We start from the raw sequence: 54,450 nt of genomic DNA, 5'->3' as shown, positions 1-54,450 counted from the left end.
CAGGGTTTGCAAATGGGAGCTACTTAGGGTGGCAAAATAGAAGCAAGAAAGGCAGGTCAGGCACGGTGTCTCATGGCTGTAGTCCCAGAATTTTGGGAGGCCCAGGTGGAAAGATTGCTTGAGCCCAGGAGTTCGAGGCTGTAGTGAGCTATGATTGCATCATTGCACTCCAGCACAGGCAACAGAGGAAGACCCTGTTGATAAAATAAAAATGAAATAATAATTTAAAAAAAAGACAGTGGTACTCCTTAGCACTTGCTGAGGGAGCCTCCAGGGCTGTTCAGGTGAAGGAGAATCAGGGTCCAGTCTCTTCATGGAGAGAGTGGGAAAAGGCAGACTCCACAGCAGATCAACGCTGGGGCCGGGCTGGAAATCAATGAAATCTCAGCCTAAGAGGCCTGAAGCCTATGGACCAATGAGACTCAAGGCTCTGCCCCTTCACAGCCAATCAGCTGCGGGTCCGAGGCAGACGCGCGGGAGTGGCGCTGTCCTAGGTGCCTCCCAGGCTGCCCAGCGTGCTCAGCTGGCCTGAGCGGGAAAATGCGGCCCGTGCTGCAGCCAATCAGCGTCCGCCTCAGGAACCGGGGTGACCACGTGCGGGAGCCTTGCGTCCCTGGCCTCGCTCCATTCCCCACTTTTAACGGTCACTCAGCCTTAAGCCGTCCTGAGCGTATGTGAGGCTGAAAGGGAAGGAGGAACAGGGTCTGGGCCGGTGAGCGCCATAGATTTTCTTACTTTACTTTCTTGGGCTTGGGCCCGGCCCAGGCAAATCTGGGGTATGGGGGCTTGACTGGACCTCGTTGATGATTGGGAAGTGCAGGTTGAGGGCTTTCGTCTGCCTTTGAGAGGCTGGAAATGCAGCCTCCTGGCCACCTTTAGGCCTAGGTTTGGCAGAGGCTAAGCCAGCTTGCCCTCTGAGTTGGTCCACGGCCCCCGAGGCCAGCCTGAGTGGGAAGGGTGTTGTGGGGAAGTTGGAGGCCCTTAACTCTGCATGGGGTCATTGGCCATGAGGTATGGCCTCCGGACAATGAGAGGTTATCGGGGGTCTCTGTACTGAGCCTGGATCTGGTGACTGGAAGGAGAGGCCTGTGGATCTCCAAAGGTTATGTAGGGGCTGGGCACGGTGGCTCACGCCTGTAATCCCAGCACTTTGGGAGGCTGAGGCAGGTGGATCATTTGAGGTCAGGAGTTTGAGACCAGCCTGGCCAACATGGAGAAACCCTGTCTCTACGGGGTTTCTAAAAAAAATTACCTGGGCGTGGTGGCACACATCTGTAATCCCAGCTACTCAGAAAGCTGAGGCAGGAGAATCACTTGAACCCGGGAGGTGAAGGTTGCAGTGAGCTGAGATCATGCCATTGCACTCCAGCTTGGGCGACAGAATGAGACCCTGTCTCAAGAAAAAAATGAAAAAAAAAAAAAAGTTATGTAGGAAGTCACTGGCCAAGAGATGAAACTACTGTGCACTTGAAGGTTTTCTAGGGTCTTTGGAGCCAGCCTGGGCTGGGAGTGAATGTTCTGGACTCCAGGTTGAGATGTTCTTGGCAAATTTCCCAGTATGGGGTCCAGGTTGGATGATGTGGCCAAGAGGTTAGGCCAGTAATCCTCTGGAGATTCTAGGGAGAAGGGTTCTGAATCCCAGCCAAGCTGTTTGCGCTGGATGAAGTATTATTGCCGTGTCAGTGGCTCTATACAGAACTGGGATTGGATGGCCGGGCACGGTGGCTCACACCTGTAATCCCAGCACTTTGGGAGGCTGAGGTGGGCGGATCACCAGGTCAGGAGTTTGCGACCAGCCTGACCAACATGGTGAAACCCTGTCTCTACTAAAAATACAAAAAATTAGCTGGGTGTGGTGGCACACATCTGTAATCCCAGCTACTCAGAAAGCTGAGGCAGGAGAATCGCTTGAACCCACAAGGCGGAGGCTGCAGTGAGCGGAGATCACACCATTGCACTCCAGCCTGGGCAACAAAGCAACACTCCATCTCAAAAAAAAAAAATTAATTAATTAAAAAAAAAAAAAAAGCAGGGCCAGGCATGGGGGCTCACATCTATAATCCCAGCACTTTGGGAGGCCGAGGCAGGCGGATTACCTGAGGTCGGGAGTTTGAGACCAGCATGACCAACATGGAGAAACCCCATCTCTACTAAAAATACAAAATTAGCCGGGCGTGGTGGCACATGCCTGTAATCCCAGCTACTGGGAGGCGGAGGTTGCAGTAAGCAGAGATCGTGCCATTGCACTCCAGCCTGGGCAACAAGAGCGAAACTCCGTCTCAATTTAAAAAAAAAAACAAAACTGGGATTGGGTCATGTCTGGAGCTTTTCAGTCTCCCTGTCCCACTCTTTCCCATGCCTGATCATTCCTAGAAGATGAAGATATCAGGCTGTAGGTGCAAGGCAGGTGCATGGGGAGGATGAACGTCGTAGTGGAGCACAGGAAGAGGTGTGTGAGATATTCTCCTCTTTAGGAAATCACCCAGGTTTTGGCAGGGCGTGGTGGCTCATGCCTGTAATCCTAGCACTTTGGGAGGCCGAGGCAGGTGGATCACCTGAGGTCAGGAGTTCAAGACCAGCCTGGCCAACATGGTGAAACCCCATCTCTACTAAAAATGCAAAAAATTAGCCGGGCATGGTGGATGCCTGTAATCCCAGCTACTTAGGAGCCTAAGGCAGGAGAATCACTTGAACTCAGGAGCCAGAGGTTGCAGTGAGCCGAGAGCGTGCCACTGCACTCCAGCCTGGGCAACAAGGGCAAAACTCTGTCTCAAAAATAAATAAGTAAATAACATAAAAGGAAATCACCCAGGTTGTCTTTACTGATGATCTTTTTATACTCATGGAGCAGGGTGTTGATACCTAGTTTCATTCAGCTGTTCAGTGGTATTTATGCTTTCGGAGTGCCTTCAGTACACCCAGAGTTCTTTAACCAGGGGTGAGGGTGCAAGGAGTGGTTTATGAGTGGACTTCAAGGAAGTCTAACCCCAAAACCAGTTAATATTGGGGCAGTTCAATTGGCCATTCCCTCTATGGTGTGGTGGGGGCCCGGGGTGCTGGCACGTGAAGTATGCAGTTAATCCCAGCTCAGCAGACAGCCACCAAGCATTATGGCACATGCCTGTAATCCCAGCTACTCAGGAGGCTGAGATGGGGGGATGACTTGAGCCCAGGATGTTGAGACTGAAGTGAGCCATGATTGTGCCACTGCACTCCAGGCTGGGTAACAGAACAAGACTATCTCTAAAAAAAAAAAAAAAAAAAAAAAAAAAGAACAATTAATGGTATGCATGTATATTACGAGGACGGGAGGGCAAAGAATAAGCAAGAGGATAGTTAACCTGTCCAGCCATGAGGCTCAGAGTAATCTGTCAATCTCTTGTCATGCATTCATATGCCAAGTGGTATAAGTGTCTACCATTTTCTTTTCTTTTTTTTTTTTTTTTTTTGAGATGGAGTTTTGCTCTGTTACCAGGCTGGAGTGCAGTGGTGTAATCTCGGCTCACTGCAACCTCCGCCTCCCGGGTTTAAGCAATTCTCCTGCCTCAGTCTCCCGAGTAGCTGGGATTACAGGCACGTGCCACCACGCCCAGCTAATTTTTGTATTTTTAGTAGAGACGGCGTTTCACCATGTTGGCCAGGATGGTCTCGATCTCTTCACCTTGTGATCCGCCCACCTCGGCCTCCGAAAGTGCTGGGATTACAGGCGTGAGCCACCGCGCCCGGCCTGTGTCTACCATTTTCTAACGTGAACAGTTGGTCTCAGGCTGGGTGGCTCACACTTGTAATCCCTGCACTCTGGGAGGCCAAGGCGGGTGGATCACTTGAGGTCAGAAGTTTGAGACCAGCCTGGCCAACATGGTAAAACCTCATCTCTACTAAAAATACAAAAATTAGCCGGGCATCATGGTGCATGCCTGTAGTCCCAGCTTCTCAGGAGGCTGAGGCAGGAGAATCACTTGAACCTGGGAGGCAGAGGTTGCACTGAGCCAAGATCGTGCCACTGCACTCCAGTCTGGGTGACAGGAGACTCTGTCTCAATAAAGAGAAGAGTTGGTCCCCTGGGGGACATTCTGAACCTGATGGTGACTCCCTAAGAGATTTAGAACCATTGGAATAAAGTGGGTTCCTATATTATTTATGGGGCCTGGGAAAGATGACAGAGACTCCCTCGTTTCTTCCCACGCCTGGTGTTGGCCCATACTTCAAGGTGTCTCACATTCTAGCCTGTACATCCAAGCTCAGTCTACAAATCCCTTACACAAAATCAGGGTCTACCATGTGTGTACATCAGTCAGAGTCCACTCTCATGAATACAGGCCTGGGGTTGAGTCCTGTGTAGGGGGACTCAGAATCATTTGGTCCAGGAAATCCAGGGTGCTGAGTTCTCAGAGCATGGTCCAGAAGTGAGGTGGGAGCTCACAGTTCCAGGTAGGCACTTTCTAGATGCCTTTGACTCAGCCTATGCGAAGGGATACAGCCAGAGGAGGTCCAAGTGAGACCCTTTGCCCAGGTTTAAGTCAACACTAGTGTTCTGTACTGGTCTTGAAACAGCCCCTGTGAGGAAATTGAGGGTCTTGGAAGACTTAGCTCCATATGAGTGCTGAAGAGAAGGGCCATTCACTGTGAATGGATGCAGTGAAACCTGTTTTTCTTTTTTTTTTTTTTTTTTTTTTCTGAGACAGAGTCTCGCTCTGTCGCCCAGGCTGGAGTGCAGTGGCGCAATCTCGGCTCACTGCAAGCTCCGCCTCCCGGGTTCACACCATTCTCCTGCCTCAGCCTCTCCGAGTAGCTGGGACTACAGGCGCCCGCCACCACGCCCGGCTAATTTTTTTGTATTTTTAGTAGAGACGGGGTTTCACCGTGGTCTCGATCTCCTGACATCGTGATCCGCCCGCCTAGGCCTCCCAAAGTGCTGGGATTACAAGCGTGAGCCACCGCGCCCGGCCTCGAAACCTGTTTTTCAACTTCTAGTCTAATTCTTTTTCCAGTTAATCCACAAAGGGTGTGTTATGAAGGGGTCTCCATGACCTAGATTCAGCTCACCTGGGTATGACTATAGCTGGTTCTTGGATCATATAGAGCACAAATTTAAGGGAAAAAGGGAACTAAATCACTCCTTGTGGTGTCTCTTTTCTGGAAGTCTTGGATGTACTTAACCAGAAAGATGGAATATCTTTTCTTCTTTTTTCTTTTTTTTTTTTTGAGACAGAGTTTTGCTCTTGTTGCTCAGGCTAGAGTGCAATGGCGCGGGTTGAAGCGATTCTCCTGCCTCAGCCTCTCGAGTAGCTGGGATTACAGGCATGCGCCGCCACACCCAGCTAATTTTTTTAATTTTTTGTAGAGACAGGGTTTCTCCATGTTGGTCACGCTGGTCTTGAACTCCCGACCTCAGGTGATCCACTTGCCTCCACCTCCCACAGTGCTGGGATTACAGGTGTGAGCCACTGCGCCTGGCGAAAGAGTGAACATACTTAAAGTTCATGTAAGATTTGGATAATCACTCAATCTATATAAAATGCTGTGGGGAATTTAACCACCTTCATTTGTGGAAAGAGATGGGTTCACGGGAAGAGTGGCGAGTTCACAGAATTTTTCTAAATTGAATCTTGTTCAACTTGGCTTGGGAAGAGGGCTTGATATTTAAAATAAGTGAAATAGAGGGAGAACTTTTTCACAAAACAAATGATCATCCCTCTCATTGGTCTATTCTGATGGTTTAATTATAATATTTAAGGAGAATTGGTATTTGTGTTGCTGTGTTGACATTGTTACATCAAGCTGGGTTGAGCCTCAAGAAGTTCATGATACAAGGATTTCTGGGAAGCTCTGACTTTGCAGCCAGGGTGTGCCCCGAGCCCCTTGCACATTTTCCCCTTAGTGTCCCATTGGCCAAGCCTATCAGTAAGAATAAGAACTACCAGATTTCAGGCCAGGCGTGGTGCCTTACGCCTGTATCATAGCATTTTGGGATGCCAAGGCGGGCGGATCATGAGGTCAGGAGTTCGAGACCAGCCTGGCCAACATGGTGAAACACCATCTCTAATAAAAATACAAAAAATTAGTCAGGCATGGTGGCAGTTGCCTGTAATCCCAGCTACTTGGGAGGCTGAGGCAGGAGAATTGCTTGAACTGGGAGGCGGAGGTTGCAGTGAGCCGAGACTGCGCCATTGTACTCCAGCCTGGGCAACAAGAATGAAACTCTGTCTCAAAAAAAAAAAAAAAAAAAAAGAAAGTAATGTAAGTATTAAAAAGAACTGAGAGGCTGATATCAAGCTCTACCCTCTGGCAGGACACAGGCTTGTGTCTGCATAACCTGTTGTTTCCTTGCTCTTTCCAGACAGGCAACTGCAGATGATTCCTACCGAGTCAGCCTAGGAAGAGGAAGGGGGGCAAGGCTTTTGAATCTAGGGAGGGGGAGTACTTTTAAGAACAGCAACAGACCAGGCATGGTGGCTCACGCCTGTAATCCCAGCAGTGGATCACCTGAGGTTAGGAGTTCGAGACCAGCCTGGCCAACATGGTGAAACCCCATCTCTACTAAAAATACAAAAAATTAGCCGGGTGTGATGGTGCATGCCCGTAACCCCAGCTACTTGGGAGGCTGAGACACAAGAGTCGCTTGAACCCAGAGGCAGAGGTTGCAGTGAGCCGAGATGGCACCACTGCACTCCAGCTTGGGTGACAGAACAAGACTCTGTCTCAAAATAAAAACAAAACAGCACCAGCAGTGTCCCTACTCTTCCAAGTCAAAGTGCTGTCTGCTTCTGCCATCTGTGCTCAGTGCAGGATGGCTTGGGTTGCACTGTCAAGAATGCAGGAAGAGGCTAAAGAAGCGCTCAGGGTGTCATCAGCATAAGGGTTACAGTGTAAAGGGCCCTGGAGATAACTCTAGGAGGCGGTCTCTAAGGGGATATCCTTAGGTGGGGTTCCCCATTCTTGGGGGCTTTTGTTCACTGAAAGGGGAGTTCCCTTGCCCCTCCTCCCTTTTAGGTTCCCCGAAAGCCCACCGATGCTCCCTGTCAACTATATTTGGCTTACACAGAATGCTGCCCTTTGAGCAGTCTCCAACTCTCTCGATCATCAATGAGCAAACCAGTGGGGGAGCTGAGTCACAAGCAGATGATGTGGGGCTGGAAAGCGAGGGGGCCACACTCAGATGGGTGACCACGTAATCGTCCAGACCCCTGTACCCTTCCTCATTGCTGGGTCTAGTCCCTCAGGGCTTTCCACACTCCTTCCTTGTCTTGAGGGACTCTGTATTTCTGTGTTGGAGGAAGGGTGTTTCCCTCTGTGTACATACATATCAGAGGGACTGATGCTTTATGTGTCTTTTATATGGGTGTCTAATGCGTCCCTGGGTGTGGTGTGTGTGAGGAATTAGAAAGCTCAGAAATGGAAAATACTTAACGTTCAGAGTAGCAGATGAACACAGCTCTCACATTTGCATTTTCCCTTTCGTTCTGACTCATCTTCCCCTCTCCCCACCCTGTTGCCCCTCCACCAGCCTCACCCATTGACACACCCTGTCTGATCTAGGAAGGGTTAACATGTACCCGTACCCATATGGAGGGAAGGCATGGTGGGCCTGGAAAGAGACAGTGGGAGGCTGGTCTGAACATTTGAGGGTCCTGGAGCCAAAGGGAGAAACAGGAGCTTAGAGACAATATTTGCGTCTAGGAGGGGACCAGGACTCTTAGATCCTTCTCCCTTAAGAGAAGCCTATGGGAGGCCAGGTGCAATCCCAGCACTTTGGGAGGCCGAGGTGGGTGGATCACCTGACATCAGGAATTCGAGACCAGCCTGGCCAACATGGCGAAACCCTGTCACTACTAAAAATACAAAAATTAGCCGGGCATGGTGGTGGGCGCCTGTAATCCCAGCTACTTGGGAGGCTGAGGCAGGAGAATCGCTTGAACCTGGGAGGCAGAGATTGCAGTGAGCTGAGATTGCGCCACTGCACTCCAGTCTGGGAGACAGTGAGACTCCGTCTCAAAAAAAAAAAAAAAAAAAAAAAAAAGAGAAGCCTATGGGGAAGCTGACTGTGCCTTGTCACCAGAGCAGCTTACCAGTACCTGACTTGTTTATCTTCCAATCATTTACTGTGTATCTGATATACACCAGGCACATATCATAAATGCTTTATCAGCTGGGCGCAGTGGCTCACGCCTATAATCCCAGCACTTCAGGAGGCCAAGGCAGGAGGATCATTTGAGCCCAAGAGTTGAACACCAGCCTGGGTAACATAGTGAGACCCCCGTCTCTACCAAAAATTAAAAATTAGCTAGGCATGGTGGCTCGAACCTGTAGTCCCAGCTACTCAAGAGGCTGAGGTGGGAGGATCACATGAGCCCAGGAAGCTAAGGCTGCAGTGAGCTGTGACTGTACCACTGGGCAACAGAGCAAGGCCCCATCTCAAAATAAACATGTCATCAAAATTTGTTGGATAAATGAAAATTTTGCTATAAGGATCAGGGATAAGAGAATAAGAAGAAAGTTGAGCCTCTCAGACCCCATCCTTTCCCCCAGATTAAAGAGTTCTGAAGTGTGAAAAGAGGGGAAACCTCCGGGGACCTTGACCCCTTGGGCAGGAAGTGAAAGAAACCCAAGTCCTGATTTCAGAGAAATGTCATTTGTCATCAGCCCAAGAAAAGGAGATTTTTCTCTTCGAAGACCACCACAGGTCCTTCCTGGGGTTGCCCCTTTCAGAGCTTGATGGGAGGATCTGAGTCACTCATACACCCACCCCCAGGTCATTCCCAGCCAGCAAATGAGGCTTCCCAGTACCAAGTCAGGGAGAGGGAGGAGGCCGGCTTCTGTTTCCTCCACCCTATTCTTGGGATCCAAATGTTTCAGTCCTTTTTACTTCTGCAGCTGTGTGCTCTGCCGTCATCTCTAAGAAACAACCATACCACTGAATGCTACTGTGTACTTACAAACCACACTCATATTCGTCACGTCATTTCATCTTCACCCCCACCTCCAAATGAGGTAAGCAGATATTATCCCTATTTCATGAATGAGGTTACTGAGGCCCAGAGAAGTGACTTGCCCAAGATGACTCAACTAGTAAATGGCAGAGATGAAACTCAAAGGCAGGGCTGATTATTCCAAGGTCCTTGCTGCCACAGATACACTTCTTTGACTCTAGGAGTTCACAAGCAAAGTGAGGAGACAGGAGGCTGGGGCAGAATGTGTGCATTCTGGAGGTAGAGGGGGTGGTCTCTCCTGCAGGCAGAAGGCAGAGGCAGGGTTAGAAAACCACACCCCCTCGGGGGGACTGTGGCAGACTGATACTTGGGACATCCAATGGAGGCCTGTGAGGTCAGGGGCGGGGCTAGCTCCAGGGGGGGCCCCAGGAGCCCCAACAGTAGTTCAGAGCATGCGGTGTCCTGGAAGAAGCTACAAGCGGTGAGTGATGGCCTCTCCCCAGCTGAGGCCTTCTTCCCATCACAACTCTTTCTGTCCCCTCCCTGCCAACCTAGAGCCCTCTCCCTGAGGTGTCCAAGTGTAGCCCTCCCTGCCCCAAGGGCCCTTGCTCACAGGGAAGCTGCACCTAGGACTCTGCCTGCTGGGTGCTAAGACACTGAGGTTCTGGTTCTCTTCATCTCTGGGTTCCCAGCTCTCTTCTTAAAAGCCAATGTGGTGGTTTTGATGTGTGAGAAACTCCTGCCTGGTTGGGTGCTGTCTTTCTATTCTTCACTTTTTGTCTTATGAAAAACAAATTAAACCATCTCCTTACCCGAATCTTGAGAGGAAACAGCTTCCCTGTCTCCAGTCCCCATGTCTTTTCCTCTCATCTCCTCAGGGGTCCATTCTCCAAAACGTCTCTCCATCATTGGGTCAGGAGCCTCGTCTCCTGTGGCTTCTGCACCTGCTCTCCTCGTTCTCTGGATGGGAATGTCTGGTTCCTTCCCTGAGGATGTGTTCTAGAAGCTTCAGCTTCACTGTGATGACTGCCGGATGCCTTAGTGCCTGCGCTTCTGCAGCCAGGATCCCTATCATACTGCCCTCTCTGCCTTTCAGGAGCGATGGGCTTTTGGGGGAGGACCCATTAGCTTTCTAAGCTCTCCCATGAAACTGTGTCGTGCTCCATCCCTTAGTGCCAGGGTTGACTGGGTTTTGCGGTGATCCTCGTCTGGAATGAAGAAAGCCTGGCTTGCGCAGAGGTGTTTCCCTGCAGAGGGGCTTGGAGAAGCAGAAGTGGCAGTATCTGCTATCTTTTACGTCAGAGACTGCTAACTGGAAGACTTCCCGCATGCCTGTCTTGAACCCACTACTAGATATTTCTGTTAACTGACTGGCCCTTGCTCTTTAAGTACTGAATTTGGTCTGATTTCCATTCTCTTGCCACCATGCCTACCTGCTATGATTCTGGATAAGCTCCGATCCTCTCTTGGGTTACTTTATTTGCTCACTCAGGACAGAGGGCTCTGATCTAGGACCAGCAACTCACACCCTCTCCCCTCACATCCACAGGCTTGAAATGAGATGAGATGTTCCTCCCTCCCCTTTCAACCATGGACCTCACACTGTGGACTTTCTCTTAGAGCCTCTGAGATTGGTACTCAAGCAAGGCACAATGTCCCTGCCCCCCATAAGACTGCCCAGCCCCTATGGCTCTGATCGGCTGGTACAGCTAGCAGCCAGGCTCCGGCCAGCACTATGTGATACTCTGATCACTGTAGGGAGCCAGGAGTTCCCCGCCCACAGTCTGGTGCTAGCAGGCGTCAGCCAGCAGCTGGGCCGCAGGGGCCAGTGGGCTCTGGGAGAAGGCATCAGCCCTTCTACCTTTGCCCAGCTCCTGAACTTTGTGTATGGGGAGAGTGTAGAGCTGCAGCTTGGGGAGCTAAGGCCCCTTCAGGAGGCGGCGAGGGCCTTGGGAGTGCAGTCCCTGGAAGAGGCATGCTGGAGGGCTCGAGGGGACAGGGCCAAAAAGCCAGATCCAGGCCTGAAGAAACATCAGGAGGAGCCAGAGAAACCCTCAAGGAATCCTGAGAGAGAACTGGGGGACCCTGGAGAGAAGCAGAAACCAGAGCAGGTTTCTAGAACTGGTGGGAGAGAACAGGAGATGTTGCACAAGCACTCGCCACCAAGAGGCAGCCCCGAGATGGCAGGAGCAACGCAGGAGGCTCAGCAGGAACAGACCAGGTCAAAGGAGAAACGCCTCCAAGCCCCTGTTGGCCAAAAGGGAGCAGATGGGAAGCACGGAGTGCTCATGCGGTTGAGGGAAAATCCAGGGGGCTCTGAAGAAAGTCTGCGCGAGCTCCCTGGCCCCCTTCCCCCAGCAGGCTCCCAGCAAACCAGCGTCACCCCTAGGCCCTCGTGGGCTGAGGCCCCTTGGTTGGTGGGGGGCCAGCCTGCCCTGTGGAGCATCCTGCTGATGCCGCCCAGATATGGCATTCCCTTCTACCATAGCACCCCCACCACTGGAGCCTGGCAAGAGGTCTGGCGGGACCAGAGGTGAGTGGAGGGGTCTAGTGCTCGGCCTCCAGGCTGGGAGGGTGTGGCCCAGGAGGTGCAGCCCTGCTGGGTGGAAGGGCACCGCGTCTCTACTGCACAGTTCCTGAGCTGGGGATGAGACAAGAAGCTGCTGCCACAGGGCATGCCAAAGCCCAGTCCCCGGGGGAGGACTTGGGATACCCCCTCTTCAGGAAGGGGCCAGGCTCCCAGGTTTAGCCAAGGCTGTAACTCTTCCCCATCCCATCCCAGGATCCCACTGTCCCTAAATGCCCCCAAAGGGCTCTGGAGCCAGAACCAGTTGGCCTCCTCCAGCCCCACCCCAGGTAAGCCCCTCACTGTCCTGCATACACCTGTAACACGGTGTCTTCTCTGGGGAGGGGCTCCAGGAGTCCAGCCTGAGCAGGGCCCCTACCTCCCACTGTTCCCTCCAGGTTCCCTCCCCCAGGGCCCCGCACAGCTCAGCCCTGGGGAGATGGAAGAGTCTGATCAGGGGCACACAGGTGAGTCGGGCGGGGGCACTCGTGCCTCAGCCCCACTGTAGCCCTTGATTTCCTGCCTGAATGGTACAGTGAGTTGGCGCTGGGATTCCTAGCCCTGCCCTCCTTTGCCTTCTCTGTCCCCACAGGCGCACTTGCAACCTGTGCGGGTCATGAGGACAAGGCAGGCTGCCCACCTCGCCCGCACCCTTCCCCGGCCCCTCCTGCTCGGTCTCGGCCCTATGTGTGCTCTGTCTGTGGAAAGAGGTTTTCACTCAAGCATCAGATGGAGACGCACTACCGAGTCCACACAGGTATGGGCGCCCTGCCCTGTGTGAACTGTCGGTTTTCTTCCCAACTCCGCTCCTGAGTCTCCACCTGCGTGCCCGGTTCCCGCGCAATACCCTAGCCCCGTGGCCCGATCCACCCCTAACTTGGCCAGCTTTCGCCCCCTTCTTCCTAACTTCACCGGCCTCCCCTTCCGACCGCTCTAGGAGAGAAGCCCTTCTCCTGTAGCCTTTGTCCTCAGCGCTCCCGGGACTTCTCGGCCATGACCAAGCACCTGCGGACACACGGGGCCGCTCCGTACCGCTGCCCCCTGTGCGGGGCCGGCTGTCCCAGCCTGGCCTCCATGCAGGCGCACATGCGCGGTCACTCGCCCAGCCAACTCCCGCCCGGATGGACCATCCGCTCCACCTTCCTCTACTCCTCCTCGAGGCCGTCTCGGCCCTCGACCTCTCCCTGTTGTCCTTCTTCCTCTACCACCTGACGGGGTGTCGGTAGCGTCTTAGCCAAGAGTCCAATTAAGAACGAAAAGCGGGCCGGCTCGGCTTCTGACCTGGTACCGCTGCTACGGCGGCCTAGCAAATTCCGCCCCAGAGGCGCCCCAGGAAGGGCGCCGAGTGCCCTCTCCTGGACGATCGCGGGTCGCAGAAGCACAGGCCCGCGAGCCCTACAGGGTGAGGACACTGAAGTGTGCAGAAGCGAAGGTTAACAGTAGGGGGGATTGTCGATCTCATCACCATAATAAAGAGTTTCCTGTGCCCTCCCTTCAGGACTAGAAAGCCGAGTTTAGTCTGTGCACACCCCCGCCCACGCCCCTTGTCCTGTAGCGGCCCCTGGTGGCCCTGCGTCCGCCGTCCAGCAGGGTGGACACTTCCACCCCCGAGGCGCCCCGTCCTCCCCAGGAGGCAGCCGGCCGCGAGGACTCGGTGTCCGGGCACACCTCGCGGCATGCCCGGACCTGGGCTGGTGGGGGCTGTGCGATCGCAAGTCACTCGCCCCTTCCACTGCAATCCACGGCGCGCGGAGTCTGATCTGGGAACGCACCGCCCAGGCGACAGAGGAACGCGTGCTCCGACCCTGCTTTCGGCCACCCGCCTCCTCTCCGGGAGCACACGGACCCCGAGACCGCGGCTTCTCCGGCGTCTTCCCTCTACACCGTGCCGAGCCGCCGCCAGGTCGTGCCTGGAACCCAGATTAACTATGCTTTCCACCGCTCCTTCTCCAGCCCACGCCTCCTGCAGCCGCGAACTGCATTTCCCAGGGCCTCGGGGGGGTCCCGGGGCCCGAGCCCGCGGCACCCTGGGAGTGGTAGTCCACGCGGGCCGCCGGCCTAGCCAAGAACAATGGGAGGAGCCTGGGGCTAGGACCACACCTCCCGGAGACCCGGCAACCCGCTTTCCGGGTCCTGGCCGGGAACCCCGCAGTCTCGGCCCTCGCGCCCTGGCTGCCGGCGGAAGAAGCCAGGCGTCCGGACTACATTTCCCGGAGGCCCCCGCGGCTCGCCCCTCTGCGGCCGCGACGCGGGGTCTGTGCTCCCCAGGCGCGGTCCGAGGGCGCCGGCCGGCCACGGACTCCCTCTCCCGTGGTGCCCTGCGCGTGGCCGGCCCGGCCCCCGGCCTCCGGCGGCCCCGCGGCGGCGCTGGTTGTTGTCGTGCGCCGCGGCCGCCCCGCCCCGCCCCCGCTCTCTCCCCTCCCCCCCGGCCCTGCGCACGGGCCGCCCCTCCCCCCGCCTCCCCGGCCCCTCTCACGGTGCCAAGATGGCGGCGGCGGCGGGCGGCGGCAGTTGCCCCGGGCCTGGCTCCGCGCGGGGCCGCTTCCCGGGCCGGCCGCGGGGCGCCGGCGGGGGCGGGGGCCGCGGCGGACGGGGCAACGGGGCCGAAAGAGTGCGGGTAGCTCTGCGGCGCGGCGGTGGCGCGACGGGGCCGGGCGGAGCCGAGCCCGGGGAGGACACGGCCCTGCTCCGTTTGCTGGGGCTCCGCCGGGGCCTGCGCCGGCTCCGCCGCCTGTGGGCCGGCCCGCGGGTCCAGCGGGGCCGGGGCCGGGGTCGGGGCCGGGGCTGGGGCCCGAGTCGAGGCTGCGTGCCGGAGGAGGAGAGCAGTGACGGGGAATCCGACGAGGAGGTGAGGCCGTCGGAGGCGTCCTCGGCGCCGGGTGGGGCGGAGGCCGGGGCTTCCAGGGGTCTGGGTTGCCCCGGGGGCGGCGTGGGCAGGCCGGGTCCTTAGGGTTCCTTCGGAGAGACGGGGCACTGAGGGAGAGCGGCTGCATGCAGCTTCCGGGGGAAAGGGCCTCTGGAAGTGGGTAGAGAAGCCCCGGCTGCAGCTGGGCACTCGCGCCCAATGTCGGTCCCGCTGAAGTGTCTTGGGCCGATCCTTTTCGGCAGCTGGCAAAGCTAGGGCGGTGGAGGTTTGGGCAAGGAGGCAGTGGGGACTGCATGCCCAGCCAGTCGTGGTTGACAGCGGCAGCGTGGCCTTGGCAGACAGGTTGGAGCTGTCTGGGCTCTTACCTGTGGGCCGCCCCGCCGGGCCTCGCAACCTCCTGGTTTCTCCAGGGCCCCAGTTCCTCTTGGCATCTCAGGTGGAGTGGTGAAGGGCTTCCTCTTGGGGCTCGGGTTGAACAGAAGTGGGATGAAGGCCGGGACTGGGCACTCTAGCAGGTCAGAGCTCAGCTCAGGATTTCTCCCCCAGCCTTTCAGAACAGGCAGGAAGGTGTGTGGGTTGCGTTACCCTGGACGGTTAATAACAATTTGAGGGCTCGCAGTGGAGCCTGTACGAAAGCCATCTGATGCCCTCCCCGCCCCTCCACTTGCGGTCCCTGTTCCCAACTTAATTCAGAAATAAATTGTGGCCCGAAAGGGTGTCAGTGGAGATTCCACTTTGGTCTGAGTTGGACTCTGAAGGAATCTGAGTATGGAGCCTGCTGCCTTTCCTGAGGAGACACTGTCGTCTTCTCTCCTGGGCCAGTGAACCATGGCTTTGGCTGTGCTGGTGTGGTCCGGCACTGGGGATCGGAGTTCGAAATACCTGGCGCCTCCATCCCTAGGGAGAGACCCTGTCTTCCACTACCCGTGACCTTTGAGTCGTTTTCGTTCTTTTTAAATAGGCAGGGGTATGCTAAGTGGGAACTGGGGATATTCCTCGATACCTCAGGTGGAACGAGGGCTTTGGCACTGACTGCTGTTTCTCCCCTCCACCCCTGGTCCCCTAAATCAGGAGTTTCAGGGTTTTCATTCAGATGAAGATGTGGCCCCCAGTTCCCTGCGCTCTGCGCTGCGATCCCAGCGAGGTGAGTGACGGGGGAACTCCACCTCTGTAGTGTCACAGGAATTAATCCTCGCCCTTCGTGTCAGCTCTTCCCTGTTCAACTAGCCTCTGTCAGTTGCCGAATGTGTTCTGTGTTCAGAGTCCAAGCTAGTCTGGGCAGCGGGGGAAACACACAAGCAAGACTTAGTCTCTGCCCTCCTGGAGCGCCTTCCTCTGTCTGCAGGGCTGGCTTGATCCATCTTCCCACAACTATTCTCCTTTTAGGTCGAGCGCCCCGAGGTCGGGGTCGCAAGCATAAGACGACCCCCCTTCCTCCTCCTCGCCTAGCAGATGTGGCTCCTACCCCCCCAAAGACCCCTGCCCGGAAACGGGGTGAGGAAGGCACAGAACGGATGGTGCAGGCACTGACTGAACTTCTCCGGCGGGCCCAGGCACCCCCAGCACCCCGGAACCGGGCATGTGAGCCCTCAACCCCCCGGCGGTCTCGGGGACGGCCCCCAGGACGGCCAGCAGGCCCCTGCAGGAGGAAGCAGCAAGCAGTAGTGGTGGCAGAAGCAGCTGTGACAATCCCCAAACCTGAGCCCCCACCTCCTGTGGTTCCAGTGAAACACCAGACTGGCAGCTGGAAGTGCAAGGAGGGGCCCGGTCCAGGACCTGGAACCCCCAGGCGTGGAGGACAGTCAAGCCGCGGAGGCCGTGGAGGCAGGGGCCGCGGCCGAGGTGGTGGGCTCCCCTTTGTGATCAAGTTTGTTTCAAGGGCCAAAAAAGTAAAGATGGGACAATTGTCCTTGGGACTCGAATCAGGTCAGGGTCAAGGTCAACATGAGGAAAGTTGGCAGGATGCCCCCCAAAGAAGAGTTGGATCTGGACAGGGAGGGAGCCCTTGCTGGAAAAAGCAGGAACAGAAGCTGGATGACGAGGGAGAAGAGAAGAAAGAAGAAGAAAAAGACGAGGAGGAGGAAGAAGAGAAGGAAGAAAGAGCTGTAGCTGAGGAGATGATGCCAGCCGCAGAAAAGGAAGAGGCAAAGCTGCCACCACCGCCTCTGACTCCTCCAGCCCCTTCACCTCCTCCACCCCTCCCACCCCCTTCGACATCTCCTCCACCCCCACTCTGCCCTCCACCACCACCCCCAGTGTCCCCACCACCTCTACCATCCCCTCCACCACCTCCTGCCCAAGAGGAGCAGGAAGAATCCCCGCCTCCTGTGGTCCCAGCTACGTGCTCCAGGAAGAGGGGTCGGCCTCCCCTGACTCCCAGCCAGCGGGCGGAGCGGGAAGCTGCTCGGGCAGGGCCAGAGGGCACCTCTCCTCCCACTCCAACCCCCAGCACCGCCACGGGAGGCCCTCCGGAAGACAGTCCCACCGTGGCCCCCAAAAGCACCACCTTCCTGAAGAATATCCGGCAGTTTATTATGCCTGTGGTGAGTGCCCGCTCCTCCCGTGTCATCAAGACACCCCGGCGATTTATGGATGAAGACCCCCCAAACCCCCAAAGGTGGAGGTCTCACCTGTCCTGCGACCTCCCATCACCACCTCCCCACCTGTTCCCCAGGAGCCAGCACCAGTCCCCTCTCCACCACGTGCCCCAACTCCTCCATCTACCCCAGTCCCACTCCCTGAGAAGAGACGGTCCATCCTAAGGGAACCCACATTTCGCTGGACCTCACTGACCCGGGAGCTGCCCCCTCCTCCCCCAGCCCCTCCACCTCCCCCGGCCCCTCCCCACCCCCTGCTCCTGCCACCTCCTCCCGGAGGCCCCTACTCCTTCGGGCCCCTCAGTTTACCCCAAGCGAAGCCCACCTGAAGATCTACGAATCGGTGCTTACTCCTCCTCCTCTTGGGGCTCCTGAAGCCCCTGAGCCAGAGCCTCCTCCTGCCGATGACTCTCCAGCTGAGCCTGAGCCTCGGGCAGTGGGCCGCACCAACCACCTCAGCCTGCCTCGATTCGCCCCTGTGGTCGCCACTCCTGTTAAGGCCGAGGTGTCCCCTCACGGGGCTCCAGCTCTGAGCAACGGGCCACAGACACAGGCTCAGCTACTGCAGCCCCTGCAGGCCTTGCAAACCCAGCTCCTGCCCCAGGCGCTACCGCCACCACAGCCACAGCTGCAGCCACCGCCATCACCACGGCAGATGCCTCCCCTGGAAAAAGCCCGGATTCCGGGCCTGGGTTCCTTGCCGCTGTCTGGGGTGGAGGAGAAGATGTTCAGCCTCCTCAAGAGAGCCAAAGTGCAGCTATTCAAGATCGACCAGCAGCAGCAGCAGAAGGTGGCAGCTTCCATGCCGGTGAGTGTGGTCCCTGGGCCCAGCAGCACACCCAGCCATCCAGCCTCCATTCTTTGCAGCCCCCTGACCTCCCGCCTCCCTGGACACTTTCCAGCGTTGCGGGGAACCCTCAGATCTCGCCTTTCGTGATTCCTCACCTTCCTTTGTTCCTCCCCAGCCCTGGCCCTTCTCTGTGCTAGTTTCCTGTCCCTATCTTTCTTTTTTTTTTTTTTGAGACCGAGTCTCACTTTGTCCAGGCTGGAGTGCAGTGGCGTGATCTCGGCTCACTGCAGCCTTCGCCTCCTGGGTTCAAGAGATTCTCCTGCTTCAGTCTCGAGTAGCTGGGACTACAGGTGCCCATCACCACGCCTGGCTAATTTTTGTATTTTTAGTAGAGACAGGGTTTCACCACATTGGCCAGGCTGGTCTTGAACTCCTGACCTCGTGATCTGCCCGTCTCGGCCTCCCAAAGTGCTGGGATTACAGGCATCAGCCACCACACCCAGCTCCCTGTCCCTGTCTTTCTTCACTGTCCAGCCCCTGACCCTGTTTATTCCCTGCCAGCTGAGCCCTGGAGGGCAGATGGAGGAGGTGGCCGGGGCTGTCAAGCAGATCTCCGACAGAGGCCCTGTCCGATCTGAAGATGAGTCGGTGGAAGCTAAGAGAGAGCGGCCCTCAGTATGCATCGGGAGGAGGGCCCTGAAGAAGACTGGTGGGAGGAGCAGGGCTGCGGGAGTGCAAGCTGCCCACACACACTCCTATTTCTCCCCCAGGGTCCCGAGTCCCCTGTGCAAGGTCCCCGCATCAAACATGTGTGCCGTCATGCTGCTGTGGCCCTGGGTCAGGCCCGGGCCATGGTTCCCGAAGATGTCCCTCGCCTCAGTGCCCTCCCTCTCCGGGATCGGCAGGACCTCGCCACAGAGGGTAGGTGGGGAGACTGGACAGCCATGTCAGGTTTGGGGATGACCCCACACTTGGGTGACATGCACCAAGAGCCTAGGAGAGAGGGAGCCAAGTCAGGTGCTCAGGGGTTAGGTGGCAAGTGGGCTGGAGTGCTAGGTCCTAGAGCAACTTCGTTTGGGGGCACCAGGAACCAGGCACTGTGAGAAAGCAAGAGCCAGATCGTGGGAAAGCAGGGAAGTGAGGTAGAAGCCTGGTGGCTTTGTGGCTCCATCCCCTCCTCCCTGCCTGCTGCAATAGATACATCATCGGCGTCCGAGACTGAGAGTGTCCCGTCACGGTCCCGGCGGGGAAAGGTGGAGGCAGCAGGCCCTGGGGGAGAATCAGAGCCCACAGGGTCTGGAGGGACCCTGGCCCACACACCCCGGCGCTCACTGCCCTCCCATCACGGCAAGAAGATGCGGATGGCTCGATGTGGACACTGTCGGGGCTGCTTACGTGTGCAGGACTGTGGGTCATGTGTCAACTGCCTAGACAAGCCCAAGTTTGGGGGCCCCAACACCAAGAAGCAGTGCTGTGTGTGAGTAGCTGGGGCGTGGCCTCGTTCCCATGGTTGTTGGTCCCGTAGGCTTCCTGCCTTGCTCCTCTTCTGCCTGGCCAGAGCAGTGGGGTTGGCATTCTTGTGGAGAGCTTCCTCTCTTCCCCCAGACCACCAGTCCCCTACCCTGGTGACGTGCTGCTCCCCTCCCCAGATACCGGAAGTGTGACAAAATAGAGGCTCGGAAGATGGAACGACTGGCTAAAAAAGGTGACGAGCTTTAAGGAGCATTTCTTCTCAAAACCATGTTAGAGTTTGTGCTGTGGAGGGAGCTGTGTTTCTTTGCTCTCCTCCCTTGCAGCTCGCCCTCTCTGTCTTCTCCATTGTGTGCTTTCATAGCTCCCGCGTTCATTCCCTGCCCCGCTTCTTTCTGGCTTCTCTCCCAGTGTCCAGTGTCCCGTGTCCCTGGCTGAGCTCAAATCCTACTAAGTCCCCTGTTCCCGCAGGCCGGACGATAGTGAAGACGCTGTTGCCCTGGGATTCCGATGAATCTCCTGAGGCCTCCCCTGGTCCTCCAGGCCCACGCCGGGGGGCGGGAGCTGGGGGGCCCCGGGAGGAGGTGGTGGCCCCCCCAGGGCCCGAGGAGCAGGACTCCCTCCTGCAGCGCAAGTCAGCCCGGCGCTGCGTCAAACAGCGACCCTCCTATGATATCTTCGAGGATTCGGATGACTCGGAGCCCGGGGGCCCCCCTGCTCCTCGGCGTCGGACCCCCCGAGAAAATGGTGCGAACTGCTTAATGCTTTCCCTGTTGATCATGTATTTAGTCTTGTGTCTTTTGTGTAGGAGGGACAAGGCACCCAGACCCAGGGCTCTGTCAGTCTGATAGAGAAGGTGGCTGAGGGCAGAGGAGGAGGCAGTTTTTAGGTGGATGTACAGAACTGGCCTATGAGGTTCTCAGTGAGCCTAATGAGTGAGACTTAAGGGTCATCCTAGGCCTGGTGCAGTGGCTCACACTTATAATCCCAGCGCTTTTGGGAGGCCAAGGTGGGAGGATCACTTGAGCCCAGGAGTTCAAGACCAGCCTGGGCAACATAGTGGGACCCCATCCCTATAAAAGCAAAAGTTAGTTGTATGTGGTGGCACACATCTGTGGTCTCAGCTACTCAGGAGGCTGAGGCAGGAGGATCGTCTGAGCCTGGGAGTTCAAGGCTGCGGTGGGCTATGGGTCACGCTACTGCATTCCAGTCTGGGCAACAGAGCGAGACCCTGCCTCAAAAAACAAGAAAAAGAATCGTCTTGGCAGGTCTTGGTTAGTTAAAGAAGGCCCTGGGAATCCAGGTAACATTTGGGGTTGTAGAAGAAGAGGGGCGTGGAAGGGGAGTGACCTCACTGCTCATTGTGTCTTGCCTAGAGCTGCCACTGCCAGAACCTGAGGAGCAGAGCCGGCCCCGCAAACCCACCCTGCAGCCTGTGTTGCAGCTCAAGGCCCGAAGGCGCCTGGACAAGGTCAGCACGGCCCGCTCCGAGAGCCCCTTCCCTCCAGGAGCTACCTGGCAAGTCAGAGTGACAGACACACCGGAGTGTCGTGGTGTGTCCACACGAGAGGACAGGCCCTGAGGGATGAGGCGGGCCTTGCCTGTCTGGAAAGCAAAGGGGTCTGGATCAGGGTCTGGGTCCAGTAGGCTGGGGGAAGGGCGGTGAGGAGAGGAGTCTGCATCGCAGCCAGACTGGCAGCTCTGAACTCCCCCACCTTCCCTCCCCAGGATGCTTTGGCCCCTGGCCCCTTTGCTTCTTTTCCCAATGGCTGGACTGGAAAGCAGAAGTCTCCCGATGGTGTGCACCGCGTCCGTGTGGATTTTAAGGTATGGCATTGAGTGGGGCGAGTCACAGAGCCTCTGGTTGGAAGAACCTCAATGACTGTGTCATCGAGAAGCCAGGTGGGTCTGCCTTGTATGCCTGGTGGCCCTCTGATCCTTCATCCTCTCTTCCCCCAGGAGGATTGTGATTTAGAGAACGTGTGGCTGATGGGGGGCCTGAGCGTGCTCACCTCTGTGCCAGGGGGCCCCCCGATGGTGTGCTTGCTGTGTGCCAGCAAAGGACTCCACGAGGTTAGATCCCCGCCTTTCTTCACAGACCCCCAGATCTCTGTCGGTCCCCATGGCCTGATTCCTTGGGCCCTCTCAGCTGGGTCTCATCCCTTGGCCCTCTGGCCTCATGCTGTGCCCATCATTCACTCCCCTACCCTGTCCCCAGCTGGTGTTCTGCCAAGTCTGCTGTGACCCATTCCACCCATTCTGCCTGGAGGAGGCCGAGCGGCCCCTGCCCCAGCATCACGACACCTGGTGCTGCCGTCGCTGCAAATTCTGCCATGTCTGTGGACGCAAAGGCCGTGGATCCAAGGTTTGGGCCCAAGGGCCGGCCAGGGTGGGTGGAGGCCTGAAGGTGAGGGCCTCCCTGTGCCAGCAGGTTTCGCCATCTCTGTCTCCACATCCAACAGCACCTCCTGGAGTGCGAGCGCTGCCGCCATGCTTACCACCCGGCCTGTCTGGGGCCCAGCTATCCAACGCGGGCCACGCGCAAACGGCGCCACTGGGTGAGAGATGAGGTTCACCCCCTTGCTTTGTCTCTAATGAGTATCACCCCCACCCCCAAACTTGCTCTAGGCTGGGGCTCTCAGGAGGAGCAGGGGTTGGGGCTCCTCTTAAGAATTTGATTAGTAATATTTTTTCTTCAAAAATTTCACATAGGTCAGATTTATATTCAGAATTTGTATGGAGTGGTTTTAGGGGCTTATGAATCTCAGGTTCCATGGGCTCAGAATCCCCTGCTGTAGCCTGATGTCCTCTCCTGCCCACCTCATGTTCGTCCTCCGTGTCTGTCCTGCGTGTTTTCTCCTCTTACCCATCCCTCCTTGCCTGCTTCCTGCATATCCCCAATTCATCCTCACCTGTCTCCCGCTCATGTTGCTCCAGTCCAGTGCCTGGCTTTCCCCTAACATCGCCCTGCTCCCCCAGATCTGTTCAGCCTGTGTGCGCTGTAAGAGCTGTGGGGCAACTCCAGGCAAGAACTGGGACGTCGAGTGGTCTGGAGATTACAGCCTCTGCCCCAGGTGCACCCAGCTATATGAGAAAGGTGGGGACCGGGCAGGGGAACTGGATGCTGGGGGCCACGGGGGAATGGCCAGGCTCTTCTACAGGCTTCAGCACAGACCTTCTTTTCTCATGGCTTTCCACCTTCTAGTTATGGGACTATCTCTTCAACTCAGGGAACTCTTCCACAGGAGTCCATCCAGTATGTAAAACGGACACATAGCCCCTCTGAGGGTGGTGGGAGTGGAAGGCCTGGGACCCCACTATCTTGGTGTCTGAGGTACTTCCTGGAACCTCACGTCTCCGCTGAGCAGTTTGGAAGCCTTATTCAGGCAGCACATTAGCAAGGCCCCGTGTTCTGCAGAGTCTGAAAAGAGGCCTCATCCTAAGGCCAAGCACAGTGGCTCAAGCCTGTAATCCTAACACTTTGGAAGGCCGAGGCAGGTGGATCACCTGAGGTGAGGAGTTCGAGATCAGCCTGGCCAACATGGTGTGAAACTCCATCTGTACTACAAATACAAAAATTAGCCAGGCATGATGGCGGACACCTGTAATCTCAGCTACTCGGGAGGCTGAGGCAGGAGAATCGCTTGAACCCAGGAGGCAGAGGTTGCAGTGAGCGGAGATCTTGCCACTGCACTCCAGCCTGGGTGACAGAGCAAGACTCTGTCTCAAAAAAAAAAAAAAGCCTCATCCTCAGGGAGCTTTTAGAGACTGGTAGGGGCCCAAAACGGGCATAACGGAGGCAGCAAAGATACTGCTAATCCCTGAACAGAGACGCTTAGGGCTGAGTGGGAGCTCCAGCACCTCTGACTCCTTCTCTTCCCTTCCTCTAGGAAACTACTGCCCGATCTGCACACGCTGCTATGAAGACAACGACTATGAGAGCAAGATGATGCAGTGCGCTCAGTGTGATCACTGGGTGCATGCCAAGTGCGAGGGGCTCTCAGGTGAGTCAGTGGAGCACCCGGGCTGCAGCCTCAACCCTGTGGGGACCCCTACCCCCACCACAGGCCCCAAGAGGACTGGTGGGCTAAGGGTCTTTGCTGGCCTAGGGGCTGCTGGGAGCCCTCACATCCTCTGAAACCACTTTTCCCTTTCCCACTTGGCTATCCTAGATGAAGACTATGAGATCCTTTCAGGACTGCCAGACTCGGTGCTGTACACCTGTGGACCATGTGCTGGGGCAGCGCAGCCTCGCTGGCGAGAGGCTCTCAGCGGGGCCCTCCAGGGGGGCCTGCGCCAGGTGCTCCAGGGCCTGCTGAGCTCCAAGGTGGCGGGCCCACTGCTGCTCTGCACCCAGGTCTGGAGGGCCCTGGAGGCAGGACGGGCCGGGGCCAGGCCCACCCCCAGCCCTGCTAACTTCCCCGCTTTGCAGTGTGGGCTGGATGGGAAGCAACTGCACCCAGGACCCTGCAGCCTGCAAGCTGTGAGTCAGCGCTTCGAGGATGGCCACTACAAGTCTGTGGTGAGTGGTACACCAGGAGAAGCAGGTGGGTGGCAGGAGGAGAGGGCTGGGGTTGCACAGAGGGGACTCAGTCTCTGACAAACCCCCTTACAGCACAGCTTCATGGAGGACATGGTGGGCATCCTCATGCGGCACTCGGAGGAGGGAGAGACCCCGGAGCGCCGGGCTGGAGGCCAGATGAAGGGGCTCCTGCTGAAGGTGGGCTCTTCCGGGGACGCTTGTGGGGTGGGGGAGTGGGACCTTCAGACCCTGCCCTTGCCAGCTCTCCTGGGGAAGCCGGCACTTCTCATCCTGTTAACCCACTCCCCAGCTGCTAGAATCTGCGTTCGGCTGGTTCGACGCCCACGACCCCAAGTATTGGCGACGGAGTACCCGGCTGCCAAAGTGAGCAAGGCTGGGTAGCAGGAGGGAAGCCGGGGAGTGAGGGCAAGGCCAGGGCATGCAGGGGCCACGCTGGGCTGAGAAGAGATGAGCAGAGGTAGGGTCTGGAGCAGAGCTGGAGAGGAGGGTGGTAGAACCCGGGTGAGATTCCCTGGTGGTTCTAGACTAGCAAAGCTTTGTTTCTGCTTCGCGCAGAGCAATGCTGGGGACAAAGCAGTGAGCGAGTCAGATTGGGCTCTGCTTAAAGAGCTCATTGTGGAGCCAGGCAGGCACTGAAGACCCAGATGGTCAGGGCAGTGATGGAGAATACCAGGGGGCGGTGGGGGCCCGGAGGGGGTACCTGCTGGAGCCGAGGTGTCAGGGAAGGCTTCCTGAAAGAGATGACATTGGAGCAGAGCTGAGGAGGAAGAGTATTCCAGGCATGAGGAGCAGCATTTCATATGTCCAAGGTGGCACAAGAGGGCCTGGCTTATTTGGTGGACTGAGAGAAATCCCACGTAGAGAGGGAGTAGCGGGTGTCATGGCGAGTTCAGGCTGGTTTGTGGATGGGCCCCCGTTCAGCTGCCCTTGTTGGGCACATCAGCTGCTAACCCTGCCTGTCCACAGCGGAGTCCTTCCCAATGCGGTGTTGCCCCCATCCCTGGATCATGTCTATGCGCAGTGGAGACAGCAGGAACCAGAGACCCCAGAATCAGGGCAGCCTCCAGGGGATCCGTCAGCAGGTACTGGGAAGTGGGGGGCCAGAAGCCAGGGCCCTGTGTTGGTGGCCTGGCTCTGGGTGCTGATTCTTAGACCTCCCTTCACATTTCCTCTCCAGCATTCCAGGGCAAGGATCCGGCTGCCTTCTCACACCTGGAGGACCCCCGTCAGTGTGCACTCTGCCTCAAATACGGGGATGCAGACTCCAAGGTGAGGGCTGCTGTGTGACGTGCCAGGTTGTGGGGCCTGTTCCCTGGCCCCCCACGTCATGCCACTCTTCTCCTGCCCCAGGAGGCAGGGCGGCTCTTGTACATCGGGCAGAACGAGTGGACACATGTCAACTGTGCCATCTGGTCGGCGGAAGTCTTCGAGGAAAACGACGGCTCCCTCAAGAATGTGCATGCTGCTGTGGCCCGAGGGAGGCAGATGGTGAGGGCGTGGGCCCAGAGAGGTGGGCAGCCCTCTGGCTCTCGGGGAGGCCTCCTCCGGTGCAGACAGCTCTTACTTCACATTCCCTACCTGGCATCCTTTCACTGCCAGGCCGAGGTCTCTTGGTTGCCCTGGGACGTTGGTGCTGATGGCAGCTTTTTCCTATGTGGGCCCTCTAGCCGTAATCTGGGCCTGAAGTGTGGGAGTCTAAAAGTGAGAAGAGTGCCCGTTGATTGAACCTGGGCTGCATGCTTTCCATGCTGGGTGGCGTTGAGCTCTCACTACATCCCCATGAGGTTAGAATTCCCCCACTCCTCAGAGTGGTGCCTGGGCCAGGTACAGAGAGACCTCAAGCACTCTCGGGCGTTGGGATGGTAGAGATTTCCACTGCAGGAGTATCTGTGAGAATGAAAATAACACAACCTCTGCCTGAAAACTGTGTGACAAAGACGATCACACTAATGCCATCAGCAAGCATTAGTTGTCATTCTCGCTTCAAAGAACGAGAGAGAGTTTGGTGTGCACCTGGGCCTGGATGCAGCTGGGGAGAGGCTGCACCTGGGCCTGGATGCGGCTGGGGAGAGGCTGTGCCTGGGGAGAGCCTTTGCCGTGCCAGGTGCCAGGCTAGACAAGGACCCATGCAGACTCAGTGACAGTGGTGCCTGGCGCCCAGCCTCAGCCCTGGCTTCTCCCCTGAGCCACCCTCCCCTACGCAGCGCTGCGAGCTCTGCCTGAAGCCTGGCGCCACGGTGGGCTGCTGCCTGTCCTCCTGCCTCAGCAACTTCCACTTCATGTGTGCCCGGGCCAGCTACTGCATCTTCCAGGACGACAAGAAAGTCTTCTGCCAGAAACACACTGATCTCCTGGATGGCAAGGTGGGCCAGAACTGTGGGGCACACAGCTCCTTCCCCACCTCTTCCTGTTCACTTAGGGACCCCCGTGGCCCCCAGGCCTGGCCCTACTGCCTCTCAGTGTCTCCTCATCTGTTTTCCCAGAGGCCTTTAGGCCAAGCCCCTGACTGCTCAGACTTCGCCTATAGAGTTATCTCTGGCATCCACCTTCCCCACCAATGCAGCCACCTCACTTTGCCACCCCCTCTTCCAGGAAATCGTGAACCCCGATGGTTTTGATGTTCTCCGCCGAGTCTATGTGGACTTCGAGGGCATCAACTTCAAGCGGAAGTTCTTGACGGGGCTTGAACCCGATGCCATCAATGTGCTCATTGGTAAGCTGCCTGCTCTCCACCCTGTCCTCCTGCCCTGTCCTGCCTGCCTCTCCTGACCTCCGCTTTGCACCACAGGCTCCATCCGCATTGACTCCCTGGGTACTCTGTCTGATCTCTCGGACTGCGAGGGACGGCTCTTCCCCATTGGCTACCAGTGAGCGGTCGGGGTGATCCGTGGGGCCAGGGGACTCCATAGCTGGATCCCATTTCCCAAGCATCCTAACCGTCTTGTCCCACACGCCAGATGCTCCCGTCTGTACTGGAGCACAGTGGATGCTCGGAGGCGCTGCTGGTATCGGTGCCGAATTCTGGAGTATCGGCCATGGGGGCCGAGGGAAGAGCCAGCTCACCTGGAGGCTGCAGAGGAGAACCAGACCATTGTGCACAGCCCCGCCCCTTCCTCAGGTGTGGCTTTGGCTCTGTCTTCTTCCTGAATACCGCTCTCCCTAAACAAAGCCTACAGATCTCTGTTCCCCGCTCCCTTTTGGAAAGTCCAGGAGGCTTGCTCTTGCTTCAGTTGCTGTAATGGCAGCTCGCTTACTGGCGTGCCTTGTGTGCCAGGGGCTGTGCCCGGCTTTTCATGGGAAGTGAGGTGGGGAGAGCGGCACGCTGCCTACTTGAGGGGGGTACCAGCTTTTGGATGACTGCAGGGAGCAGAGCACTTACAGCTCCCTAACTTGGGGCTCTGTGCTCATGTAGTGTTCTCCAGTGTTGCCATACTACACCTTGAAGGGGACAGTGGCTGAACACAGTAACATGGTAGGGAAGCTGGAATTGGAACTGGATCTGCTCAGCTCCCAAACCAGCCCCCTTACAGCCACGCTGGCGGTGGGATGTGGCTGAGAGCTGGATGGCACAGGGCAAAGAATGGGCTTGGAGATGGGAGAGAGGTTGTTGTGGGCAGAGCAGGAGGCGGAAGAGATTTGGATGGTAGGAAGGGCTTTATTCCAGGTTGGAGCATGACAAGAATTGGACAGAGGAGGAGGGTACACCCATCCCGTCGGAAACCAGGGAGTTTTGGGTGGAGGAGGGAGATCAGTTTGCAGAGGTTGGGTGGAGCCAGATAATGGAGAGCTGCCAGGCCGGGGCAGGCGGGAGCATCTGATGTGGCAGGGATGCACCAGGCAGGTAAGAAGGTGGTAGGATACGCCGTGCTGGAGGGAGGGCATTTCCACATGGCGTGCAAAGCCTGCAGCAGAGGCAAAGAGGAGATGGCAAGGAATGAGTGGGGAGAGGCCCTGAAGGCCCCCTGGCCCAGGTGTGTGCAAGTTTTGCCGACTCCACGGTGGGCTTGGCCTGGGTGGTCACCGGAAACTGGGGCCTGTTGTGACTGGGTCAGGGTCGGGGGCCTGGGAGGCATAGTGGCTCAGGACGAGGGCATGTGGGCAGGCTTTGGCGCAGAGCCCCTACCACCCCAGTGCCGTTTCTCACCTCTTCAGAGCCCCCAGGTGGTGAGGACCCCCCACTGGACACAGATGTTCTTGTCCCTGGAGCTCCTGAGCGCCACTCGCCCATTCAGAACCTGGACCCTCCACTGCGGCCAGATTCAGGCAGCGCCCCTCCAGCCCCCCGTTCTTTCTCGGGGGCTCGAATCAAAGTGCCCAACTACTCGCCATCCCGGAGGCCCTTGGGGGGTGTCTCCTTTGGCCCCCTGCCCTCCCCTGGTGAGCACCGGGCATGTGGGGGTTGGGGGTGGAGCCGGGGAGGTGGGAGCTGCTGGTAACACCGACCCTCCCCCCACAGGAAGTCCATCTTCACTGACCCACCACATCCCCACAGTGGGAGACCCGGACTTCCCAGCTCCCCCGAGACGTTCCCGTCGTCCTAGCCCTTTGGCCCCCAGGCCGCCTGCATCACGGCGGGCCTCCCCTCCTCTAAAAACCTCCCCTCAGCTCAGGGTGCCCCCTCCTACCTCAGTCGTCACAGCCCTCACACCTACCTCAGGGGAGCTGGCTCCCCCTGGCCCGGCCCCATCTCCACCACCCCCTGAAGACCTGGGCCCAGACTTCGAGGACATGGAGGTGGTGTCAGGACTGAGTGCTGCTGACCTGGACTTCGCGGCCAGCCTGCTGGGGACTGAGCCCTTCCAGGAAGAGATTGTAGCCGCTGGGGCCATGGGGAGCAGCCACGGGGGCCCAGGGGACAGCTCCGAGGAGGAGTCCAGCCCCACCTCCCGCTACATCCACTTCCCGGTGACTGTGGTGTCCGCCCCTGGTCTGGCCCCCAGCGCCACCCCTGGAGCCCCCCGCATTGAACAGCTGGACGGCGTGGACGACGGCACTGACAGCGAGGCCGAGGCGGTGCAGCAGCCTCGGGGCCAGGGCACTCCTCCTTCGGGGCCAGGAGTAGTCCGGGCAGGGGTCCTTGGGGCCGCAGGGGACAGGGCCCGGCCTCCTGAGGACCTGCCATCGGAAATTGTGGATTTTGTGTTGAAGAACCTAGGGGGACCTGGGGATGGAGGTGCTGGCCCTAGAGAGGAGTCGCTTCCCCCAGCGCCTCCCCTGGCTAATGGCAGCCAGCCCCCCCAAGGCCTGTCCGTCAGCCCAGCTGACCCCACCCGCACATTTGCCTGGCTCCCAGGGGCCCCGGGGGTCCGGGTGTTAAGCCTTGGCCCTGCCCCTGAGCCCCCCAAACCTGCCACATCTAAAATCATCCTTGTCAACAAGCTGGGGCAAGTATTTGTGAAGATGGCTGGGGAGGGTGAGCCTGTCCCACCCCCAGTGAAGCAGCCACCTTTGCCCCCCACCATTTCCCCCACTGCTCCCACCTCCTGGACTCTGCCCCCAGGCCCCCTCCTCGGCGTGCTGCCTGTGGTCGGGGTGGTCCGCCCTGCCCCACCCCCGCCGCCCCCTCCCCTGACGCTGGTGCTCAGCAGTGGGCCAGCCAGCCCACCCCGCCAGGCCATCCGCGTCAAGAGGGTGTCCACTTTCTCCGGCCGGTCCCCGCCAGCACCTCCCCCATACAAAGCCCCCCGGCTGGATGAAGATGGAGAGGCCTCAGAGGATACCCCCCAGGTTCCGGGGCTTGGCAGTGGCGGGTGAGTGCGGGTGCTGAGGCTGGTAGAGCAGGCAAGGGGGCGGATGGGTGGCAGATGCGGCTCATCCTTCTTGGGCTCGCCCTCCCAGGTTTAGCCGTGTGAGGATGAAAACCCCCACAGTGCGCGGGGTCCTTGACCTGGATCGGCCTGGGGAGCCCGCTGGGGAAGAAAGTCCTGGGTGAGTGGCCAGGCCCCTCTCCCTGGAGGGTCTGGGACCTCTGTCCTTCCCCTTCCTGACAGGTCTCTTCTCGCAGGCCTCTCCAGGAACGGTCCCCTTTGCTGCCACTTCCGGAAGTTGGTCCTCCCCAGGTCCCCGATGGTCCCCCAGATCTGCTGCTTGAGTCCCAGTGGCACCACTATTCAGGTAGGGACCGGCCTTGCCCTCTCCCTCCTTGCCTGTGCTTGGCTCAGCTGGGTGACTCACAGATGCAAAATCAGTCCTCTTTGAAAACCAGTATCTACTCCCGGGGGCCAAGCCTGAGGCTCGGTGCTAGAGTTAGAGATGACCTTGGGGAGCCTCTGGCCTTGTGGGAGAAACAGACATGGAAATGACATTTCGCCTCTTCGTGGGATCCTCTTAAGGGTCTTTGTCCAGCATGCCCAAGAGCCTAGGGGAGGGCCTCAGAGCCTAACCTGCCAGGAGCTAAGAGTTAGCTTCCTAGAGTAGCCAAAGGTGAAGTTCTAGGATCATCCAGAGAGAATGCAGCCCAGCTAGCACCCAGATGAGGGTCAGGGACAGTGGGAAGATCAGAAGAGTGGCGTCCCAGAGGCCCAGGGAAGGGAGTCGTCACATCTCAGCTGCCACAGAGACTGCCAGGCCTGTGGAGTCTAGGGTTGGTGTCCAGTGAGAGCAGGTGGCACAGGGTGGGGTGTTGTGTCAGAGTCCAGAATTGAGACCATGGTTGAGGAAGGCAAAACAGCCCAGGCACTTGGCCAGAGTTCAGCTAAGGATCAGGAGCGGGAGGTGGGCTAGCAGCGTGGAGATGCTTGGTGTGAGGGCCGAGACAGCGGAGCCATGGATGGCGGGGAAGGGCAGGCTGGGATGGAAAAGGCAGTGGGAAGAGGCCTGGTGGCTGGTTTTGAACTGGTGACCTCTGAGGTAAAGGAGAGGAGGGGAAGCAGGTGTTTATGCAGAAACTGTAATACGCGGGGTGGAGGCCCCTGGAGGAGGCTTGGCTGATGGACTCCTTGAAGCTGGCGGTGGAGTGGTGGAGTTTTCTGTTGGTCCCTGAGGGCAGTGGCTGGGGAAGTGGCTGCGGCCAGGTAAGCTGGTGGTTGAGCAGCCTGAGGCTGGGATTTTGTGGTGGCCCAATCCTGTCCAGATGTTTGGATTTTCTCATGACATAGAGCTCAGTTGCTGAGCGGGGAAGCAGAGTGACATGGATTGAGAGTGCTTAACTCAGAGGCTGCTTATGTCTCAGAGATGACATGAGAATATGGCAGTGGCCTTGGGAGGTCCCTGTCCTCAGGGATCAGACCACATTTTGGTGCGGGACACAGACACGTTAGCAAGGGCAGGTTAGAGTGGGCACTGAGAAAGCGAGCAGTGAGAGCACCTGCCAGGGTTCCTGTGGTCAGTCCTGCCGTGTTCGGGAAACAGTGGAGGTGAGGGTTGGGGGACACGGGGAAGAAGTTGTCAGAGGTGGACTCTGGGGCACTGAGGCCTGGAGAGGACAGGAATAACACGGCAGGAGTGTTGCTTTAGAGTCTCCCTTGGGGCAGGGGAGAGGTGGGGCAGGGTGGCCTGGAGAGGTGACATCGGGAGAGTGTGGCCATGTGGGTTTTGCCTCTCGTAAAACCTGTTCCACTCAAGCTTTTGTGCCCCCAACCCCCAATGGTCAGTCCCCAGCCCACACCTGCTTGAGCAGCAGCAGCGTTTGGTGCAGCGGATCCCTCCTGCCGTGAAGCGTTGTCTTCCCGGCTTCCAAGGCTGCTCCTGCTCTCACCTCTGGTCTTGCCTCCTTGCCCACAGCTGTCAGTCTAGATGTGTCCCGGGGCCCTGGCCTTGACTTCTCTGTATGCTCACTCCCAAGGGCTCCCTTCCTGCTTGGTGGCTGTCCTCCCGTCTGTGTTCTGATTGTCTCCACATTGCTCTCTCCAGCCTAGACCCTGTCCCTGAACTGTGGCCTCCTCCATCCCGTCCTGCTGCCTGCCCACCACCTCCACCAGCAGGTTGCAGGGGGAGGTTTCTCAGAGGCCTCTCAAAGTCAGCGTGTCCCAAACTGAGCCCTCCACCCGCACGCCAAACCCATTCTTCTTTTGCCTTCGCTGTCTCAGTCCATGGAAGTTTTATCCTTCCAGGTGTTCAAGCCCAGCATTGTCCCAACCCCCAGCCCCCTTCTTCACATCCACATCTACGTCAGCACGTCTGTCTGCCCCGTTTAATCTGTTAACCCTCGAGAAATCCCCTAAATAGCTCATAACATACAGTGTACTTGGCTCTGTGCATGTGAGCCTATATAATAATATATTTGTAGCTGGGCACAGTGGCTCACGCCTGTAATCCCAGCACTTCGGGAGGCTGAGGCAGGCGGATCACCTGAGGTCAGCCTGGCCATCATGGTGAAACCCCATCTGTACTGAAAATACAAAAATTAGCCAGGCATGGTGGTGGGCGCCTTTAATCTCAGCTACTCGGGAGACTGAGGCAGGAGAATTGCTTGAATCTGAGAGGCAGAGGTTGCAGTGAGCCGAGATCGCGCCATTGCATTCCAGCCTGGGCGACAGAACGAGACTCTGTCTCACAAAATGATAATTTTATATTTGTAACAGTTACAGAAATTTGCTGCACCTAAAAAAAATAGATGTGCAAAATACAATTCTCTGGTATTTTAAATTTTGTGTGAGAAACAGAATAATGACAGGTAGATGGGATGTATGGTATACTGGGTTTGAGTGAGCCATAGGTGTGTCCTGCAGAGCCAAAAGTCCCCAAGCCTCTGTGGAATGCTCTTGTACCCAAGAAGTCCTGCAGAAGAGGAGCCGCAGGCTCCTTAGGGGAAGAAAATGTCCATTCTGCAGGGCTCACTGGGTAACTGGAGCAGAAGGAGGGCCATTAGACCCTAGTATCTGTGTCTGCGCCTAGGGGTGGAGAGAGTGGTGTCTGCTGGGAGCACAGCGGGGCTCAGGGGCTTTTGAGTCTGGGAAGGGTGATCTTCACTCCAACCTGCTTCTTGGGACCAGGTGAGGCTTCGAGCTCTGAGGAAGAGCCTCCATCCCCAGATGATAAAGAGAACCAGGCCCCGAAACGGACTGGCCCACATCTGCGCTTCGAGATCAGCAGTGAGGATGGGTTCAGCGTGGAGGCAGAGAGCTTGGAGGGTGAGTGGGGGTGGTGCAGTGGCAGGAGGGAGAGTGTCCGTAAAACACCATCCTGACTCAGCTCTGGCTCTGCTGTCTCCCCAGGGGCATGGAGAACTCTGATCGAGAAAGTGCAAGAGGCCCGAGGGCATGCCCGACTCAGACATCTCTCCTTTAGTGGTAAGGGGTGGGCCCCACAGGGGGCGGGGACCTGGATGTCTCCCCGAGGGCACCATGGGCCCTCCACATGACAGGTGTGTCCTCAACATCTCTCCTCAGGAATGAGTGGGGCAAGACTCCTGGGCATCCACCACGATGCTGTCATCTTCCTGGCTGAGCAGCTCCCTGGAGCCCAGCGTTGCCAGCACTATAAGTTCCGTTACCACCAGCAGGGAGAGGGCCAGGAAGAGCCGCCCCTGAATCCCCACGGGGCTGCTCGGGCAGAGGTCTATCTCCGGTGAGAGGTCTGGGGTGTGATGCCTGGGTCAGGGCGCCCCTATGAGAGCTCTTGAGGGTGGGAGTTAACTGTAGAGATTGAAAACTGAGGCCTGGGGAGGAGACACTAGGTCACTTCAAGAGTTAGCCAGGCTTGGTGGCTCACGCCTGTAATCCCGCCACTTTGGGAGGCCGAGGCAGGAGGGTCGCATGAGCCCAGGAGTTCGAGACCAGCGTGGGCAACATGGCAAAACCCCCTCTCTAAAATAAAAATTTTAAAGAGTTCTTTCTAGAGCTGACATCAGAAGAATGAACCCCACCCATTTCCCTGTTAGCTCTGTCTTCAATAGTATATTCCTCCTTCCCCTGCTGCCACCTGCAGGAAGTGCACCTTTGACATGTTCAACTTCCTGGCCTCCCAGCACCGAGTGCTCCCTGAGGGGGCCACCTGTGACGAGGAGGAGGATGAGGTGCAGCTCAGGTCAACCAGGTATGGAGTGTGAGCTGGGGGGCAGGTGGTGGTCTGGAAGGGTCTTAGTGAGCAGGGGTGAGAGAGGTCATTCTGAGCACCAGCCTGGGTGACACTGCTGTCCCTCACCAGACGTGCCACCAGCCTGGAGCTGCCCATGGCCATGCGCTTTCGTCACCTTAAGAAGACGTCCAAAGAAGCTGTGGGTGTCTACAGGTGAGTGGGGTTGGGGGGGAGGATGCCCCTTGGGTGGACGGACAGGTGCACTGGGTAGGGGGTACTGTCTGGTTTCTGTCCCCCTCCCCCCTGAGTTCCCTGTTCGTCCTGCCCTGCAGATCAGCCATCCACGGGCGAGGCCTGTTCTGTAAGCGCAACATTGACGCGGGGGAGATGGTCATCGAGTACTCTGGCATCGTCATCCGCTCGGTGCTGACTGACAAGCGGGAGAAGTTCTACGATGGGAAGGTGGGCTCCCAGTGGCTGTGGGAAGACAGTGGGTGAAGCGAGCCTGTCCACGGGGACAGAGCACCTGATCTCCCTACCTCATCCCTGCAGGGCATCGGGTGCTATATGTTCCGCATGGATGACTTTGATGTAGTGGACGCCACAATGCATGGCAATGCCGCCCGCTTCATCAACCACTCCTGTGAGCCCAACTGCTTCTCTCGGGTCATCCACGTGGAAGGCCAGAAACACATTGTTATCTTCGCCCTGCGCCGCATCCTGCGTGGTGAGGAGCTCACCTACGACTACAAGTTCCCCATCGAGGATGCCAGCAACAAGCTGCCCTGCAACTGTGGCGCCAAGCGCTGCCGTCGGTTCCTTAACTGAGGCCGTGGCCACCCACCACGACCCCTCACACCTCCTGCTGCCGTCGCTGCCATCTTGCCCCTAGCCTGGGGGCTCCCTAGCCCCTCCCAGAGCATCTCACCCCCACCCTCATGTTCAGGGTGGATGTGGGCATGCAGGCATCAAGGGCCCTGCCTCCACCCCTCCAGCCCACCCAGCAATCGCCCCCTTTCTGCCCTGGGGGCCCAGGATGTAGATATTGTACAAAGGTTTCTAAATCCCTTCTTTTCTATGCACTTTTTTATTTAAGAGGTGGGGTCCCAGGTGGGAACCCCCCCACAATAAAGTCTGTCAATGTTTGGAGAGGTGGTATTCCCATTTGTAGGCTATGGGGGCAGGTAGGAACCCCACTTCTACACACCCACCCATCATGACCCAAGGAAGTTCATTAGCCTCATCAGGTAGGTGAGGCCATCATTCAGAATTAGAAGTCAGTCGTGGGGTCTGTTATGGCTTCAGAACAACACAACACAGCAAATGTCTGTAGCAGGGTTGTTTCCCAGAGGGGATTCTGGTGGCCCAGAGGCACCTGGGGTCAGCCGTCCCACATGTGGCCCTGTGTGTATGTTGGAATAGGCCCTTCTAGGGCGAAGAGCAGTGAGGATATCTGTTGGGTCTTTGCCCAATTAGGATTGTACTTCAAGAAGTACTTCAGTGCTAATTGTATACTGGGCTTAGTAGTCAGCAAAGTTCTTTATTGAGTGTTAAGCCCAGCAAACCCCAGATGAGCCAAGCTTGGACAGCACCCGCAATGCGTCTGCCCGCCCTAGCTGGGCGAGGTGTGTGCCAAGCTGGCCCAGAGAGGCAGAGGGCTCCCTTGCCACCACCATCTCAATCAGAGCCCGCAGCGGCGAGCGACTCGGCCTCAGCGAATAGGCAAAGGTGGACCAGGCAGCAGGCAGCCCATATCTGGCGGCCAGGTGTCGAGTAGTGCCATGCGCCATGCCCCCACCTGGCCCAGGCTCAGGGTCCAGCAGTACAATCAGCTCTTCCAGCACCTCCAGCTCATCCAGGAGGCGAGACAGGGGCTGTGACGCCAGACTGGGCAGTTCTGGAAGAAAGAGGGGAAGGGTAAAGGGGAGGAAGAGTGGGCGTCCAGTCCACCTTCCCTGCCCCGGGGCTCCTCCAGGACTAACCCCTGCTCAGGAGTGGAAGTAGAGAGGCCTCCTTCCATGTGTCGCCTGTCTCCAGGGCGCCTGGGGAGGACAGATGCGAGGAGGAAGGGGTGTGGGTGTTGGGGACTCCGCAGACCAAGCCAGGATAGGGATAGGGGTCGGCTTTCTCCTTGGGCCGGCAGAGGTGCCAGAGCAGAATAAACAGGAGGATCGCTGTCACCGCCAAGGTCAGGAGCAGGACCAGCACCAAGAGCGGAAGGAAATTCGGCAAGGCCTGCTGAGGGACAGGCTCAGGGGTCCTCCAGGCAATGGAACTTGCTGGTGAGCTGCGCTCCTGGAAGCTAGGGGCGCCTGGGTTTCCAGGTGTGAGGGGGCAGTGCCCCTTGGCAGGGACCGGCCTCTGGGGATAACGGGTTGGAGTAAAGCTGGAGGCCACACTCCACTCCTGCCCGCTCCCAAACCTCCCAACTTTATATCCTTTAATGGGGCCACATCCCATCTGATATGGTATCTGATAAGGTAGTTGGGCCCCGCAAGGCCCAACTACCTTTTTTTTTTTTTTTTTTTTTTTTTGAGACGGAGTCTCGCTGTCGCCCAGGCTGGAGTGCAGTGGCGCGATTTCGGCTCACTGCAGGCTCCGCCTCCCGGGTTCACGCCATTCTCCTGCCTCAGCCTCCCGAGTAGCTGGGACTGCAGGCGCCCGCCACCTCGCTCGGCTAATTTTTTGTATTTTTAGTAGAGACGGGGTTTCACCGTGTTAGCCAGGATGGTCTCGATTTCCTGACCTCGTGATCCGCCTGCCTCGGCCTCCCAAAGTGCTGGGATTACAGGCGTGAGCCACCGCGCCCAGCCCAACTATCTTAACCTAGGACCTCCCGACCCCTGCAGGCCAGCCACCTCCCGAAACCACGGCCCCACCCCTTACGTGGGGCTACGCCGGCTCCCTACATCTAGGCCCCCCACCTCCGGCACGCCCTTGCCCGGCCGGGAGTCCCATCCGCACCTCTCTGCAGCGCCACGGGGTTCTGCCCCCGCCCGCGGCGGGAGTGGGGGTCACGGCTCCGCCGCCGCAGGGGCTACATAGCTCCGCGCCGTCGGGGTTGCACTGCCCAGAAGAACACTCTCGGAACGGGGGCGTTACGAAATCGCCGTGGTCATTGAGTCCGCAGTTTTCCCGGAACTCATAGTCTAGCGGGAAAGCTGCGCTCCAGTGCGGCCGCCTAGCCCGCCCCTGCGCAGGCAACGCCCTCTCCCTTCGCCCTATCCCAGCGTGCCCCGCCCCTCCAGGACGCTTCCAGCCTATCAGCGTGCGCCCCGCTCTTGTCACTTTTCTCCGGGCTCGCGTTTTCACCCCCCGCCTGCTCTGCACGAAGCTCCGCCCACTCCCGGTTTCTCTACATAAAGCCCACCCCTTCCACGCGGTCCCTATCCCGCCTCTCCAGCCATATCCCTTGGCTGTTGCCCTACAGTAGCCTGCACTATCTGCACAGGCTCTGCCTGCCATCCCTGTCTGATCTGCATAAGGCCCACCGCTAAGACCCCTAAGCAAGCCTCCCTGGCCAGTAGCCCACAGACCTCGCCCCTTCCCCGCTCCCTATCACTTGCAAGCTCCGCCAAAGCAAGGCTTGGTCTCGGATTCTCACCCGGGCAGGGGGGCGGCCCGAAGCGCTGCAGGCAGCTGCTGCAGCACTTGTTGTCTGGGTTCCAGTATTCAAGGCGGCCGCAGTACTGGGAGGCTTCCGGCGGTGGCTCCAGGGCCAGAAGCAGCAAGGCCGTCAGGAGGCATCGTCCAGGCCCCATCTGGGGGGCCGTGATAGCGGGACTTCCAAACACAGCGCCTCTGCTACACTTTCCGGGGAAATCAGGCAGAAGAAAGGACGCGGTGATGTGGGGGAACAGAATTCTCACGCCTCTTCGGAAGCCGGGAATCTACCCCCGAGCCCTCATTCCCCCAACTGAGCCGGTTATCAGAGAAGCCCACAAGGCCACAAGGGGACTAAGAGAGAGGGCTGCGGATCTAGATTGCAACAATGCATATCCCACCTCTGCCATTTCCTCACCCACCCACCCACCCTCCCTTTTCCATCCCTAAAATGAGACAATAATAGCACCTGTCTCATAGGGTTATTGTGGAGAATTAGAACCGTTATTAGAAGTAAAGCAGGGGCTGGGTGTGGTGGCTCATGCCTGTAATCCCAACACTTTGGGAGGCCAAGACAGGAGGATCACTTGAGCCCAGGAGTTCGAGAGATCAGCCTGGACAACAAAATGAAACCCCGTCTCTACAAAAAAAACACAGCACAGCACTTTGCCAAGTGCAGTGGCTCCCGTCTGTAGTCCCTGCTACTAGGGAGGCCAAAGTGGGAGGATTGCTTGAGCCACGAATTACAGACCAGCCTGGGCAACACTGCAAGACTTCATCTCTAAAAACAAAACCAAAAAAACTGGCCGCCGGGCGCAGTGGCTCATGCCTGTAATCCCAACACTGGGAGGCCCAGGTGGGTGGATCAACTGAGGTCAGTAGTTCAAAACCAGCCTGGTCTACATGATGAAACGCTGTCTCTATTAAAAATACAAAATTAGCCGGGCGTGGTAGCACATGCCTGTAAATCCCAGCTACTTGGGAGGCTGAGACAGGAGAATTGCTTGAACCTGGAAAGTGGAGGCTACAGTGAGCTAAGATCGTGCCATTGCACTACAGCCTGGGCAACAAGAATGAAACTCCTTAAAAAATACAAAAACAAAAACAAACTAAAGTGCTGAAAACAGCACCTCGCATATAGTAAACTCAGAGTTTAAGTGTAAGGCATTACTAACTCCCATCTCAATTCGGCAGGCATGGAGGAGCCAGCCCCATACTGGCTGGAGACCACCTCCCAGCACCTCACTTCACCTTTGAATCCTAATCTCCTTGGGGCTAGGACTCCTCCCACCTGCCACAACCGAGTCTCTCCCCCTTGAATAAGCCTCAGATGGAGGTGCTAAGGTTTTCAGCACAAAGGTGTCCCCACCCTACCAGTACCGTTAGGGTCCTGGGTCCCAAGCTGGCCGTGCCAAGTTCCTCAGCTGAAGTTGTGGCCGGGACCCAGTCTTGTTTCCCCTTTTCGTCACATGTGTGGGTGGAGGGAAATGCCAAACCACAGCAAAAACAACTTGATGCCGAAGCGAAACACGCAACTTTATTAAGACAGGGGCAGTAGAAGGTCTCCATGCTGAACAGATTACATTATGGAGCCCAGGAGCCTGGGAAGGATGGGGCAGGAGAGTGAAGGGGGCTTTGAGGAGAGGTCCTGCCAGGAACATCTGTCCCTGTCGGGGGTGAAGGGTAAGGGGGCCAGGGCCTCAGAAGCGGCCATGCTGGTGATCAGAGGAATGCCGACGGTTCCTCTCTCGGGGACGGTGGCCAGTATGGAACCTCGGGGGCGACCTGGGAATAGGAGTGTTGAGAATTAGGTTAGAACCCTGAGGAGTGGTGCAGAGATCCTGCAGGCCTGCCTCTCTGCTCTGGGATGAGGCAGGAGGGTGCTGAAATAACTAGAGTTCTAAGACATGACCTCAGTGGCCAGTATCAGGGGTACTCGGTGGCCAGTATCAGGGGTACTCAGTGGCCAATATCAGGGGTGGCAATCCAGGCTGGTCGTGGATTAGGGGTTCAGGCTGGTTTGGGGATTGGGACTTAGGTACTGGTCTCCAGATGGGGCTCAGAACTACTCTCAGGGTATAAGAGTCTTGGGAATGACCGGGCACGGTGGTTCACGCCTGTAATCCCCACACTTTGGGAGGCTGAGATGGGTGGATTACCTGAGGTCCGGAGTTCGAGACCAGCCTGGCCAACATGGTGAAACCCATCTCTACTAAAGATACAAAAATTAGCCAGGCGTGGTGGCAGGTGCCTGTAATCCCAGTTACTTGGAAGGCTGAGAAAGGAGAATTGCTTGAACCTAGGAGGCAGAGGTTGCAGTGAGCCAAGACCGTGCCTTTGCACTCCAGCCTGGGGAAGAAGAGCAAAACTCTGCCTAAAAAAAAAAAAGAGTCAGCCGGGAGTGGTGGCTCACGCCTGTAATCCCAGCACTTTGGGAGGGTGAGGCAGGTGGATCACGAGGTTATGAGTTCAGACCAGCCTGGCCAAAATGGTGAAACCCCATCTCTACTAAAAATACAAAAATTAGCCGGGCATGGCGGCAGGTGCCTGTAATCCCAGCTACTTGGGAGGCTGAGGCAGAGAATTGCTTGAACCCGGGAGGCGGAGGTTGCAGTGAACCAAGATGGTGCCACTGCACTCCAGCCTGGGCAACAGAGTGAGGCTCCATCTCAAAAAAAAAAAAAAAAAAAAAAGTCTTGGGAACGTTGTTACTGGGGCTTAGGGTCAGGTTCATCTGAGGATATAGGGGCCTTAGGACATGAGGAGACATAGCAGGTTGGTCCTGAGGTACCTGCGCCTGGGTCCCCACCCATAGAGCTGCCTCCGGAGGTTCTGGGAAATGGGTCGCAGATGCATGAAGTTGCAGAAGCCACCTCGGGTACATTCCCTGCATAGAGGGTAGAGAGATGGAGGAGGACATTGTCACTGACAGCCCCTACCACGCATTCAAAGTCTGGGATTCCAAGTGCCCATCCCACCTTTGAACTAGCATACCCCATCTCATACTGGCGACAGCATGACTCCCGGAAGTCAGTGACAGGAGACAGCTCAGCGTGCACAGCCTGCCCGTTGAACCAGCGGTTACTGAGTTCAGCCACGGCCCGCTCTGCATCCTCCTCCCTCCGGAACTGCAGGAAACGTCAGTCAGGGTCAGCAGGAGAACTCAGAGATCTTCAGGGGACTCATTAGCCGCTCTGGGGCTGGACTGGATTTAGTGATGAACTTCAAGCTGAGAGCCTACAGTGGCCACCATCACACATTGAAACGCCTCCACTTCTGGGCCCTAAGTAGGGGACAGCAAGCACCTTGACATAGACGTTGCCCACGAGGTGGTCCCCAAGGTTGTCACACACATTCATCTCTTCAATCTCCCCATACTTCTCCTGCAGTTCTGTGAACACCTCCTGTGGAAGACGGGGAGGAACTCAGCTGAGCTCCCACAAGAAACCCAACCTACCCCTGCCAACCCTCACCTCGAAGAAGCTATCATAGTGCTCCTGCACCTCCACGTCGCTCACATGACCTAGGGGAGGGGGCAGCGTGGAATCAGAGCGTAGCCTACTGGGGGCTGTTCACTTGCCCCCAGGCCTGGTCCCTTACTCACACTGTGATCCGTCTGCAGTTTGGGCTGTGTTCTGTGGATTCCGGTACAGGTTGAGCAGCACTATGGTCTGCACAGAATTTAAAAGGGGCGGGGCCTGAGCTCAGAGGGCAGGGCTGCATGCAAAGAGAGTGAGGCATGAAGGTTGGGGGTGGAACCTTGCACCCCAGCCTAAGCATCATGAGTGCATCGGCGATCCTTTGCCCCTAAGAAACCAGAAACAGGATGGAGGGGACTGGCCAGGATGAAGAGCGGGATGGAGGGGACTGGCAAAGATGAACAGCCGCCGTGTGTAGGATGTACGCATGGGGGCGCGACCAAGTTCCCGGAAGAAGGGCAGGAAGACTGGTGGGAGGAGCCTGCAGAAAGGTCCAATCAGAAAAAAAGCCGGGCGGTGGGGAGGGCCTCAGGAACCCGGAATAGGCGGGACATGGTGACGACGGCCCCAAAAGGGGAAGGGCCAGGGAGGCGTTAACTCCCAAGGCTCCGTGCCGGGTCTCACCTGGCTGAATGTCGGCTTGTTGTGAAGCCGGGAGCACCGGTCCCCGTGCCGGCAGGCCCCGATCTTAAAGTAAAAAGAGCGGTTAACCCTGGAAGAGGTGCAAAGACAAAGGTGAACCGAGGGCCGGGGAAGCGGGGCACCCCAGAAACACCGCCCCACCACCCAGGACCCCAGTACCCCGGCCCCGACCCCCCGGGAGTCCACTCCCAGCGCCCGTTCTCACTTGTCCTTCTCAGTCCCAAATATCGAAGCTAAATATTCAGCCATTTTTACCCAAGGCCTCCAGGTCTGGCTGCGCTACGTCACTTCCGTTTCTTAGGAGCGCTGGGAAGTGTAGTTCGTTGCCGTCTCCAGGCGCGCGCCCTCCCGGTAGACTCCCCGGCAGTTTTTTTTTTTTTTAACAGCGCATGCGTGCAGTGTTGCCTCGCCCAAAGAAGACTACAATCTCCAGGGAAACCTGGGGTATCTCGCGCAAACGTCCATAACTGAAAGTGGCTAAGGCATCCCAGCCGGAGGAAGTGAGCTCTCCTGGTGAGTTGGGGATCGTTTCGCCTACCCTAGTAAATATAAAGAGCTCTTTAATCCAGCCAGCTTACTAGTGGGGGCGGGGATGCCCTGCTTTCAGCAAACCCACCTTTACATTTATCTCTGATTTGTTGTAATAGGGGCGTGGTTGTTCGTGATCCTTGCATCTGTTACTTAGGGTCAAGGCTTGGGTCTTGCCCCGCAGACCCTTGGGACGACCCGGCCCCAGCGCAGCTATGAACCTGGAGCGAGTGTCCAATGAGGAGAAGTTGAACCTGTGCCGGAAGTACTACCTGGGTAAGGCAGATCGCTGGGGTCCCAGGAGAAGAGAGGGGACTGGACTAGAGCACCCGAGGGAAGAGGGCCTCGGGGCCTGGATTCGTAAGTCTAAGAGATGAAGCACCTGCGAACGCCGACTCCTGGATTTGAGCGGGGAGGGCCTGGGTCCTGAGGAATGAGGAAGCTGGGGCCTCAATTTCTGGATCCATGAGAGGAGGGGGATTGAGGGCCTGGACTCTTGGGTCCTGCGAAAGAGATGGTTAAGGAATCAGATTCCTGGATCCCAAAGAGGAGCCAGATTCCTGAGTCCCTGACAGCAGAAATCTCCATTTGAACTTGGGTGTGGGAGAGTTTCTTCCAAATAGATCTTCTGGGTGGGAGTTGGAGAAGATCTTCATTGCCTTATGAGGTTTTGGGGTTTGTTTGTTTTTTTTTTCTTTCTCTCTAGGGGGGTTTGCTTTCCTGCCTTTTCTCTGGTTGGTCAACATCTTCTGGTTCTTCCGAGAGGCCTTCCTTGTCCCAGCCTACACAGAACAGAGCCAAATCAAAGGCTGTGAGTCTAGAGCACAGAGGAGGGAGGCCAGTGGCAGGGGAGAGGGGGAAGCAGGGAGTCTTGGTGGGAAGGAACAATGGAGGATCCAAAATGTTGGGACTCTGGGTGAGAAGGGAAGGCTGGTCTAGGGAAGTCCAGAGAGCAGCCGGAGGCCAACCCTTCCAGCTTCTGTTTCCCATGACAGATGTCTGGCGCTCAGCTGTGGGCTTCCTCTTCTGGGTGATAGTGCTCACCTCCTGGATCACCATCTTCCAGATCTACCGGCCCCGCTGGGGTGCCCTTGGGGACTACCTCTCCTTCACCATACCCCTGGGCACTCCCTGACAACTTCTGCACAGACTGGGGCCCTGCTCATTCTCCCAGGACAGGCTCCTTAGAGCAGAGGAGCCTGTCCTGGGAGCCTCTTCTCAAACTCCTAAGACTTGTTTTCATGTCCCATGTTCTCTGCTGACATCCCCTAATAAAGGACCCTAACTTTCGATACTGACTTCCTGGGATCTTTTAGAGGTTGAGGCATAAATGATTATTAATATTTAAAAACATCTGTTGAGCGCTTTGTACGAGGCTTAGTATTTAGACATGATGTACATTTTTTACAGTGAATACTACTCGTAATCTTTTGAACTAGGAACTTTCCTGCTCAGGAGACTGTTAGATGAGAAACTAAGAAAGGAATAGTGCTTCCATTTCTTTTTTTTTTTTTTTTTTTTTTTTTTTTTTTTGAGACAGAGTCTTGCTCTGTCGCCCAGACTGGAGTGCAGTGGTACGACCGGCCTAGTGCTTCCATTTCTAGGGGCTGTTATCCTGTACTGGTAGTCGTGAATTCAAAAACATAACTTTCCTACTGTGGGCTGAAGTATTCTCATCAGAAGTGTAGATCACGATGCTACTTCCTAGGATTTATCTGGACCAAGATGTGTGATAAATGGAAGTTTCCCATTTTCTGAAGGAAGTGTTGTCTGCAAAAATAAAAATAGTCAAGAGCTTTCTCAGAGAATCCTTCCTTGACCATCCATCTTATTTAAAATTCAATCACCACCTTGATATTCCTATGTCCCTTTCAGGCTACACTTTTTTTGTGGGTTTTTTTTGGGGGGGAGGGGGGTTTGTTGTTGTCTTTGTTTTTCTAGATGGAGTCTTGCTCTATCACCCAGGCTGGAGTGCAGAGGTGCGATCTCGGCTCACTGCAACCTCCGCCTCCCGGGTTCAAGCGATTCTCCTGCCTCATCCTCTTTGAGCAGCTGGGATTACAGGCGCATGCCACCATGCCCGGCTAATTTTTGTATTTTTAGTTGAGACGGGGTTTCACCATGTTGGCCAGGCTGGTCTCGAACTCCTGGTCGCAGGTGATCTGCCTGCCTAGGCCTCCCAAAGAGCTAGGATTTACAGGCGTGAGTCACCGTGCCCCGCCCAGACTATATTCTTTCTCCTATTACATTTCACTTAAAATTTACTTGTTTACTGTTTATCTTCCATCGTTTAAAAGATAAGCTCCATTATCACAGGGATTTTTGTCTGTTCTGCTCCTCGAGGTGTCTCCAATGCCTAGAAGAGTGCCCGACACAGTAATAAATATTTGCAAAATGAATGAAGTTGTACCTGCAAAGAGATTCACAGGTACCTGGCACCTAGCGAGTGCTCACCGAGAGGGAACCCAACGTTATTTTACATTAGTCTTTCTCTTAGGGATGAAGGGACCCCAACGGTTGGTTAAATCCGGTAAAGAGCTAAATTGGTGTTGCTCAACCCTTCTAACACTACAAGTCCCGGCAAGCCTCGCGATGCCCTAATCCTTTGTTTCCCACCGTGCCCTGCGCGGCGCAGGCGCTGTTACTCAGGGTGAGTCTGGGAAGCTGGAACTACATCTCCCAGGAAGCTGGGTGGTCGGTGGTTTGTTTCCGGAAGCAAAGCCCCAGGAGGGTGGGACCTAAAGCTGGGAGACTACGGAGGCAGCTCTCAATTGGTCAGGATGCCAGATTGACGGCTGCATTAACTAATAGGAACAAGCTACTGCCGAAGGGGCCCGCCCACAGAAGGGTGGTGGCCACGGTCCAGGCTGGACACAACCAAAGGCGGAGGACCCGTGGCCCACGAAACTCATCTTTGAACTGTCCCCGCCCGCCTCCCGCCTTGATTTGTGACCCTAGGCCCTTTGGGGCGCCTCTGACCCAGCTAGCGAGATCCCGGACCCAAACCATGTTCCCCGTGAAGGTGAAAGTGGAGAAATCAGGTGAGGACCCTGACGTCGGGGGCCTGTCGGGACCATCGGGTTAACAGGGTGTGGAGTCCCGGTAGAAGGGAGTATCGCGGAAAGGGGACTGCACGACTTTTCCCTGCAGCCTACCTGACAATCGCTGTATCAGGTAGCGACCGTTGCCTGCCACCTTCACACCCTCCCGGTCTGCGCTTGAAGTCGCTTTGAGATTGAATGGTGGTGGCTCAGGCAATGACGTGCGTGGTAAGACATGGGGAATCCTGAGCCGGTAACTCTGAGAAGGGCCCTTTTCTTTCCTCTTTTTTTTAATTTAAATTTTTAAAATATTTAAATAGAGACGGAGTATTGCTATATTGCCCAGGCTGGTCTCTAACTCCTGGCCTCAAGCGATCCTCCCGCCTTAGCCTCCCAAAGTGCTGAGATTACAGGCGTGAGTCCCCACGCCCGGCCGAGAAGTTCTGTTTTCTTGGCTCCCCCCAGTTTCCCCATTTCCAGCAGTGATCAGAGTCACACATCTTGCTGTGCGCCTGAAGTACAGGCACTCTTAATCCTCACAGTCACTATATTCCAGTAATCCTAGAAAATAGGAACTGTGGTCAATGGGGAAACTGAGGCTTAGAAAGAGGAGATAATTTTGGGTTGGGGCAGAGCTGACCAGATCCCAGGCCTGGTATGGTAAGGGCAGTGGGAGGGGTGCAGAATTTAGACAGAAAGATAATAGTAAAATGATGTAGGATGTCCCATGGCAAAAGTGTTATTAAAACAAAGTGGGAGGCTGGGTGCAGTGGCTCACACCTGTAATCCCAACACTTTGGGAGGCCAAGGCTGGCAGATCACTTGAGGTCAGGAGTTTGAGACCAGCCTGGGCAACATGGCGAAATGCTGTCTCTTTTTTTTTTTTTTTTTTTTTGAGACGGAGTCTCGCTCTGTCGCCCAGGCTGGAGTGCAGTGGCGCGATCTCGGCTCACTGCTAGCTCCGCCTCCCGGGTTCACGCCATTCTCCTGCCTCAGCCTCTCCGAGTAGCTGGGACTACAGGCGCCCGCCACCACGCCCGGCTAATTTTTTATATTTTTAGTAGAGACGGGGTTTCACCGTGGTCTCGATCTCCTGACCTCGTGATCCGCCCGCCTCGGCCTCCCAAAGTGCTGGGATTACAAGCGTGAGCCACCGCGCCCGGCCGAAATGCTGTCTCTATATAAAAAAAAAAAAATTAGCCAGGTGTGGTGGCACAAGCCTCTAGTCCCAGCTACTCAGGAGGCTGAGGCAGGAGGATCGCTGGAGCCCGGGAGGCGGAGGTTGCAGTGAGCTGAGATCACACCACTGCACTCCAGACTGAGTGATAGATTGAGACCCTGTCTCAAAAAAAAAGAAAGAAAGAAAAGAATAAAGAAGTGGGTCTGACCACAAATGATGATGAGGGAAGGTGTACACCTGTGAGTACCAAGCTGAGGAGTGCAGACTCCACCCCTGGGTGCTGTGGAGTCATGGAAGTTTCCAAGCAGGGGAAGATCAGGGTCAGGTTTGTTATTTTTCAGGAAGATTCCCCTGGCTGCCTTGTGGAGGGTGTATCAGAAGGGGACACTGAGGCAGGGAGCCCAGGGGGAGCAAAGGACAGGACCAGGATGGGTAGAGTAGGGAGGAGGTGGGTGGGAGAGACACTCGGGAGGCCTAGTGGACAGGCCATGGGGTCGGTGGACTGGGTAGGGGAGGGAGAGGGGTATCCATGGTGAGGTACAGGGAGGGACTTAGGGACAGTGAGGCGACCCTTGAGAGGGAGGCTTCAGGCCCAAGTCGGGGGTTCAGGAGAGAAGCTGGGTCTGAGGAGAGCTGTGGACGTGATCCGTACCATCTGCATCCGCCCAAGGCTTTGCTGCAGTCTCAGCTACCCTGTTCCCCACTCTCACTCTGTCTCTGCTCTGAGCTGTTTGAATCCCTGTGTCTCCTGGGCTTCTCAGGAAGTCCCTGGACTGGTCAGGCAAGTTCCCAGGTGTCCCCTCCAGGCTCTGAGCACTAGAGCCAGAGCTCCCACCAGTCAGAAAGGCAGAGCAAACACCTCTCAAAGGTAGGAGGACAGCGTAACATCATCACTTTCTCAAGTTCTGTGATGACGGGAGGCAGCCACCGGCTAACTGGGCAGGAAGATGGGCCTAGATCTCATTTCCTGAGGGGGAAAAAAAAGCCCAAACAGGATGTTTTAGGTGAAATCTCCCAATTTTGGCTGGGCGCGGTGGCTCATGCCTGTAATCCCAGCACTTTGGGAGGCTGATGCAGGTGGATCATGAGGTCAGGAGTTTGAGATCAGCCTGGTCAATATAGTGAAACCCTGTCTGTACTAAAAATACAAAAATTAGTTGGGCATGGTGGCATGCGCCTGTAGTCCCAGCTCTTTGGGAGGCTGAGGCAGGAGAATCACTTGTACTCAGGAGGCAGAGGTTGCAGTGAGCCGAGATCGCGCCACTGCACTCCAGCCTGGATGACAGAGCAAGACTCCGTCTCACAAAAAAGAAAATAAAGAAATCTCCCAATTTTTAAATGTCGGCTCATTCAGATTGAATTCAGATTTAAAATTATACCACTGTTGGCCGGGCGCAGTGGCTCACGCCTGTAATCCCAGCACTTTGGGAGCCTGAGGCCAGCGGATCACTGAGGTCAGGAGTTTGAGACCAGCCTGGTCAACGTGGTAAGACCCCATCTCTACTAAAAATACAAAAATTAGCCAGGCGTGGTGGCGGGCACCTGTAATCCCAGATATTTGGGAGGCTGAGGCAGGAGAATCGCTTGAACCTGGGAGGTGGAGGTTGCAGTGAGCCAAGATTATGCCACTGCATTCCAGCCTGGGTGACAGAGCAAGACTCTGTCTCACAGAACAGAAATACATTAATTAATTAAAATAAAATTATACCACTGCCTCAACCAGATTCTGCACTCAGGTTGAGCCTCTGTCTCATAACTTCAGCTTTGGAACCAGACAGCCTGGGTTCAAATCATCAGCTCTGCAATTTCTTTGCTGTGTGCCTTTGAGCACGTGGCCTAACATCTCTGTGGCTCAGTTTCATCATCTTTAAAATAGGAATAAAAATCATATCTATCTGAGCTGGGCTCTATGGCACGTGCCTGTAGCCCCAGCTACTTGGGAGGCTGAGACAGCAGGACCACTTGAGCCCAGGAGTTCAAAACCAGTCCGGACAACATCATGATATCCTTTTTCAAGAAAAAAAGAAATCGCATCTACCTGTAAGGGTTATTGTGATAATTCAGTGGGTTATTATGTGTAATACATAGCATATTTAAACCTTGCCACTGGGACAGGGACAGTGGCCCATACCTGTAATCCCAGCACTTTGGGAAGCCGAGATGGCTCACCTGAATCTGGGAGTTCAAGACCAGCCTGGTTAATATCATTAAAACTCCATCTCTATACAATTTTTTTGTAATAAATTTATATCATATTAAAACACATTTTTTTAAAACCCAAAAGGCTCATAAGGTAAGGTGATTGGCCTTACCTCCTGTCACAGAGTGATCATGTGGGACAGCTCTGGAACTCAGAGCTCTTGGCATCACTCCAGCCATCTCTGCCTGTTGCACCCTTTCAGGCTGCCTGAGCCTGGCTCTGAGATTGGCCGGGGTAGAGAACACACATGCCCTTCCCTGGCCCAGTCAGCTGCCCACCTAGCTGGGGCCTGGGAGCTGACTCCTGCTGGGTCCCCTCTTGCCCCAGAGCTGGAGATGGCCAAAGCCCGGAACCAACTGGATGCTGTCTTGCAGTGTCTGCTGGAGAAGAGTCACATGGACAGGTAGGCCAGCGTGGGGTCACAGGGCCGGGCACCCTGGCAGGTTGGGCCCTCTGATTCTGGGTGGATTGGGTGGGACCCCAGAGGCTGACTTGGGGAGGAAGGTGCTTAATGGGGAGGCTGCTCGATGCCTTCCTTCTCTGGGGCCCTGGAACCCTGAGCTGAGAGATCTCTTCTGCCTTTAGGGAGCGTCTGGATGAGGAAGCTGGGAAAGCACCCTCAGACACCCACAATAAGTGAGTTTTTCTGATTGGATTTGAAGCTGAGGGTTCGTGGTTGGTAACTTCTTCCCTTATCCAAGCCCTGACCGCTCAGCCCAGCGCTACCTCCATCGTGGCCCTGACCACTCCACCTGTACAAAGACCCTGTGGCAGGAGAAGCTTAGGTCCCCTCGTAGTTGCCACCTGGACCCCCACGGGTATGGGTGGGACGAAAGGCACAAGAGGCAAGTGGGGTTCATGTGAGCATCTCAGGTTTGATCCTAGTATCCCCAGGGTGCTCTCTGCAGGGTTTTGCACAGGCGTTTGTCTGAGGGTCAACTGTCTTTCCCCACAGGGACTGCTCCATCGCAGCCACTGGCAAAAGGTAAGGTGGCAGGGTCCCAGCCAGCTGACTAGAGGCTCCCAGCTCCTACCCCAGTCCTGACACTCCCTCTCCCTACACAGGCCATCTGCCCGCTTCCCCCACCAGCGGAGGAAGAAGAGGAGGGAGATGGATGACGGGCTGGCTGAGGGAGGGCCACAGCGATCCAGTGAGTAGACAGTGGCCCTAGAGGGTCGGCAAGGAGCCAAGGGGCTATGTGAGGATGCTCACACAACTCCCATCCCCACCTTCCCAGACACATATGTGATCAAGCTGTTCGACCGGAGCGTAGACTTGGCCCAGTTCAGCGAGAACACGCCACTGTACCCAATCTGCCGCGCCTGGATGCGAAACAGCCCTTCTGTGCGCGAGCGCGAATGCTCTCCCAGCTCACCCCTGCCGCCGCTGCCTGAGGATGAGGAGGTGGGATGGGTAGTGGGCCCTAGTCCAGCAGCCTGGTGCCAGGGCAGTGGGTGGATAGGCTCAAAGGATCCTGCCCCTAAGCTAGTGGGGTAGACAGACACAGGTCCCTCACATGAATCCTGGATCAGGCCGGGCACACAGATGTGCACCCTTAGGTTGGGGTGTGGATCGAGGTCCCTAGGGAAGACATACATAACCACCTGGCCTGGGAGACAGGGAACAGGGTTACCCTGGGAAGTTAGATGTGGACCTCCAAGATCAGGGTTTCCCAAGAGCTGAGGGGCTAGACAAGGTCCTTAGTACAGATAGAAGTGGCCACCAGGCCTTGAGCAGATGGGCTGGGCAGGAACGGATGGGGGTCTATAAGCCATCTGGCCCGGGAGGGTAGACAAGGGTCCCCAGGACAGACATATAGGACCCTTCACACTGTCAGAAATGGACAGAGCTTCCTAGGTGGCACAGATGTGACCCCCTAGACAGGATTCCCTGAGGCAGGCAAGACATGACTCCCTGGGCTGACAGGTGTAGATGGAGTCTCTGGTCTGGATAGGAGAAGACAGGGGTCCCTGGGGAAGGCAGACTTGACCCCCTGGCTGGTTGAGGTGTCTGCCCTTCAGACATGCCTCCTGTCTGAGTCCCTTAGCGAGCCCCTCATGCCATTTGTTGCGGGGAAAGGCAGGAGGGATGAATGTGGATTCCCAGCCCCTCTGCTTTGACTCTCTTGGGCCTGGCATGGGGCCCTTGTGTCCAGGGCTCAGAGGTAACCAACAGCAAGAGTCGTGATGTGTACAAGCTGCCTCCACCCACACCCCCGGGGCCACCCGGAGATGCCTGCAGATCCCGCATCCCGTCTCCACTGCAGCCTGAGATGCAGGGCACTCCTGACGATGAGGTGAGTATGCCAGGCTGGCCCAGGGTTATGGGGCACATGCAGTGTGGCTCAGGAATGGCCACTCAGCCTGGCCTGTCTGTCCATGCAGCCCTCTGAGCCCGAGCCCTCACCCTCCACTCTCATCTATCGCAACATGCAGCGCTGGAAACGCATCCGCCAGAGGTGAGCGTCCCCCAGCCTGCTTGCCCCTCCTTGTGCCTTTTGCAACTGCTGAGTCTTCCCTCTGCCTCCCCAGGTGGAAGGAGGCCTCTCATCGGAACCAGCTTCGTTACTCAGAAAGCATGAAGATCCTACGAGAGATGTACGAACGACAGTGATGTTCCTAGGTCCCCCCACACCAGTAAACATCCCCCAACTCCACACTGGTGTCTGCTCCGGTCCCTCCTTCCTGGCCCAGACACAAAGCAGTTGGCAGAGGTGTAGCACATTTATTGGGAGAGTAAGCCTGGGAAAGACTAAGGGAGTGGTAGCAGGGAGAAAGGCTGTGGGGAATCAGAGCAGGTGCTCAGTTGGGTCTTGAAGGAGAAGAGGAGGAGGGTGGGAGGTGAGTTGCCGAGGATATCTGGTTGAAGGCTTGGGGGTCAAGACAAAGGGACTTAGGGGGACGGGGTCTGGTTAGAGTTGGGGAGGGGGCCTAGGACATCCGTGCAGAGTCTGGGGAGGTTGGGGTGGGAGAGTCTGTACAGTTTGGTGTTGGGTGTTCTGGTTGGCCTGGTGTCTAAGAGTTGGGGCGGTCGGAAAAGGGTTCCAGAGTCTGGTGTGGCTGGCTGGGGTTTCACGGCAGAAAATGGGCCAGAGGGGGCAGTTGTAGACGTCTGGTTGCAGGGGAAAGATCAGGTCTTGGGAACCAGGCCTGGATGGTCTGGAGTGGGAGGTCTGTGCAGTCCAGGACGTTTGGGGGGTGGGGGGATTGTGCCTGACTGGCCTGGGGTTGGGGGAGGGCTGTCTACACCATAATTTGGTGTCAAAATAGGGAAGGGATGGAAATGTAGTACCCGGGTGTCTTTGTAGAGGACTCAGAAGGAAGTAGAGGAGGGGTCTTAAGTGGGGCTATATGCCAAGAAAGTGGGTCGGTGGGGCTGAGGCTGTCGGCTGAGGGTTAGGGTAGTGCTGGTAGGGTCTGGAAGCCGGGGAGCTGTCGGTGTGGGGTTTGAAAGCTGGAGGGGCTGTGAGAGCGAGGGTGTCAGTGGAAGGGTCTAGGTTATCAAGGCAGTGTCCAGGGTGGAGGTCAGGGCAGAATCCAGGAGTGAGTGAGAGGACAGTCCTTGGCGCACTCGGGACATCTGGCTGGGCGGAGTCAGATCGGCTTTAACAGAGGGAGCCTGAGGAGGTTCCCGGGGTGCGGGCGCGGCCCAGCCCACTACTTGGCTGCTGCTGGCGATGGGGCCTGGGCCGACGCTGGTGCGGCCTGGATGGACAGGACGCCCTCGGGGGACAGCGCGGACGTCACGGCAGCCGGATCCACGCCAGGCGGCAGGCGGTAGCGGCGGTGGAACTCGCGCGCGACGAATCCGTGCTCATCCTGGAGGGGAGGGAGGCTTGAGCGGCCCCGCCCCTCCGGCCTGGCGGCGCGCGTACCCGCTCCAGCCCAGCCCCCACCCCGCGGCTCACCGGGCGCTCCTCGTGGCGCGCGTGCACCTCCACGTGCTCGCCCACCACCTTGACAGCAATTTCCTCCGGCGAGAAGTGCTTCACGTCTAGCAGCACCGAGAAGTGGCCGGGGTCCGTCGGCACCTGCGCGCAGCGGGCGCGGGCGGGACTGTCATTGGGCCGGGCCAGGCTCGTGGGACCCACGCAGGGAGACCCCACCCCCGTCGGTTCCGTGCCGCGGCTCACTCCGGCCTCCAGAGTTGAGCAGTCAGCTTTCCTACTGGGAGTCACCCAGGACCTCTTCACCCTGAATAACTGGGATACGCCCTCCCCCTGCAATATCTGGGATTGCCCTCTCCCCCCGCAGTGATAAGGCTCCCTTCCCCTGCAAGGTCAGGAACCTCTGCCCTCCCTCGGTGTCAGCGAATCCGAAGTCATCGTGCCCCCCAGGGCACTGATTCCCCAGCTCCCTCTTCAGAGCCCCGGGTCCCTTCTCCCCCAGCCCCGCCAAACTCGCCAAGATGCCCCTTCCCCCGTCTCCAGGGTCCTCTGCTTACTCTCCCATTCGAATCACGGGACCTCGGCAGCTACTGATAGCCTTCCCCCACTTCAGAGTGGCCAGGAACCCTTCCTCAAGTCGCAGGGCCCTCCCCTCCTCTTCTGGAGATATCAGGCCACCGCACACCGTCTCTCAACTCTTCCCCGAGACTAAGAACGTTCCTTCCCCTCAGGAGTCTGCCCGCCTCCTTTTCCCCAGATTTCGCTGATCACCAGCCTCCTTCAGAGTAAGCAAGACTCACCTTAGAGTGACCCAGGCCTTCCATTCTCTGGAGAGCTGAGAGCCCCCCAATCCGCCCCCCACCTAAGAGCGACGGGGACCTCCCACGCGCTGCAGTGAGCGGGCCTCTGAGATTCCCAGGAACTCCGGAAGCCCTTCGGAGCTGCGGACTCTCCACCCCGCCCAAGGCCTACGAACATTCTCTCACACGTTCCCACCCCACGCTGCCCCAGACCCCTGGCAATGGAAGTGGTCGAGTTCGCCCCTCCCCAGGCCTGGCACCTGGGCGACGGGCAGCGCCACGCTGGGTGCGCGCAGGTAGTAGGGGGCCAGCGTGGTGGGGCAGAGCGCAGCCAGCTCAGCCTCCAGCAGCCCCTCGCCGAAGCGCTGGTCAAAGAGGCGTCCGGGCGCCGAAAGTCCGGGCAACGGGGCCGAGGCGCGGCGCAGCCAAGACGGCTGCACAGGCACCGGGATCTCCATCCTCTCCTCCGCGTTGCAGTGCCCCTGCGTGCGCAGCCGCCCATTTATAGTGCGCACTGTGCCGGCCCCTCGGAGGGCTGCCCAGGGACACTGGGACCGTGGCCAGACCCGGCCATTAGGAGAGCCTTATTTAGAAACCCAAACAATGACTTGGCCATTTATTAAGCGCCTGCTGGATGCCTGGCAAATGCTGTCAAGAAGGTGTCATGAAGATTCCCCAATTTCCAGAAGGGGAAACTAAGGCTGAGGAGGCGGAGCCTTGCGGTTATGGGGAGCACAGCGCGGTGATTGGGGCCCAGGGCCCAAGAGGCCCACGGAAGAGTTTCCAGTCCCTTTAATCCACTGCCTCCCCGCTGGCAGCTCGGAGGATGACGCAGATGGAGGTCTTAGGAGCAGATTCCTGGAGAATGCGGTAGCCCGGCCAGGATGTCAGGAGGACATAGAACAGGCCCTCCCTACCCTCATCCTCAGCCAGGCCTTGGGCCCAGTCCCCCGGCAGGCCGGGCCTAATTCTGTGCCTCTGACTCAGCCTCTGGTGCGCAGCGGCCAGGGGGCGCGAGCATGAACAGTTCAGGCTGGCCCCCCGGGGGCCGCGCGCTGGAGCTCGAAATAGCTCATTTTGATCCCGCTACCTCGGCCAGGAGCCCAGACCTGGCAACTGATGCAACCAGCTGCTCCTGCAGCAAGAAAGAAGTTAGATGACCGTCGGGACAGACTGATTGACCCAACTGATGGAGGAATAGCCGTTAGAGAGGGGGCAGAGCGCGCCCCCCCACCGCCCCACTGCTCCTGCAACAGAAAGAATGGTAGTTAGACCGGGGTCGGGACAGGACTTTTGCAGCAAGAAGGCGCTTAAAAAGCGGGACTTTCAAGTGAGGGTACTTTGGACCACCTCTTAACCGCAAGCCCAGCC

General features: G+C 57.1%; 7 protein-coding genes across 15 annotated transcripts; 4 read left to right on the top strand and 3 right to left on the bottom strand.

Annotated features, from left to right (window-relative positions):
- The first annotated feature begins 646 nt into the window (after nt 1-646).
- Nucleotides 647-12,990, top strand: ZBTB32 (zinc finger and BTB domain containing 32). Of its 3 annotated transcripts, XM_030820121.1 has the most exons (7): nt 647-712; nt 8,875-8,991; nt 11,419-11,463; nt 11,713-11,786; nt 11,895-11,963; nt 12,089-12,253; nt 12,434-12,990. In XM_030820121.1, exons 2-7 carry the CDS (start codon nt 8,987-8,989, stop codon nt 12,706-12,708), a joined length of 633 nt encoding a protein of 210 aa, XP_030675981.1. In that variant the 5' UTR covers nt 647-712; nt 8,875-8,986; the 3' UTR covers nt 12,709-12,990. The 3 variants fall into 3 exon arrangements, with proteins under 3 accessions (XP_030675981.1, XP_030675982.1, XP_030675980.1); XM_030820122.1 differs by lacking the exon at nt 11,713-11,786; XM_030820120.1 differs by lacking the exons at nt 647-712; nt 8,875-8,991 and having other exon boundaries at nt 9,503-11,463.
- A 975-nt stretch (nt 12,991-13,965) lies between these two features.
- Nucleotides 13,966-34,868, top strand: KMT2B (lysine methyltransferase 2B). Its single transcript, XM_030820116.1, is given in 39 exon segments — nt 13,966-14,344; nt 15,434-15,506; nt 15,749-16,966; nt 16,969-17,196; nt 17,199-17,767; nt 18,311-18,424; nt 18,520-18,670; nt 18,947-19,226; nt 19,399-19,454; nt 19,691-19,966; nt 20,596-20,690; nt 20,948-21,046; nt 21,179-21,292; nt 21,438-21,584; nt 21,682-21,777; nt 22,199-22,316; nt 23,110-23,223; nt 23,392-23,576; nt 23,652-23,741; nt 23,835-23,939; nt 24,052-24,125; nt 24,729-24,844; nt 24,940-25,031; nt 25,113-25,250; nt 25,967-26,125; nt 26,355-26,475; nt 26,551-26,629; nt 26,720-26,880; nt 27,915-28,139; nt 28,219-29,512; nt 29,601-29,690; nt 29,767-29,876; nt 32,696-32,833; nt 32,918-32,992; nt 33,092-33,269; nt 33,630-33,737; nt 33,849-33,932; nt 34,052-34,181; nt 34,272-34,868. Coding segments are annotated over 39 exon segments (8,139 nt in total). The 5' UTR covers nt 13,966-13,981; the 3' UTR covers nt 34,548-34,868.
- On the bottom strand, nt 34,791-38,759 carry IGFLR1 (IGF like family receptor 1). 3 transcript variants are annotated; one of them, XM_030820117.1, is made up of 5 exons: nt 38,703-38,759; nt 37,324-37,523; nt 36,684-36,868; nt 35,702-36,080; nt 34,791-35,616 (listed from the first exon to the last, which is right to left on the bottom strand). In XM_030820117.1, the coding sequence occupies exons 2-5, from the start codon at nt 37,478-37,480 to the stop codon at nt 35,270-35,272; spliced, it is 1,068 nt and encodes a 355-aa protein (XP_030675977.1). In that variant the 5' UTR covers nt 37,481-37,523; nt 38,703-38,759; the 3' UTR covers nt 34,791-35,269. The 3 variants fall into 3 exon arrangements, with proteins under 3 accessions (XP_030675977.1, XP_030675978.1, XP_030675979.1); XM_030820118.1 differs by having other exon boundaries at nt 37,324-37,528; nt 38,703-38,753; XM_030820119.1 differs by having other exon boundaries at nt 35,046-35,616; nt 35,702-35,761; nt 37,324-37,528; nt 38,703-38,753.
- Nucleotides 38,760-38,833: 74 nt separating this feature from the next.
- U2AF1L4 (U2 small nuclear RNA auxiliary factor 1 like 4) lies at nt 38,834-41,734 on the bottom strand. Of its 2 annotated transcripts, none has more exons than XM_003280049.3 (6): nt 41,649-41,734; nt 41,426-41,513; nt 40,628-40,726; nt 40,317-40,450; nt 40,114-40,209; nt 38,834-39,107 (listed from the first exon to the last, which is right to left on the bottom strand). In XM_003280049.3, the coding sequence occupies exons 1-6, from the start codon at nt 41,690-41,692 to the stop codon at nt 39,023-39,025; spliced, it is 546 nt and encodes a 181-aa protein (XP_003280097.1). In that variant the 5' UTR covers nt 41,693-41,734; the 3' UTR covers nt 38,834-39,022. The 2 variants fall into 2 exon arrangements, with proteins under 2 accessions (XP_003280097.1, XP_004089246.1); XM_004089198.2 differs by having other exon boundaries at nt 38,838-39,107; nt 40,114-40,210; nt 40,376-40,450.
- Nucleotides 41,735-41,836: 102 nt separating this feature from the next.
- Nucleotides 41,837-43,263, top strand: PSENEN (presenilin enhancer, gamma-secretase subunit). Of its 3 annotated transcripts, XM_030820114.1 has the most exons (5): nt 41,837-41,956; nt 42,091-42,247; nt 42,678-42,782; nt 42,967-43,121; nt 43,176-43,261. In XM_030820114.1, the coding sequence occupies exons 2-4, from the start codon at nt 42,187-42,189 to the stop codon at nt 43,104-43,106; spliced, it is 306 nt and encodes a 101-aa protein (XP_030675974.1). In that variant the 5' UTR covers nt 41,837-41,956; nt 42,091-42,186; the 3' UTR covers nt 43,107-43,121; nt 43,176-43,261. The 3 variants fall into 3 exon arrangements, with proteins under 3 accessions (XP_030675974.1, XP_030675973.1, XP_003280099.1); XM_030820113.1 differs by having other exon boundaries at nt 42,967-43,261; XM_003280051.4 differs by having other exon boundaries at nt 41,843-41,956; nt 42,129-42,247; nt 42,967-43,263.
- Nucleotides 43,264-44,399: 1,136 nt separating this feature from the next.
- On the top strand, nt 44,400-51,051 carry LIN37 (lin-37 DREAM MuvB core complex component). Of its 2 annotated transcripts, XM_030820112.1 has the most exons (10): nt 44,806-45,012; nt 45,122-45,240; nt 48,720-48,795; nt 48,978-49,028; nt 49,348-49,377; nt 49,458-49,543; nt 49,631-49,797; nt 50,549-50,689; nt 50,778-50,851; nt 50,925-51,049. In XM_030820112.1, exons 3-10 carry the CDS (start codon nt 48,728-48,730, stop codon nt 51,004-51,006), a joined length of 699 nt encoding a protein of 232 aa, XP_030675972.1. In that variant the 5' UTR covers nt 44,806-45,012; nt 45,122-45,240; nt 48,720-48,727; the 3' UTR covers nt 51,007-51,049. The 2 variants fall into 2 exon arrangements, with proteins under 2 accessions (XP_003280095.2, XP_030675972.1); XM_003280047.2 differs by lacking the exon at nt 45,122-45,240 and having other exon boundaries at nt 44,400-45,012; nt 50,925-51,051.
- Nucleotides 51,052-51,097: 46 nt separating this feature from the next.
- Nucleotides 51,098-53,582, bottom strand: HSPB6 (heat shock protein family B (small) member 6). Its single transcript, XM_030820111.1, has 3 exons — nt 53,340-53,582; nt 52,301-52,423; nt 51,098-52,211 (listed from the first exon to the last, which is right to left on the bottom strand). Exons 1-3 carry the CDS (start codon nt 53,535-53,537, stop codon nt 52,050-52,052), a joined length of 483 nt encoding a protein of 160 aa, XP_030675971.1. The 5' UTR covers nt 53,538-53,582; the 3' UTR covers nt 51,098-52,049.
- Between the last annotated feature and the right edge of the window lie 868 nt (nt 53,583-54,450).

The sequence above is a fragment of the Nomascus leucogenys genome, chromosome 10 (assembly GCF_006542625.1).
Source record: "Nomascus leucogenys isolate Asia chromosome 10, Asia_NLE_v1, whole genome shotgun sequence".
Lineage (NCBI taxonomy): Eukaryota > Metazoa > Chordata > Mammalia > Primates > Hylobatidae > Nomascus > Nomascus leucogenys.
The sequence above is the reverse complement of the archived record's forward strand: the minus strand, read 5'-3'. Positions and strand labels throughout refer to the sequence as shown.

Coding starts and splice junctions, on each gene's coding strand:
- ZBTB32 (XM_030820120.1), top strand. CDS start 10,583: ATGTCCCTGCCCCCCATAAGACTGCCCAGCCCCTATGGCTCTGATCGG. Junction 11,464..11,712: donor GAGGTCTGGCGGGACCAGAG/GTGAGTGGAGGG, acceptor ATCCCATCCCAG/GATCCCACTGTCCCTAAATG. Junction 11,787..11,894: donor CTCCTCCAGCCCCACCCCAG/GTAAGCCCCTCA, acceptor TGTTCCCTCCAG/GTTCCCTCCCCCAGGGCCCC.
- IGFLR1 (XM_030820117.1), bottom strand. CDS start 37,480: ATGGGGCCTGGACGATGCCTCCTGACGGCCTTGCTGCTTCTGGCCCTG. Junction 36,869..37,323: donor CGGGCCGCCCCCCTGCCCGG/GTGAGAATCCGA, acceptor CTTTCCCGCTAG/ACTATGAGTTCCGGGAAAAC. Junction 35,617..35,701: donor ACTTCCACTCCTGAGCAGGG/GTTAGTCCTGGA, acceptor TCTTTCTTCCAG/AACTGCCCAGTCTGGCGTCA.
- U2AF1L4 (XM_004089198.2), bottom strand. CDS start 41,692: ATGGCTGAATATTTAGCTTCGATATTTGGGACTGAGAAGGACAA. Junction 40,727..41,425: donor ACAAGCCGACATTCAGCCAG/GTGAGACCCGGC, acceptor CGTCTTCCACAG/GAGGTGTTCACAGAACTGCA. Junction 40,451..40,627: donor TGGGCAACGTCTATGTCAAG/GTGCTTGCTGTC, acceptor CGTTTCCTGCAG/TTCCGGAGGGAGGAGGATGC.
- PSENEN (XM_003280051.4), top strand. CDS start 42,187: ATGAACCTGGAGCGAGTGTCCAATGAGGAGAAGTTGAACCTGTGCCGG. Junction 42,248..42,677: donor GTGCCGGAAGTACTACCTGG/GTAAGGCAGATC, acceptor CTTTCTCTCTAG/GGGGGTTTGCTTTCCTGCCT. Junction 42,783..42,966: donor ACAGAGCCAAATCAAAGGCT/GTGAGTCTAGAG, acceptor TTCCCATGACAG/ATGTCTGGCGCTCAGCTGTG.
- LIN37 (XM_003280047.2), top strand. CDS start 44,979: ATGTTCCCCGTGAAGGTGAAAGTGGAGAAATCAG. Junction 49,544..49,630: donor GGGAGGGCCACAGCGATCCA/GTGAGTAGACAG, acceptor CCACCTTCCCAG/ACACATATGTGATCAAGCTG. Junction 50,852..50,924: donor TGGAAACGCATCCGCCAGAG/GTGAGCGTCCCC, acceptor CTGCCTCCCCAG/GTGGAAGGAGGCCTCTCATC.
- HSPB6 (XM_030820111.1), bottom strand. CDS start 53,537: ATGGAGATCCCGGTGCCTGTGCAGCCGTCTTGGCTGCGCCGCGCCTCG. Junction 52,424..53,339: donor TGGCGCTGCCCGTCGCCCAG/GTGCCAGGCCTG, acceptor CGCTGCGCGCAG/GTGCCGACGGACCCCGGCCA. Junction 52,212..52,300: donor CGCGCCACGAGGAGCGCCCG/GTGAGCCGCGGG, acceptor CCTCCCCTCCAG/GATGAGCACGGATTCGTCGC.